Source organism: Oryza glaberrima, chromosome 4 (genome assembly GCF_000147395.1).
Source record: "Oryza glaberrima chromosome 4, OglaRS2, whole genome shotgun sequence".
In the NCBI taxonomy this organism is placed as follows: domain Eukaryota; kingdom Viridiplantae; phylum Streptophyta; class Magnoliopsida; order Poales; family Poaceae; genus Oryza; species Oryza glaberrima.
Genome location: NC_068329.1, coordinates 23,565,692 through 23,622,214, shown reverse-complemented (window position 1 = coordinate 23,622,214; position 56,523 = coordinate 23,565,692). Strand labels below are relative to the sequence as shown.

General features: G+C 47.0%; 6 protein-coding genes across 6 annotated transcripts; 4 read left to right on the top strand and 2 right to left on the bottom strand.

Annotated features, from left to right (window-relative positions):
• Positions 1–4,544: 4,544 nt before the first annotated feature.
• On the top strand, positions 4,545–9,301 carry LOC127770542 (vacuolar-processing enzyme beta-isozyme 1). The gene is made up of 9 exons (XM_052296301.1): positions 4,545–4,890; positions 5,623–5,787; positions 5,966–6,122; positions 6,197–6,282; positions 6,371–6,570; positions 7,159–7,207; positions 7,273–7,479; positions 8,534–8,740; positions 8,869–9,301. The coding sequence occupies exons 1-9, from the start codon at positions 4,654–4,656 to the stop codon at positions 9,052–9,054; spliced, it is 1,494 nt and encodes a 497-aa protein (XP_052152261.1). The 5' UTR covers positions 4,545–4,653; the 3' UTR covers positions 9,055–9,301.
• LOC127770543 (plasmodesmata-located protein 8-like) lies at positions 9,276–12,460 on the bottom strand. Its single transcript, XM_052296302.1, has 3 exons — positions 11,531–12,460; positions 9,750–9,851; positions 9,276–9,576 (listed from the first exon to the last, which is right to left on the bottom strand). Exons 1-3 carry the CDS (start codon positions 12,252–12,254, stop codon positions 9,572–9,574), a joined length of 831 nt encoding a protein of 276 aa, XP_052152262.1. The 5' UTR covers positions 12,255–12,460; the 3' UTR covers positions 9,276–9,571.
• A 3,141-nt stretch (positions 12,461–15,601) lies between these two features.
• On the top strand, positions 15,602–17,153 carry LOC127772003 (uncharacterized). The gene has a single exon (XM_052297970.1). It carries the CDS (start codon positions 15,873–15,875, stop codon positions 16,404–16,406), a length of 534 nt encoding a protein of 177 aa, XP_052153930.1. The 5' UTR covers positions 15,602–15,872; the 3' UTR covers positions 16,407–17,153.
• Positions 17,154–27,164: 10,011 nt separating this feature from the next.
• On the bottom strand, positions 27,165–28,124 carry LOC127770005 (auxin-responsive protein SAUR36-like). Its single transcript, XM_052295674.1, has one exon. The coding sequence runs from the start codon at positions 27,914–27,916 to the stop codon at positions 27,413–27,415; it is 504 nt and encodes a 167-aa protein (XP_052151634.1). The 5' UTR covers positions 27,917–28,124; the 3' UTR covers positions 27,165–27,412.
• Positions 28,125–46,206: 18,082 nt separating this feature from the next.
• Positions 46,207–48,926, top strand: LOC127771665 (NAC domain-containing protein 7-like). Its single transcript, XM_052297591.1, has 4 exons — positions 46,207–46,682; positions 47,494–47,706; positions 47,814–48,085; positions 48,159–48,926. Exons 2-4 carry the CDS (start codon positions 47,547–47,549, stop codon positions 48,720–48,722), a joined length of 996 nt encoding a protein of 331 aa, XP_052153551.1. The 5' UTR covers positions 46,207–46,682; positions 47,494–47,546; the 3' UTR covers positions 48,723–48,926.
• A 3,832-nt stretch (positions 48,927–52,758) lies between these two features.
• On the top strand, positions 52,759–55,507 carry LOC127771666 (protein YABBY 5). The gene is made up of 7 exons (XM_052297592.1): positions 52,759–53,218; positions 53,341–53,514; positions 53,596–53,785; positions 54,489–54,537; positions 54,652–54,727; positions 54,851–54,925; positions 55,042–55,507. The coding sequence occupies exons 1-7, from the start codon at positions 53,087–53,089 to the stop codon at positions 55,129–55,131; spliced, it is 786 nt and encodes a 261-aa protein (XP_052153552.1). The 5' UTR covers positions 52,759–53,086; the 3' UTR covers positions 55,132–55,507.
• The last annotated feature ends 1,016 nt before the right edge of the window (positions 55,508–56,523 follow it).

Genomic DNA, 56,523 nt, shown 5'->3' with positions numbered 1-56,523 from the left:
CGGTGAACCAAATGTAAATGTGCCTCATGTTTGGATCGGCGTATGCAACAACATGAATTTGCATGGTGAAACTGAAACAGTGAATTGGATGGGAATTCATCTTATTTGCACTAGTAATTGACCCATGCTAACGCTACGGTAATATTTAGTAATGCAAATTAAATTATTAAAGTTTATCATTCTTAAAAAAAAGAATGACAGAGCCAATTATTATATTGTTAATTACATAGCGATGTGAGTAAAATAACATCATGACTTTTCTATCTTTTGATTTTAAACAATGCAAGCCTATTGTACAACTTCACAATCAGGCATAGACATAGAAGTCCATAGCATCTAATATTTGATCTATATCTGGTTTACGATAGAACTTCAGTCTTAAAGCATTTCCCTTTTTCATTTGATCACCTGGCCCAAGAGAATTTGATCACCTAACCCTAAACCCTAAGAGACCTTGCATCTTCTTTCCCTCAGTAGAACATACAAAGCAAAGACATAAGTTGAGTCTGCAGGTGGCTTTGTCGCTCACCCAGTCACCAAGGTCTTCTCGCCGATCAGAAAGTACTATAAACTTAATGGATCTGGGTCTGGGAAACAAATTTACATGTGCATTTCAGCCAATTAAATGATCCAAGTACTTAAGCTGACCAAAAATGTCCAACATGCTTCAGCTTGGTGTCATCTACCTCAAAAGCTAATGGCGGCGAAAGTTTACAAAATAAATTTCCAGTTCACATATAGTACAAGATGATCTGGAACGATTCACTTTGGTAGCACGGGCCGCGCCTCAATTGATCAATCGATATTAGCCGCTGCATGTTCGGAATTTTAGATTTTCAGACTTTCAAACCAAAGTTAAGACTTTCAGAATTAACTTTTATCAATGAATATTCCAAAGTTTAGACTTTCAAAATCTTAACCATGGTAACTTATAAATTAAACTGTCTTATCATGTGTTTCCATGTATGCCTATTTACATTCTGAAATTTTAACATAGCTATATACATATTCTGAAATATACCATGTGCTGAATGCCTGAATTTGAAACAACAACATTAGTTTTCTGCAAGTATTCATTAAAAAAAATATGCAGCAATCTTGTATAATGTACCAAACTATCCAAGCAAGACAAGCAAGATGATGTTGATTTTAGGTGCTGAATTAAGGTAATGTAATAAGAAAAAGAATATATTTCTAAAATTTAATGATTTTCCTCATCAATTTGACTATATCACAAATATACTCCATACATTAATTTTCAAAGCATAGGCATAAAGCTTCAAAAAGCAAGCCATAGATAAACACTTATAGTGCCCAAAGCACAAATTTATTCCATCACATGTCAAAATAGAGATTATTATATTTTCTCTAAATAGCAAATATGGGGTAAATAAATGAATAAAGTTCAGAAGTGAAACAACCCTTGCCAAAGCCCGCCAAACAACTATGCATTCCAACATTGTGTACATTATTGAGCTCAGAACTAACATATGAATTTCAATCGATATAACACATGAATCTGTCATGTATTGCAAACTGAAATGCTAATTTTGTAACTTCAATCCAATATGAAGAATCGATGTTTGTTGGTGACAAGAGCGAAGTGGTATTTAGGAGCAAATATAAACAACTTAACCGGGAGATAAGCAACAACCCAAGCGTAGAACCTATCAGGAATATCCTTAACCTTTAGCTACATCTACCTTCCAGCACATCTGAAAAAGTTGCTCCCAGGTTGTACACTGGTGGATAGCAGAGGGCTTCGTGCAAGGGAGAGGTGGAAACAAAATGCAGGAATTGAGAAACACTGTATGAAGGCAGTGACCTGATGTTGGCAAGCCAGGGCACTTGATGACTGATAGCATACTTTATGGAGTAAAATGGAAAGTTTCCTTAAAAAGAAGAACTGATGAAGAACCACTACTTTAACTGCATCAGTTGTTAACCAATAGTATTAAATTTAAAAGTAGCAAATTATCATGAGTTGCTCATATAATGCTGAATGTTACCTGACCAACATCGGCACGGTAGAAGTAGGAAGGCCTCGCGGAATCAAAGCTGCATCTCCACGGGTTTCTAAGACCCAATGCCCAAACTTCTAGTTCTAAGTCACTGTCATCAGTGTATGGATTGTCTTTTGGAATGGAGTAGTTACCCCACAAGCTGGTTAGCAATTTCACTCTGTCCTGTAAAGGGAAAAAAGGGAACAAATTATCAAATACAGTACATGCTGATGCTCCATATATTGCTAATTGTTTGTCTTATGTGAGAGGAGATTTATCACAAATAAATATGTGAAGTCGTTTGCAAAAAATTCAGTTCGTATGTTTGAAGTTCATCATAAACATATTTATCTACCCACCCCATTACCTACTTACACGGCAACATATCCTATGCACACATGCCCTCACGTGTACACACGTGCACACCAACTAAAAAATGTCACTAAAAAATCTAGAAAAAATCATACACATACTTTCAATTGTATTACATCTAGGGTTAAAATCTTAATGTCAAATTCATTATATTTTAGCCGTAACAAAAAAAACAAAAAATCTGACAGTTTTAAGGTTGCAATTTTGTCAGAATTTTATCTTTTTTGTTATTCTCTATGTAGAATGAATTTGAAGATGCGACTTTGCACGTAGATGTAATACTATTGAAAGTACATGTATGAATTTTCCTAGAATTTTTTGTGATAATTTTTAGTTGGTGTATATGGTGTGTACACGCGAGGGCCTGTGTGCATAGGATACGCTCCCTACTTACACAAATATAAGTAGTGAATCCAGATAACTGGGTTGTTGCTATATAGGAAAAAATTGCAGAAGTAGCAGTACCTATCTCATGACGGTGGAAAAAAGACACTCAAATAAATTTGATTACCTGTATCACCATCCTGTTTTGCAACTCGTAGCAAAATGGAGTACAGTAATAAAATCCTATTACCAGTTGCAATAGTACAATGGAACTTAGGTGATTCCCATAATTTGTAGTATACACATGATGACACAAAGGGATGGATGGGGTCTAATTGTACAAGAAGGGCTCTGCAACACTATTTTATCTCCATTACCAAATTCTCTGTAACACTATTCTATGTGCATTACCAAAATCAGAACTCAAAAAAAGCAAGAATTCATTCAGATCGTAACCTGGTCAAATTCTTGTGAGCAAAAATTTACCTTGGGCACAGAGGAGATCGGCAAAGGTGGCCGCCGGTGACGATGCGGATGGGAGAGATCGACGCTAGCGGAGCAGATCGGTGAGCGACCGTTGGTGGCGATGCGGACGGGAGAGATCGGCTCGGGCGAGGCGCGGAGGAGATCGACGACGTTGGTGACGCTGGCCGATGGGAGAGGGATGGCCGTTGTTGGCGTGGCGGCATCTCGATGGCGGATGGCGCTGGATAGGGCGATGGAGCGATGCGAGAGAGAGGAGGCAGCGTCGCGATGGCTGATGGCGCTGGATAGAGCGATGGCGGCGGCGTGAGGGTGCAGCGTCGGTGGCGTGCGAGAGAGAGGAGGATGCGTGTGAGGAGCGTGATTGGGGGGATGCGCGTGAGGAAAGGGGAGAGGAGGACGCGCGTGAGGAGCGCGTGCGGAGGGGAGGGTCCGCAACGATTTTGAGGCGTTGGATCAGATGATTCTGGACCGTCGGATTTGATGAATGGGGTTTGTAGGAGTGTAGTTGGTGAATTATAGGATAGATGTGTGTCGTGCATGCTGCATACTACTCTGTGCTACAGTACATATAGAGAGCCCTTTTACAACACACAAGTTTGATTGAGTCAATGGTTTTATGGGCTCGTGGCCTGTGTGTGGGCCCAATTTCATTTTTGGTCCCCTTATCATCCACATCCAGTTGACCAGTCCCTCCTAGCCCATACGGCCTATATTCTGAAGGCCCCAGACCAAAGTACTGATGGGCCATGTTCCCAACTCTGTAGACTGTAGTCTGGACTTCCACGTCACGTCCACAATTCCCATTTCACACATTTCATTTGGGCCTCTAAAGTAGAAAGGTCTCAACTTTTGACGTTCCACCGGTAAACAGCAGCAGCAGCAGCAAGGCACCTACTCCTAATCGTCTCATGTAACACGCGAGTTGATCGTGATCATTCCTCCATCACGAAATATCATCTCACGCAAAAGCACGAAGTCCACCTGCCACGGTTCTGAAGCTCCGCTCCTTTTTCCCAAACACAGCAGAGTTTCAGACTTTTCAGCTTCGGTTTCCCTTGTTTCTGATCTTTCTTTCTCCTTCATCAAGGCACGGAACAATGCGATCTCCGCACGGTGTTTTGCATTTTGCAACCGAAATCTCGCGAAAACCCAAACCCCTCCCGTTCACCGTGCCGGGACTGTACACGTTCTGCGGCCACAGGCCATGGGATTTCCAAATCACGAAGTACAATAAATGGAAGAAACCACAAGTTTGTTCCACGCAATGCCCCCGCGTGATCCACGCGACCACACTTGCGAGGAGCGCGCGAGCGAAAGCTGCCGCGATGGCGAGACGACGTGCCGCGGGTCACGTGTCCTCGTGGCACGCTAACTCGGGAGTGTACTTAAGGCCGCGTCTCACCAACTACTCGGAGTAGTTTGGCTGCTTGACCTTTGTACTGTGCTTGTGCTGTGGTCGCGGACGACGATGGCTGCGCGGTGCTGGGTATGGGGCTTCGTCGTCGCGCTCCTGGCTGTGGCGGCGGCGGCGGATGGGGAGGAGGAGGAGGGGAAGTGGGAGCCGCTGATTCGGATGCCGACGGAGGAAGGGGACGACGCTGAGGCTGCTGCTCCCGCTCCTGCTCCTGCGGCGGCGGATTACGGGGGGACGAGGTGGGCGGTGCTCGTCGCCGGCTCCTCCGGCTACGGGAACTACCGGCACCAGGTGAGCTCGCGGTGATGGAGTTGGGTGTGTTAGGGTCTAGGGGCGGGGGCGGCGGTAGAGATTAGAGACTAGTAGAAAGGAAAGGAACTGCCTTTGGGGGAAAATTGAAGCTTTTGGCAAATTCCCCTTTCTTGTGGGCGTTTTTGCAGCTTGTTTGGATTCGCTTCCCGATTCGGAGGGTGTTTACTGTTAACATTCTTGCTGCAATGCTGCTTCCAATTTGTGGTAGATTTTACTAATTCCTAAGGCAACCCTTGCTCCAAGGCTGTATGTTCTTCTACCAAAGCTCCTGCTATCTGACTACTGAAATCGGCCTATGGACATGTTCTATTTGTTCAGAGGCATGGCTATCCAATCCGTATTGCTACTTGCTTCGCTTAAATTTTGAAAGCTCCATACAGTTATGTTTTCGATAAGAGAGGAACAATCTCTAAGTCAATAATTAGGTGGGAGGCATATTGGTTGGCAACATCAGTTTTGATCGGGCGAAGATTTTTTAAATTGCTATAAATATGACGACTACGACACTACAAATAATTTATTGTCCTTCCTGCATGATTTATGTTTGTTTATCTTCTAATATATTGACGTGCAATCCTTCCGCGTGTTCGAGAAAAAAAGATTTATGTTTGTTTAGTGTGTGATTGATCAAATACGAACAGTTCTTAAGATAACTGAACAATTATATGAGTGCTTGTTTAATGGACGTTGGTGTTTCCTGGTGCATTGCAGGCCGATGTGTGCCATGCGTACCAGATTCTGCGGAAGGGAGGAGTAAAGGAGGAGAACATTGTGGTGTTTATGTATGATGACATTGCCCATAACATTCTCAATCCAAGGCCTGGGACCATCATCAACCATCCTAAAGGTGGAGATGTTTATGCTGGTGTTCCAAAGGTAGCATTTTCCTTTAATTGTAGTTTCAAGAAAAAGAGGGTGCAAGTAGTTCTAGTTTCAGTCTTCAAATTCGATTTCTTTTTCTAGTCATGTTGTATGGATCTCTAATGCTAGTTTTGTATATAATTTGAATGTGTCTGTATTCATGCAAGGCTGATCAACTTAACATGCATTACAGGACTACACTGGTCACCAGGTCACCACTGAGAACTTCTTTGCTGTTCTCTTGGGCAATAAAACCGCAGTTACTGGAGGGAGTGGGAAGGTTATAGACAGCAAACCAGAGGATCACATCTTCATCTATTACTCAGATCATGGGGGTCCTGGAGTTCTTGGTGCATACTCCAGCATATGATATTTTTCTTAGTTAATTTTGTATGGAACTTAGCTTACAATTAACATATTTTAGGTATGCCTAACCTGCCGTATCTTTATGCTGGTGATTTTATTAAAGTGTTACAAAAGAAACATGCTTCCAACAGCTACTCGAAAATGGTATAAGATCATTTTTCCCCTTTTCCCTTCCATTTTTTATAATCCAAAATGATGTACTTAAACTGAAATTAAACCCTAATTTCTGCAGGTTATATATGTCGAAGCATGTGAAAGTGGCAGTATCTTCGAGGGCTTAATGCCAGAAAATCTTAATATTTATGTCACAACAGCATCCAATGCAGTTGAGAATAGTTGGGGAACATACTGCCCTGGGGAGGAACCATCACCTCCTCCTGAATATATTACATGTCTAGGTGACATGTACAGTGTTGCTTGGATGGAGGACAGGTAAGCTTCATTTAGTATCTCTTAGGTGCGACATCTTGTGGATTTCTGTTCTTCTATATAATCTTTTTCGGTGTGTCACAGGTATGCCTTAAGGGCTTATGTAATTTACTTTTCAGTTTGCAATACTTACAATAGTTTATACCAGCTACAGTCATGACTGAACATTGTTGGTCCACTCTATGATGTACATGCTCAGTTTATCTTTTTACGCCCTGGAAATTTGTTTCTGCATTCTGATTTGGGACCACTCTCAAAAGTTGTCTATTTGTCTTTCAACATCTGTACAAATACACAGTACATGTTTTAATATCTGTGTGGTAAGAAGTACTGCCACAAGGCATAATGTATCAACATGTCTTCCTGTAATATTAGTCACCTGACTAAACATAAGTAATCCACAAGTCACTGTTCTTCATAATGGCAACAAAGAAAAGCCTGTAAAATATAGGTGAAGAAAAGTATCAATTGATAGAACAACCAGGTGACAAATAACAAGTGCATGTATTGCTTTGCTGCTTTACACATACTTTTACACTGTAGCAATTATGCTGTGATGCTTGATTCTGAAAGTTTTTGTCCTTTTGACAGTGAGACTCATAATCTAAAGAAGGAAACTATCGAGGATCAGTATGAGCTGGTAAGTCTTGAGTGCACTTTCTCGATATTGATTCATTGTTTTCTACTCACTGCTTTCTTGGGCAGGTTAAAAAAAGAACATCAAATGCAAATAAGTTAAATGAGGGCTCTCATGTCATGGAATATGGTGACAAGACATTCAAGGATGAGAAGCTCTTCCTTTATCAAGGTTTTAATCCTGCAAATGGCAACATCACAAATGAATTGATTTGGCCAGTACCAAAGGCTACAGTCAATCAAAGAGATGCCGATCTTCTTTTCATGTGGAAGAGGGTAAATTCTAGCTGTCTTCAGTTTATTCATTTCCGTCCTTCCTTTCTTTAGAAGTCCAAATTGTATGTATATAATACTGAGTTGTCGTAAACTAGGGTTCTTCCACTACTATAAGTTGGTCGGCGAATATTAATATAAAACTAGCATGTTAACTGAAACATGATCACACACAAGTTACATACTTTGGATGAAACATATAGATTATGATTTTTATTTTCCTTTTTCTTGCTGCCGAATAGAATGGACAGAGGCATGGCCCCTTGATTCATTGACATATATTGCATTCTGACATTATGTTGTTAGGATAATGGTGTTGAATTTGCTAGAGTAGTTTCTTTCATGTTGATTTGGTTGACATCGCCTGTAAGAATTGGCATCATTATCTCTTTTATTGTTAACTGGGGCTCTCTTGTTTAGTTCTGATCTTTATTTTCTACTAGAACAAATGCCCGTGTGTTGCAACGGGTGAAGGCTATTTTAATCTTATTATTGTATACGGTTTAACTAAGGTGAAATTGACTGTGGGAATTTGATTGGATATTTTCTTTTTTAAGAAAATCATGAGCTGCAATTAGGAGTCTGCATGCAAGATTTTTTAAAGAGATTTCTTATACGACTCCTTATGTATTTCTAAAAGCAAACGAACTTAAAATCCAACTCAAACACGGATCTGTATTTCCAAAAGCGAACGGACTTTGAAAACCGACTCAAACACGGATGACGTACTAAAATACCGGCAAAAACATCTTCAATTTTTATAATAGTAGAGATTGCTCATGACCTTGGATATTTATTCTATGGACACTTCACCCTTTCTTGCCTCTACTTGTGTATGGAAATAATGGAATACATTTCATATTTGAAAGGGTATAGTGTGATATGCTTCGTATTTAAAAAGGCCATCACATGGTGTACGTGTGACAGCTGATAGCATGATACTATGTGAGCTCCATTTCCGAGAACAGGACTAAGTTAAGATGTCTGAATTTTTAAGCCAGAAATATTTTCAGAGCATATGACAGTTTCGTGCTAATGTCTGTATTTACTTTTTCAGTATGAGCAGTTGAATGGGGTGTCTGAAGACAAGCTGAGGGCTCTTAGGGAGATAGAAGACACCGTAGCACACAGGAAGCATCTTGACAGCAGTATCGATTTCATCGGGAAGCTTGTGTTTGGTTTTGAAAATGGGCCTTTAGCCCTTGAGGCTGCAAGAAGTTCTGGTCAACCATTAGTCGACAACTGGGATTGTTTGAAGAAGATGGTGAGTACAAGGCTCTTTTTTTTAACTCTGATATAAGCCATCTATAAATATTTCTTGAGTTATTGTCTTCTTGTTGCCTGTTGGCCTTAATTGCACAATGCTATCCTTGGTTCCTTGCCAATTGTCAGGTGCGAATTTTTGAATCTCAATGTGGATCACTCACTCAGTATGGCATGAAATACATGAGAGCATTTGCAAACATATGCAACAACGGTGTCTCTGAGGCCAAAATGATGGAAGCAAGTATCAACGCTTGCGGCCGTTACAATTCGGCGAGATGGAGCCCAATGACTGAAGGAGGACACAGTGCTTGATCCCCTGCTATATACAGGTAAAATTGAATACCAAAGGCCCCGGAGGTTTGCAGACCTCATTTGTGTGAACTTCTGTATATACCATGGAGACAACAATATAGCTAGCGACCCAACAATATGGCCCCTTGTGTGATGGCTAATCAGTAGGTGTCATATGCTTGTTGTACCCAACAATATGGCTTGTGTGTGATGTGGCCCTCTGTAAATTACTCGATTAGCAATCGATCCAAGAATGATTATGACCAAATATGTGCATGATGTTGTCTTCAGACTTGATAATAAACAAGTAGGCCAATTATTAGTGGACGAAAAAACGATGACCCAAAGTAAGGTAGTGCTGCTCCGATAGCCCTACCAAGATCTCGCTTACATATCTATTGCTGGAAAAATGATATTACAAGCGATATGAAGCTCTTGCCAACGTCATGCAAGCGAAGCTCTCTTTACAAGTCATTCTCAGTTTCTCACACAGAATGCGAGGACTGAAACTGAAACTCCTTCCAGACATCAAACGAAGCTAGCCTGCAGTTTAGAGTGATACATCATGTTTATATCAGGTTAGTGAAGCTTGCATATGGAATGAAAGATAACGTGCCAGAGGAGCAGACACAGAGATTCTCCTACTAATTTATGATCTAGTAGTGGTCTCTCCAAAGACAACAAAACAGAGAGGATTTCCAAGTCAAGGGGCTTACATGATTTTCTAAGGAAAGAGATGAACACCACGAGGATCGCCAGCCCTGCCAAGATGCCTACGATTATTGCCACAGTCCGCCCGACGTCATCTTGCGAATAATCTGCAGCACAAAGCCTACTATTATCACCAGAATCCAAAGGAAATCAGACAGAGATTAGAGTAGCACGGCACATATGTACAGGACTACAAAAAGCAGAGTCACTTGCAGAGTGCCCCTTTCCGTTTTGTTTATCGCGAATATATTCAGCATGGGAAGTGGTTGAGTGGCTAAGGCGCTAAGCTAAGCTTATCAGCCGCCGCTCGCCGTCCTAAATAAATTTGATATGCTTAGATTGATTGGAATTTTGTTTAGTGGCCATCACTGGGTCAGAGAACCCCTTTCTAATCGGTATATCCAGTACAAGAAAAGCAGTGGACAATTATCTAGCTTACGGTTTAAGCACTGTCCTGTAGGAAGCTCTTTGCATCCCTGCACAAGAGACGTTGAAGGAAATACGAATCTCAGGATATTTAACAAGTCAGCTCTGTTGGATCAGAGAGAATAATTTGCATTGTTAGTTTGTTACTGTCCCTTGACATCAACTTTTCAGTACTAGAATCATCTTTATTACTCTTCCTTTTTCTAGGATCGGAAAGAATAGTCCCTTTTGTTACTGCCACTTGATCATCTGGTATTCTGATTAATGCTGATGTCCCACCAAAGTGAGTCTAATGATACTGTCATTTGCATGCAGTCCACCAGAAAAGCCGAGGTGATTAGCCGTGCAAATTTTATTAGAGTAAATTTTACAAAACAATATGTGTTTTATGGTTTAAGTTGCAAAAAACCACACATATTTTGACACTTGGCATTTAAGTACATATATTTTAGTAGTTTAATTTCACAAAATCACACTATCAATGAATGAATTCACCTGTGAGATGATGTGGTTGTTCCATCTAGGATGAGGACATGGTTGTTCCACACTCGAAGATGACATGTCCTCGTCTTAGGTGAAACAATCATGTCATCTCGCGGGTGAATCTATTCATTGATAGTGTGACTACCAAAATATATGTATTTAAGTGTCAAGTGTCAAAATGTGTGTGGTTTTCTGCAACTTAGACTATAAAACGTGTAGTTTTGTGAAATTTACTCTTTTCTCTTTTGCAGGAAAATGACTGAACTGTGTCGTTGGAGCTTCCTGCATATATGACACTGACACTGTAACTTAGATATAAGTCTGTAAGTTATGGGGGGTTGTTGGCTTACAGGCAGTAGTCTCTAGCCAGCAAGCTAATTTTTGGTTTGTCAGTAGCGTGGCTGCCTTCAATCAAGTGATTGCTCTCGTCCTTAGCTGAGCAAGCTGAGCAATTTGATCGATAGCCATAGGTGGCTAAATAAATTTAACTATATGTAGATTTATGTTAGACACAGCTGAACATATACTGTTTTATTTTCGTCCAATGTTGCATGCATGCCCATAGGATGAAAATTGAAAAGGTTGTCAGTAAGTGGACGCCCATTCTACCTTATCTCTCTATCAACTTTGGTAAGTTTACCCATTGCCCATCGGAATCAATTCCCGTCACAACTTGCTCAGCTAAGGACTCTCCATACTGTACTTTACACGGTTAAACTTACACCATCTAACCGAGATAGCTTAGGACAATTGGCAACTTGCAAATGGTAAGCTTGATCACTTGATCAGGATAGGTTGCTGGAGAATTGGTTCGGGTTCTTGCTCTCTGAAACGCAAGGCTGAAAAATTCTTATTCGTGTTGCACTATTGGGCGTACCTTGTGACGGGCGGAAGTAGAAGCCGTTGGCCCAGTACCTGACGTAGCACTGCGCGAGGTACACGTCGGCGGCCAGCGACGTGCCGCAGGTGCCCTTGAGCTGGCCGACCGCCTGCGCAAGGCACGTCGTGCAGTCGCCGGCGGCGAGGTCGCCGAGGCACTGCGACACACCCTGCACGTTGCCGGAGCTGCTCACCTTGTACCCGTTGGCGAGGCCGCCCTGGAGCGCGGCGAGGACGGCGTCCCGGTTCTTGAGGAAGTCGCCGTCGCCGCTGGTGCTGGTGCTGCACTTGCGGTACACCATGGCGTTGTCGGGCTGGCCGACGAAGTTGCTGCTGTCGTAGCGCACGTAGCACCCCTCCAGCTGCAGCGACGCCGCGTACGCGGCGGCGCACACCTCGTTGAGCTGCCCCACGGCGTCCCGCACGCACGCCGCGCAGTCGGCGTTGCCCAGGTCGCCGCGGCACTGGTACAGCCCGTACGCCGCCGCGCCGTCCCCGGTGCCGTTGCTCCCGGCCGTGAAGCTGTTGTACCCGCCGTTGGGCGCCGCGTTGGCGATGGAGGCGAGGAGCGAGTTGAGGTTGCCCTCGAACGGCGTGCCCGGCTGGTACTTGGACGGCGAGCACCCGGCGTAGATGAACGTGCCGGTGGCCGCCTCGGCGACCGTCGCGCCGATCACGACGAGCACGACGACGGCGTAGCAAAGCCGGTCGAGCTGATGCATGACTGAACTGACGGCTCTCGCGCTAGCTAGCTGCTGGCTTGAAGCGCGCTACGCAACGCCCAGGCTTGGCTGGGTCGAAGCAAAGCGGCGAATGCTTTTTTCCGAGTCCCTGTCGCGAGAGCGAAGAGAAGGTGGTGGGGAGCACCCAGAATAAATGCGAGCTTTTTAGTTAAGCTAACGCTTCCTCGATGGTCTGTGGTGGTGCGCGCGCGCGGCGTCTCTGGAATTTATACGTCGACTCGACACGGCGATGCATCCTCCTTGCACCGGTTGGACCTCGTAGCGGTTGGTCGGGTGACTCTGGTCAGTGGTCTACTAGCTTTGGTCCCTCCCGATAACTATGCTCTGAATGATTGCTTCGGTACATTCAGTTATCCTTGTGCTGTACCAGATTGGGGTAAGACGGTATGGGCAGTGACAGGATGCAACCTATCATAATCTGTGGCATATGGTCTGAAGATAACCAATGCCGTTTCGACGAGTGCACTCGAGCAATAGGCTGTTTGACTGAATGCTCTGCCTCTTCAGTCTAGACTGGGAATCCGGGATACGGGGATGGGAACAGGATTTTGAGTATTTTTGCTTCGCCAATAAGCAACTGCCATTTCCACACAGGCATACAGCTGATTTCATCGCGGCTCCTGCAGGCTGCGGCCCTTTTCACTTGGGTGCGGTTGCGTCCGTGGCTGGTACGGATGATACCTTTGTAATTCTGTATTCCAGCCAACAAGCTCGCAACCCTAAAGTTGACATGAAGGGGTCCTTTGCTGCACACAAACTAACGTGGTAGCGAACGTGTAGCTTCCAGAAGTGTAATAAGCGAATTTGTTTTGGGAAGATTTACCCCCTGCCAAGTGCCAACCGAGAGAGCTAGATTCGTGGAGATAAAAAGAGGAACGCGTGAAGGTGAAACTGTGAAAGGGCCCGACTTGCGCGCCGATGATTCGGGCGCGCAACAGCTGTGGGCGAGAGCGACCGGACCGGTGTCTCGCGTCAATGCGTCATATGGCCACCACCCGCGTCTTTTCAGCTCCTCTACTAGTACCTCACGGCTCACGCTCCCGAACGTTCTCTTCAGGCACAGTAACGGCAAGGCCCACCTGCGTGCGGCGGAGGATGACCAGCATACGCCGCGGCCATGCATTCGCTCGGGCGGACGCGCGAGAATTCCGGCCTCGTTTCGGCCCTGCCGCGCGTCGCGTTGCGGACTAGCGGTTATGCTGCCGCGCGCGCCAGGCGCCACCAACACCGACACGGGCCTCATCGATCGGTACTGCAGGTGCAACCCGGGGATGCTGCGTATGCGCGTCGTTGCAAGGTCTCGTCGCCCGGTCGGGGGATTGTCTTTGGTCGGTCCAATGAAGTAATGAACGGCCAGTTTCACGAGAGCTCAGCAAGTCTCCATCACCACCTAGTCGTATTATTTGGCACTTCTTCTTGGGTACTTCAGATGCCACCACCTGTACGGTGCGTCGGAGCTCGGAGGTGGGCGCATCAAAGACCGCATTCGGTTAGAAACGGTGGACTTAGGACAACCTCCTCTACAAATACTCCCTCCGTTTCAAAATAAGTGTAGTTTTGCACTATTCACGTTCAACGTTTGACCGTCCGTCTTATTTGAAAATCTTTCATGATTAGTATTTTTATTGCTATTAGATGATAAAACATGAATAATACTTTATGTGTGACTAAATGTTTTTGATTTTTTCATAAATTTTTCAAATAAGACAGACGGTCAAACATTGAACGTGAATAGTGCAAAACTGCACTTATTTTGGGACGGAGGTAGTACAATGTTTCGACGATCTAGGGAAAGTTTTATTTCTACTAAGGCCCGGTTTAGTTCCCAACTTTTTCTTTAAACTTCCAACTTTTTCACCATATCAAAAGTTTTCTACATATATAAACTTCCAACTTTTTTCTTCAAACTTCTAACTTTAGTCAAACTTTTAATTTTGGCGTGGAACTAAACACGCCCTTAAGCGATCGCTTTAAGTCAGGGTCGGATCCAAAAATAGATTAAGACACAAGACGCTCCATAAAAATGTTGGCCAAACACAAATATACATGGTGAAAAAGTGAAAACATATAAGTCCTTGATGGGTCTTCCATCCTTGTCTTAAGCCAATCGCTTGCGGAAACAATGGTATAAGCGTTTTTGGCAAAAGATTCGATGCCGTAAATTCTAACAGCTGATGTTGCATCGGTGCATGAATGTGGACAGAAATAATCTTGGCCAGGCTAGGCTCTTGCCCTAAATCACACGGTTGCGGTATTTTTCTCTCTCGGAAGATGTTCAATCTGACTCTTTCAACTATATGTCGAGTCTAATCCATATTAAAAAAAAGATGGATATAATTACTCATCCAAGTATTAAAATTGTGTAAAATAATTTTCTCGTCAATATTGAATTGTGGTTTTCACTGATGTGGCACCTACATGGTATGTTGGTATGGTCTGCGTGCTACGTACCGCTTACATGAAATCATACTCAACAAAAAAAAAAAAGGACCCACATGCCCCTTCTCACGCGGCTCCCCTCCCCTCTCCCTCGGCTCCAGCATGACACCCCCACTAGCTTGCAGCATTGACAACGGCAATTGCCTCCTCCGCTCCAAGCGGCTGTCTTGCGCTGCCTCTTTCTTGTCCTCCTCTCATCGCATAACGACGGGTGCCGTACCTTAGGAAGAAGATGTGGCGCGGGAGAAGGGAGGGGTTGTTTGATGACATTTTGTCATTCTATACTAAGCAAGCAAGATTATTTAGCTAAGAAGCTAGCTTGTTGTTTTGCATGAAATGCATGAGCCATGCAGACTGTGCACGTATTGGTGTATATATGCCTATCTAGCCAACCATATATATGGCCCATATGCATTCTGCTATATATGCATGAACCAGCAAACAATGATTCGAACGATATATAAGCAGCTTATACGTGAGCACTCGTGGCCGTACGCCTATAGTATACGTATACGTGTATGTATACCAAATAATCCTCCCTAGGATTAAACCAACGGCAAGCAAAGGCTAGTACATGGGCTGTATATGGGCCGGTGGATCAATGCTGCATGCTCATCGTACATATGCGGCTGGATAACCACGCGTACACATGTACGTGGGCAGGATTTCTCGCCAACGGCAAGTTACTGATGCGGAGATAACGTCAGTCTTATCCGGTCATCTCGATCTGCAGCAACTGAACCCGGAAGAGCCGGATCGATCTAACGCTCGGCCACGGCGGCGCCGAGGGATTCGTAGTGTGGGTTAGGGCTCCCTGCGCCTATAAAAGGAGACCATCACTCACTACACAGGAGACGCACACAACCATTTCACTCTCTTCACACAGCCATCTCAGTCATCTCGACGCAGCCATTTCACTCCTCTCTTCTCACACACTCACTGACATAGCCTCGCCGGAGCAGCCGAGTGGGATCGGCTCGACGGGAGGAGACTCCGTCAGGAACAGGAGTGGTGCACGTCGACGGCTGCTCGGCGGCTGGAAGGAGAACTCACCGGCGATAGGAGTCGGCGTCAGATCGCAGGCGTCAACAACTTCTGTACCATGGGTGAGAATTCTGTGATTTTCTTGTTGATTCTTCTTTTGCAGTTCACGCATGCATGAGATGGCGACGAGACGAGAATGCCGGAGCACCGCTGCACGGCGCCCGCACGCCGTCGTTGAGTCTGCCGAGTCATGCAAGAGCTGTTCGTCGGACCGGGGAGCAAGCCACCGTCCGTTGTCTTGTCCGGACGAAGGGCCTCGTCATGCTACCTCGCCGGAATACGCTGCCTCAACATCGCGAACGCCGCCCGCAGAACCATGACGCCTCCCTCGCCGGAGTCGCCGTGCCAAACGTCTCGCCGACCGTCTTCGGCGGTGTTGTCATCTTCCTCACGCCGTTGCGCCGCCGGAACACGGGATATCCTCGTCTGGCCGGTGGCGACCTCTACCTCACAGCGCCTTCATCGGTGCGCGCCGTCATCCTCCTCACGCGCGCTGTCGTCGAGTCCGGACGTGCCATCCTCCACCTCGTCGAGGTTTGCTGGGTTAACCCGGAGAAGGCCATCTCCGTGCCGTCTTGCCGAGGCATGTTGAGAATCATCAAAACCGCCAGAAATGTCATCAAGCTGCCATCGTCGTCGTTGCTGTGATGCCGTCGTCGCCATCGCCGTGATGTCGAGGCGTCTTCAAGCCGCCGCTCTCGTCTACACCGCCAGGCGATGGAGATTGCTGTCCATGCGATCCCGCCGGAGGTTGCCGGCAAGCCATCGTCGTTACATCGGTCTCCGCCCATGCCGTCCAATGGAGTGGAGTCGCCGTCAACCGGGAGGCCATGACATCCACTTTGTCATCGACGCCCTAAATCTCGCCAACCTCGTCGAGCCGCCAGTGACACCGTCTGCCGAAGGCCATCTCGTCGGAAGACGCCTTCGTGCCGTCATCGCCGCACCACCGTTGGACTCCGAGCATGTCTCGTCATTGAGACTCCGCCGACCGGCGACACTTTCACGCTCGTCGCGGTATCTGAGGCGCTGCTGATGTTCACCTGATCGCGTTCGACGGTGCTGTCTCCTCCCTCACGTGTTCTCCGTTGCTGTCGTTGCCGGCGCCGTGTCATTCACATTGCCGGGGGCTGCCGTGGAGCCGATGGCCAAGCCTGGAGAAGAGCACGCCATCTGCAGCAACTATGGCAAAAATCATCACACGCTAATGTTTCACGTGTGCATGCATGCTACTGTGCGCACAGTGACAAGCAAACCAATAAAATGGCTTATTGCTAAGCTATACTCATTTGGCCATGAGGATGTGTATCGTTATACACTAATTTCTCAAGTGCAAGTATAGTTCGGTGGTCTGCATCGACCATCTCCTACTACACCTTTCTTTCCTAATATGATCCCGATGCAATTGCTATGACGTCGAGCCGTCCAAGCTACGCGATTCCATGCATATCTTCTTCAAGCAATCTACACCGACACGTCGTTCAAGACCGATGAGGCTAGACGACAAGGGCGGGCGAAGCCGACGCTAAGGCTACGTCACCAACACCGACGCACGGACCGACGAGGCTGTGGATCGCTGCCAGCACCCACATCTATATCACCATCACAACCATGCATGGAGAATGCGAAGCGAAGACGATGAGACGACCACTAGCAGCTTAATAGGAGGTTCTCTGCAGGCCTAGACCTGCGGAGGTAATTAACCGGGAGCTTTACGAGGCCCCAGGAACCAGGAGACCACATTGCTCAAGTCAGATATGTCCAATGACAGGCTATGAAGCGCGTATCATTATATGGGAATTTGTATTTATAATCCTTGAGATTAATAAAGTGCATGTTCCCTATGTTTTGTTTATTGTGTACTTAGTTACACTGGCACGCCTGCACATATACATATCTCTAAATAATATCATAGACGTTATTTTCCACCCTAAACAAATTGGCACGCCCGGTGGGACCTGGTTCTCCTCCCATCTTTGCCGCGCTTCAGTGGTCGTCAAATTCGTCTTCGCCAACATCTCCAACCATCACCAGCATGCTGCATGATGATATTTGGTGTGAATATCTCATGACCAAGGTCTCCTTGCAGGAGGACCTTCCATCATCGAGAACACTCCGACGCCCTTTGTGATCCAATTTGGGTCGCAACCACCAGCGGCGGTCTTTGAGTATGGCTCCAAGATCTATTTTCAGCAAGCCCAAGACACAGCTCAGTTCCAAGAGATCCAAGCTAAGAAGCAGCGCAAGCGTGCTTCTGCCAAGGCTAAGAAGGAGCGACGTGCCCTCATGCTTGAAGCCCGGACCCTTTTGAAGGAGTCCGTTGTAGCTGAGATCAAGGGAGACATCCAGGCTGCGCAAAAGCTGCGCACCAAAGCGGCCAACAGGCGTTCAAGTACTGCATCCCTGCGCGCCTCTACTCCGACTTCTGCTCCAAAGCCACCCTCCCCAAATGTGCAACATACGGAAGTGGAGTTGCTTAAAGCTTTGGAAGCTGTCTCTGACAACCTACGTCGACACATATCCCATGCTCGACACATGGATAGTCCACATCCTCTGCGCAACTACAGGAGGAAGTACCACAAGGTGCAGCGTCTACATCAACTGGTTAGTTCGCGCATCGCCCAGAGTTCTGTCCCGGAGGAAGATTGGTCTCTTGACACATCCATCCTCATCGGCAAGGTGTGCAAATATCCGAGCATCTTGGAACCACCCTATGACTTGTTCCCTGATGAATGGGCACATGAGCCAACCAAGATCAAGGAGAAAGTCAGGCGCGCCATCATGAAGGAGTATTGGAAGCGGCGTTATGGGGAGCACATTCTTCTTCCCGGACCAACGATCTCCTTCGACTACAACACATACGCCCCTTGCCAGCAGAGCACATGGGAGCCATGCCTCCACTTGTCCGCGGTACGAGGATCGTCCGACTACAACAACAACAGGTTCGTTGTCCTGAGACCTGAGGCACCTGCTCCAAGAAGTGAAGACTTACGACAAGAACTTCGCGAGTTGCAAGACCGGATGGCTCAACTTGGAAGGTGGCTACAAGACCATGAGGCACCATCAACACATGCTGGGGGCAGATCAAGATGATATCAACCAAGCTATCGTCCTCAACATGATCGCCGCACATTGGCTCCTCGGCATACACCCCTGCCAGCCCAAGTGACGAGGCAAAGGCAGACGGCGCCACCACCACGCTGGAACCGATGGTCAAGACGCCAAGATCATCATGCATCTTCACGCCCTGCTCAAGAATGGCGAGTTCGAGGGGCTCCCCCAATTCAGGCGCCGCCTCACGCTCCATCTTCTCCAAGACAAGGAGTCCAAATACAAAGGTGACAGGAAACAGATGCATCTACCGCAGCCGCACGACAAGTTGCGCCTCCTCTCCTACCAACACCACCAATTCCACCAAGACTTCAACATGCACCTACCGAGAACCAACGCAAGAGGGAGTGGCGTCGCAACAACCGTTACGCCCTCTACCGAGAGCTCGAAGACTTGGTGCTGAAACACACCCAAGTTCGTGTTCATCCAGATGGAGAAGTTCGTCAAGAAGATGAGAGGATTACGTTCCGCATCTCCCCCAACTTGGAGAGAGACGCAAGATATAGCTACCTTATAGCTCGCTTGACCCCAAGACCACGAAGGGTGAGACCTGTGGTTGATGAAAAGAGGGAGACGACGGCTATCCAACCTCGCCCCGTAACCATCTTGCAACGATCCAAGGGTCAAGCACAAGTTTCCCCAAGTACATCATCACCAAAGAACCAGTTTGAGCGGAATGAATCTACTCCAATGGAAGGAGTCGAGCGGGCACCAATAGAACATGTTGACATGGCGCCGCGTCAAGTTGATGCCATCCTTGAGAAAGATCCATCCCCCGTTCCTCCCTTCGGAGTTGAGCAAAAGATGGGAAGCGAGAACCGGGAAGAAACACAAGAGAATATTGTCATGTGCGGCGCATTAGTCGCACACTCCGAGATTGAGTCTAGTGCTGTGTGGGTTCCTCCACCTGTCATGCAAGAACTCACTAACCCTTCTGATGAGGAGATTGTACCAAACCCAAGGGTGAATTTCTCCAAGACATTTCTTCCACGATTGAACCAAGTTTGTTCATGGTTCAGCTCAGAAGACTCGAGACAAACCACTATTCCGTCTCAAGAGGAGGCTAGAGCTTCGGCCCCTTGTCTTCCCATTGGCATAGGAAAGGGATGCCTAGCCCAACTAACACAGCCCAATCCCTATTATCTTGTACAAAGTCTAGAATTGATCCTAGGAGACCACATCCCACTCAAAAACCGTGGTTTAGTTGGCCTTCTCCTCCCCCTTGCGCGCGCTACCCTGGCGTTCGACTTCGCCGCGCGCCGAGCTGCCGCGCATCGGCCTCGGGGCCGCTTGCGCGTGCCCAACCGCCTTGGCGCACCGTCGCCCGTCCGACGCCCTCAGACCGTCGCTGCCGCACCAATCTTGACGACGACAAAGCCAGGACGACCTCCGCCGCAAGGAATCGCCGCTCGACGCCGTGCGCGCCTGTCCAAAGCCACCGCCGAGTCCGATTTTGATTCTACTCGGGGTGAATCGCGCCAATTCTTGCCGCACGGTTGGATTGAAGATAGACGGTGGTATCCCCTCTCACAATTCAAACCATTCACCCCCGAGTCGGCCGTTTTCACCAACGCCGCCGCCGCGCGTCGCGCCCGGATTGGCGCCAACACGTCGCTAGTCGATTTCACACGCGGTCAAGCCAATCCTTCATCGGTAAATATTCAAATGTGGCCTCCCTCCACTCAAATTGATCTTGCCCGCCCTCTCACAGCCTCTGCCGCCCTAGCCATATCCAAAGCTCGAGCTCATCCATGGCGATGATGGTGCCCGAGCTCATCCATTCCTCCCAGCCCTATAAATAGGACCTCAATCCCTTCCTTGTCCATCATCGATCATCAACAACCATAGCCCCACAACCTCGAAGCTCTGCTTCCCCAATCCATTCCATCAACCACCATCGCCCGTCGATCGAACACCTTGTGCACGATCGACTCCACACCTCTCCATCCATCCTCCGCCCTAAATACCCCTTAGAACACTTTATATCAACTATGTTCTAGTATATTAGACCCTAACCGAAGCCCTGCGTCGAGTTTTACCTCGCTGCACCAAGCCGAGCACCGCCGCCCCCGCGCTGCTCTGTTCTTCACCGCCGAGAAGTTTTTCCGGCTGCAATCCTTCATCTCGGCATATCTCGGTGAGTTCTTATGTTTTAACCATCTACATACTCCCTAGATTCCATTTTAGTAATCCCTTTGCACTATCATGCCACCCCCTGAGCTGTCGACGTGAGCACGACCGCCGCCAATGGAGGCGCTCGTCGGCAACTATTCTCCGCGTCTTGCCAAAGGACGGCAAGCTGTCGGAATCCATCTAGGTGCCTCGTAGATGCTCTAGAACCCCTCCCCTAGCCATGTCTAACTCATATCACCTTGATCACCATCACGGCCTAACCGTGCTACCGCCGCCCTAGCCGCAACCCATCCACACATCAAATTAACCCCTCCGCCGCCGCTCGCCGTTGCCGGAGAACCCTAGCTCCCTCCCCTCCTCGGCCGCAACCACTTTCCCCCTCCATCGCTGCCGTAATCGCCAACCCTAGCGCCGCCGGCCGATTTTGGGGAACAGCTGAAGGAAGAAGAAGAGAAGAGAGAGAGAGAGACTGACAGGTGGGACCCGCACACAGTGCCATTTCACATTTATTTGATTTTCAAACTTTAGAAGCCCATATCTTTTAAAATATAGATCCAATTCCAGTAAAACTAGGACCAATATTCTTCTAAAATCATTCTCTATCTTTTGAGCCCCTTTTTCCTATTTTTGCATTTTATTTTATTTTCTCTATTTTTCATATTTTTGGATTTTATTTGAATTCCTATTGAATTTGAATTTTATATGTCTAACCCTAGGTCTTGAGGATTCTTCTGACTCAATAGATAATATCAATCAATCTCAGGACATCGAGCAAGGCAAGGCAAGTTACCATATACCTGTTGATCATTTAAGCCTATATTTTACAAATTATTTATTTATAGCCTTCTATTCAGTACTCTATTTTATATGCACAATTCAACCATAGAAACCCAGATAATTTAGTATTGCTTATTTCTCTTACAATCTGGTTAAAATATCTTATACTTAGATTGGGACAGTACGTAAGATTTGGTTGATTTCCGGGTGGCTAGTATTGTCTCGATCGATATAAGTTTTGCCAGGTACTTATGTCAAACGAACGGGTACGGCCGCAGTTTCTAGAATGGGGACATACCTAGTTATTATGTTAATTAGCAATATGGCACCTCTGTATAGTGGTTCTTATTTTTAAGTCCTCGCGCAGGAGGCAACTATAGCCGCGAAGGACGACTTTAACCATTACCATGTACAGGTAAATGGTTTGTGATACTCGAGTATAAACTATATGGTATATTTCTAAACCCTGATCGAGATGACGTGGTGTCATACGATCAGTTCCCCTTAAATATCTCGGGAACGCCAGAACTCCTCTTGCTGCTGTTAACAATACGTTCAGAGCATATGAGGATATAAGTTCATGGAACAGGTGCCACAATTGTTAATGACTTAATACTGGGCCATGACTAAAGCCGATGATTATCAGCAAGTCGTGGACTGCGGGTAAAGCGTACATCTGCTGCAGTAGAATATCTTTGAAACTATTCGAATAGCCGTACTCATGGAATTGAGTACCGAGACTCATATGGTACCCTGGTTAGAAATCTAAAGTTTATATGTTTTATAAATTCTTGCTATAACACTTTCAGATTGTTTATTACTGCTTTTTGCAAAGAACCCTACTATATATTAATGCATAACATATTTCCATGATAATTTGCTGAGTATTGCGAATACTCATCCTTGCTCTTATAACCCCTTTTTCAGATTTGGGTCAAGAGGACCCTTATGACTATTACTACGATGACCCCGATAACTTAGAGAATCCCTAAAGGTTATACCTCCCTAGTCAGAATGTATAGAAGCTTCTGCGGTGTATTAATTAGTTAGGTAAGTACCTATTATTGTAAAACCCTTAGTATTGTAAAACTTTAACGTATACAATGAAGAACCAGTTATATTGTATGTATCAATATTTACTGATTCAGGGATTGATACATTAATTCTAGTCGGATCCAAGTTATTAGTTTTGAGCTCCGACAAGGGGAGCCGCATCATCCCGTCCCCAGCGTCACCGTGGCCAATCGTGGAGGATCTATAGCGGCAGTGGCAGTGCTGTAGCGGCAAACTCTCTCGAGAGAGAAGGAGATAACAGTGGAGGAGAGATGATGTCACTGGGGTCCATTGATTTTTTATTTTTTTTTCATGAGACTTACATGTAGGTCCCCTGTTTGTAATTTTCACTTTTATTTTTTCTGGTGTTGTGGAAAACGATCGTACTGGTCGATTAATCGGCCGTATATACGTTAACGGTAGTAAAATTGTTCCGTTAGCATGATACGATGTACAATTATCATTTGTAAACGTCAAATCTCCGTTTTTAGTGATTAGTTGGCCGTTTTCCGTTTAGTCACCCGAATAATCGTCTGTATGTTGTATTAGATGATGATTTAAAGTAGTTTTTAATTTAATTTAGAATTGTTTATGTTTTACTTAATTTAGAATTGTTTGTGTTTTACTCATTTAATGCAACCAATTCTACATAAATGCGGTGTTAGGAGATTTAATATTCCACTTATCTTCTAAAACATGAACATTAAAATCAGTGAAAAACGTTCTCAAAACAACGAAGAGAGCCCAGTTGCACGGTTTTAATAGTCAAAGGGGACGGCATACCTGATTTTACGTTTGGGAGAGACGCATCAGACCATTACTCAAGGGACTCAAATTGGATTTTTTTTTTCTCAAGGGCCAAAAGTCACTGATTGGGTCCTTGAACGGAAAGGCCGTCAGATTTGGGTCGCTGTAGGCCTACTGTCTTGAAATTCGTCCTGTATTAAAAGCATAAGAAGGTCAAATTTCGGCCTTGTCGATGTCCAGTACGGGCCGCACCGACATCATCGGCCCAAACTAGCACTAATGGGTTGTTACGGATAATTTTGCGAAGCAAATCCCCCCTCCCCTAATATCGGAGCCTCCGTCGCAATCCATTGTTGCGATTTCTGCCGTTCGGGCCATGGCGATCACACGGCGAGCGGAGAATAGCAGACGAGCCGCGCTATACGAAGGCCGCCGCCCTGGCTAGTCCCTAGGAAGGCCGCGCGATAGGCGCCCACCTCCCAACGCGTCCTTTCCGCCAGCTCCAATCTGTTCCGCCGCCACCCGATCGACCCAACTCGGCAGTCCCCAACTAGGCGACGAGGTAAATACACGAAATCCCCTCTTGTTGTGGTTGTACAAATCGATATGCATGCTTGTTTGGGATTTCTTGCAAACTTGAATGATTACTGCTTAGTAGTTTTGACCTCAAGATCTAGGTAATTGGCTGAAGAACATTATGTTGTCCGTCAGAATATATCACTAATTCAACTGCCGGTTCCACACGCATTTTATCAAATGTGTCTCTGTGAAGCATTAGGACCATATTCCCCGCATATAATAGCCTTTCCAGGCATACAGAGAATATAAAAAAAATTGAAAGGAAGAGAATATAAATTGAACCTCTGATAATAGCATTAACAAAATCACGCACTCTTGATTCCTTAGGATAGATGCGTCCCAGATCAAATTCTCAGATCCAATTCAAGGACCAGAAGGAGATTATGCTGTGTTTTCCTTTGCAGCTAGGAGCAAATTGAGCCGTTTTTAGCAATTTTTCGAGTTAATGCGAGCAATAAAAAAAGTTTAGGAGTTAACTACTCCCTTAACTATTTGACATGAGTATCACAATATATAGGAAGCTACATTCCGAACGTTTTTCCTGTTAGACGTTGGTTGGCACTTGGCAGGAACTGGTATGAAGCAACACTATCTGTGGCTCATTTCTTCTGTTTCTCCACCCAAATTCAACGGACCTTGTTCCAAATTCCAATGAGATGAAGAAAATTAGTAGTATATTTCTTTGTTTCCCTCGTGTGTTTTGTCATTTTCCAGTAAGGTGATGTGTGATACTATCTGGATATTCCTACCCTCATGGTAAAACTGATTTTGCATTGCCATCTCAAGGTTTGATTCTTCTTGTTTCGGTCAATCCTACATCACATTTATCACACTGAACCTTGCTTAGACAGCCTGTAAGTAAGCAATCATCCACTGGATCTATGATTATGCATGCATCTAGCTATCTTTAGGCCAACTCCCTTAGGAGTTTGAGTTTGACCATTCACATTATCTCTTCGGTTCTATAATTCTCGACCTTTTGGACAAGGTTAAGATCAAATTTTTGTAACTTTAACTATTAACAACTTTAAAGCTATTTAGTTTAGAGGCATTAGAATAATATATGTAGATTTATCTTATAAAATACTACAATGAAAGTAAAATTTATCAATTCATTGTATATATTATAATAGAAAAATATAGTTAAAGATATATTTTAAACACCGTGTTATTATTCAAAACGTTAAGAATTATGAAAGAAGAGCGAGTAGCTGCAAGAGGCACTAGCTAAGCTATAAACCAAACAGTGCACGCTTCCATTGCCATCTGAAAACGGCATGCTTTTGACTAATCGTGGAGCGAAGACAACAACAATTGTTCAGAAGCGGTGGGTGTGTTCTTTTGGAGGGTTGCCTGCCATCCGCACGAAAAACGGTGTGATAGATTAACACATGATTAATTAAGTATTAGCTATAAAAAATTTAAAAATGAATTAATATGATTTTAAAATAACTTTTCTATATAAATTTTTTGTAAAACATGCACTGTTCATCAGTTTAAAAAGCGTGTACACGGAAAACGGGAGATGGGTTGGGAACCATTGGAAAGAAGACAGCCCGTGGCATCTTCCTCTTCTTGTTGTCATCTTTTCTCAATGCAGGAAGATACAATCTAGAACTAGATAACGGCATGCACAACAGTCCAGGCATCAATAACATCAAGTACAACTATGTAATGACGTACTTGTACCTAAGTAGAAACGATGATCCCAATCTCGTGTACTTCCCATGACAGTTCCCTAACATCGGTATCTAAGCAAGATCAGCTCATCTCTCCAGCTGTACTATTTTTTTTAAAGATCTACCCTCTAGGATGTAATGAGTGATGACTCAAAAGTGCTAGTCTGGTTGATGACTCAACCAGCGTCCTTTTATTTCGAGCTGTAGTCAGTGTCCTTCACGAAAGGAGAAACGAAGCAGAGGACACAAAGTTTAGTTCAGATTTCTTGGTCGTGGCTTATTTTCCCCCCATTTTTTCCTTCTTTTTCTTAAGAAGAAAAACTAACTCTGCAGTGAGAACGCAAATATGCTCGTGGGCCCCATTCAGAGAAGCAGTGACGATCGAGATGACGAAATTAACGAAAACGAAAGGATACGAGAGAACGTTTCGCGTGCGGGCTTGTGGCACTGGCACCTAGTACGCGCGCAACGATGGTCACAGCCTTACATTTACATCTCCGGGCATTTTCACGGGAGGGTCGCGCCATCGCGGCCCCTATCGATCGATCGCCCCCCCAGCGCTTGCGTGGCGTAGTGGTGCGAGCGTCCGCGAGAAACTATCTGCGCGGTGTCGCGGAGAAAAACGCCAGCGTCAACCACTGCCATCCGGCGACTGTTGGCGAACCGTGCATGTGTGTGCAGTTGTCCCGGCCGTTGATGGCGGACGGGGAGTCCTCAACAAGCGGTGAGGTAGGACGCGACGCAGGACGTGAGGAAACGCGCAGGAGATGTGCTGTTTCGTGATCACGCCTGCTGAGCTGACGACGCGGGGGGAAAGGGGCGGCACACGGTGGCGTGCAAAAGCGGCACGGCGAGGACAGCATGCTCCAACTACCACTGCCGGTACCAGATCGAGCGTGGAGGTGCAAGTACGGATGAGGGTTGTACGGGTTCGTACAAGGTACAGCGGCCGTTGATGTTCCTAGTTTTCCCACCTTCCAGGGGGAAGGTCTCACAATGGCACACGCCTCCAAGCATCCCCAGTCCACGGTGTAGGCAGTCTGGTGAGTGGTGAGTACCAGGCGTGGCAGAAAATTGAACTGCGTGACTGACTGCTGATGAGTCATGACAAATTTCCAAGCAAACGACGGGTGTCATAGCTCACAGGTCGACTGCAGGGGATTTGGGGGCCATTTTTTTTCTCTCTTTTGAGAACAGGAAATTTGGGTGTAGTCCAGTAGTGAAAGTTGAACGTCAGATTCATTGTTTCTGATGTTTTGTTCTAGCGCGAGAGTTCTTTGGTGATTAGTTGCTCTCCAGCTAGATTCATCTGGGAGAAAATGGGAAATTCATCAACACCATGATCGATCCGTCCAAGTTGGATTTGTAAACAACATCGGAACTAAAAAGCTAAAAAAAGACAACTGTTACTCCGTTAATGATTCCAAGATGATCCCGGCACGCACATGTCGAGAAAAAAATTAGCCTCTAAATGACTAGCTAAATCCATGGAGAAACAGAGAACCGAACAAGAGAACAAAATCAGCCCCTTCTGATGGAACGCATATTTACACCATCCCCATCCGCCGCCTGATGCTACCACCTGCCGAACGCCTTCTTCCCGGCGGCCGCCACGGCGGCGGCGCGCTCGAACCGCGACGCGGCGCAGGGGATGGTGATGCCGCCGGGGTGCTGGAAGCCGAACTCCTCCTCGGCCTCCCTCAGAAGCTCCCCGAACATGGGGTGGTTGAAGTACACCACCGGCACCACGTACCTCAGCGACTCGCCGGGGTTGCCGCCGCCGACGTACACCGCCACCTGCCCCTTGGGCGTCGACACGGGCTCGTCCAGAATCCGCCGCCGCCCGCCGTCCTTCCGCCCGAGGCTCAGCCGCCGCACCAGCGACCGCCCCCACCGCAGCACCGGGGCCAGCCTCTTGGCTTCTTCGCTCCCCTCCTTGCAAGCGCCGCCGCACCCACCCGACGTCGTCTGCAGGCGCAGGTAGCCCCGCCAGCGCCGGCGCCGGCAGCAGAGCACCCATCGCCAGGCACTGAGCAGCTTCCGCCCCAGCCGGAACCCTCCATGCGACCGCTTTAGCATATCCAAACCCCAAGAAACCGCTTCCACCTTCCTACGTGGGTGAGTTGAATGGACTTTGGGAGGAGTGGCGAGCAGAACGGGAGGAAGTGGGAGCGCGGTGAGGCTAGAGAAACGAGTGTTTTATAGGGCACGGGCGCGGACCGCGGAGCGCACAACTGAGCGTGTGATCTCGATTAAAAATTTTTAAAAAGCATTAAAAAATTTTAAAAAAAGCTGATGCCATTTGCGTTCCGCTTGTTTTTTGGCGTTTGGCCACAGGCTAAGATTCGTGCGAGGATTTTGGCTAGGATTTACCGGGGTTTCTGGTGGTTCAGGCGGCGTTTGTTCGGTAATGGCTGGTGTGGCTGCGCGCGGGCGGTGGTCCATGATTCCTTGGGCTAAGCTGGACAGGGAGAGCTCGCCCGCCCGACCCGTTCGGCTACGCTGCTTTCTTCGCTTTCCGCGACTACTGGCGTGATAGACTCACGTACTTAAAAATTGAGTTGGATAAATGCCTTCAACTTGTATATCTCCTTGCAATCTAGCAAGAGTTTGGCACCCAGCACAAAAGCGTCTTTGAGATTTCAGCATACGTAGCTCCTGGTCGACGTCAGTCCCCAACAGGAAGGGGTTTAGAAGCAGTCTTTGCTGTGAAGTTCCCACAATATCGGGTTTGTTTCGGAACAACAGAGAAATGCTTCCAGGTTAGGTCTAGGAATGTCGCGATACTGCCGTGCAGTTTAGATTGTAGTAGCTGCTACTGGCTGTACGTGGCACACTGTTATGCATTGATACGAAACTATTCTGGCATATGCTCTTCTAAATTTCTGACTCTAATCTCGAGCAGCACACGATAATTTAAAAGTCGATTTTTCCTTCCATGGAAGTTTTTATTTCTTCCGACTGGAGTAGTATTCCATACACAATCCGTTAGATCCTTGTAAACGGCCGTTTGTGATATCACCACGATAGAAAATAGACCGTTCACACATCACATAATTAAACCCTGGTGGTCAAAATTGATCCCTTCTCCGTACGACTGAACGATCCGTTCGCGCAAAAAGGAAATAACATTAGCCTGCGCTGTCAATTTTCTTCAAGTTGACTTAACACACGTTGCTTTGGTCGCATATGGAAAAAAAATCAACAGCAACGAGATAATAAATTACGATTCGGAAACTGAGACTGTGACGGTGGATCAGTTCGACTTGGGAAAAAATCACGGTGCTTTGTTTTGACAGGTGTGACCAGCCATGCAACTCGGGGTGAAGCGCCGGAAATCTGGGAGAGCCTACTCATCACGTACACTGCAAAGCTTCACAGAATATGCGCCTTATTTTATCGCGACATATAGAAAGTTTTGTCGATCTAGACGATGGGTGAAAATGTATCACGGGACAAAATCTGAAGTGCTGCCAGAAATTTATCCAACAACATCTTGTGTGTTGGGCAGACCCAGGGACAGAAAGCACGCGAGTTGTGGATCCTGTCCCAGTTGCACGGAGAGTTGGAAACGCTTTGTCCTGTACTTGCTCCACTCCAAATAAGCACGGCTTCGTCGAAGGCCTCCGAGTTCAGAGGGTACTAAACGACAGCGAGATTTTTGTTTATTTGATGGATTCAGGCGACCTCAGATGTACCACACCACTAATCCACTATCCCACTGAGACACGTACTCTTATCAAAAGAAAACAATACTACACGGCACCTGAGACTCCTGACTACTATAGATGTCCTGGCACGGGCTTGCACCAAGATACGCATGTGTGCATCAATCCACGCCTCCGTTCATCCTGGTAGCCTGCATCCAGCTAGCCCTTGCAGTGCTTGCCGAGCCAGCCTTCGCGTGACGCGTGCCAAAGCCGCCACCTCGGTTCATGCCTCCTGGGTGATCCGAGAACGATGAACCTGCTGCCGGCTGCGGATAGCAGGCTCAGGCTGCTGCTTTGTCGATTGATTGCCGGCCATCTGGGCATCTGACACCAAAAAGATCAATTAGCCGACTGAGACAACTCAAATTGAGGACAGACATGCCAGGACAGCAAGGGGGAGCATGCCATGTCCGAGATCATCGTGATATGAACCGCAGCATACCGGCGGTATGGTGCTCCTGTTCGACGGATGACCGATGGACAGTCGATAGGTCCATAGCTGCGTGCGACGTTTCGTTCTGTATTTACCGACGTGAGAGCTTGGTAGCCTCAAAACCTTTTCATGCGACCGATCGAGCCTCGCTCGAAAATCACTGTGCCGCCTCTCCAAATCAATCCCTGTTACCGTCACGACGCTTTCCGACTCAGCAGAAATCTTTCCCCCATGCCCGCGTGCGCGCTAGCGCTAGAGATTTCACCGTGCAAATCCATCTCCCCCGGTGACGCGACGACGCGCGCCAAAGCAGGGTTGGAGGTGGAGAGGTCGGTACAAAGGGACAAAGTGGCGACGCCCGCGAGGCAACAACCGAGGGAGGCGCAGCCGTGAGGGCCGCGTGGTATGGTGGGATGCACGGCTTTCTCCTACGAATGCTCCTACTGTCTACTCCCTAGCCCGCTCGCGAGGCGAGGCCGTTCGAAACGGGCGAGACACTCACACTCACTGGACCACGGCGCGCAGCGTCGGCACGAGGCAGGGCAAAGCGGTGGGGTGGGGCCGTGTCGACCGGTCAGCTGTTGATACAGGCCGTTCGGCATACGCAGCGGACAAATCGACAGGTGGTACTATCTGTCTGCTTATCGTGAGTACGGAGTACTGGGCTTCTAGGTACGAGTAATCCGTTAGTACGGAGGAGTAGACTAGTAGTACTAGGGAGTATTATAGTACTGTAGTAGTAAAAATTTCGTTGGATGTAACATGTTTGGGAATAGTCGTACAATGGTACTAGTAGTTTAGTTATGAACACCGCAGACAACGTAGATGAGCAGGAGATGCAAACCTTTTTAAAAACAAAAGGGATAGAACGCACCAAACATGGGGAAGGTTCGTCGTAGATGGCCGGGTAACCTGGGCACACGTGTGCAGTAGAATTGTCTTTTCTGTGGAGGACACCAAGTCGTTGTTTCAAGCTGATAAAAGATCGGTAAAGATACATTTCAAACTTCTGCCTGAGTAAACCAATATCAGATTTTTTTTTCACATACATACAAGGTAGCCTTTGACCGATCAGCCTGGTGACTTGGTGAGTGTTAACAATCTTCCAAAAAGATGGGCCACTCGATAATTCGGATGGAACGGCTTGTGTTTGCGTAAATAAGGGCCTGTTTAGTTGGAAAAAAAGTTTTTGTGTGTCACATCGGACGTTTGACCGGATGTTGGAAGGGGTTTTTGACACGAATGAGAAAACTAATTTCATAACTCGCCTGGAAACCGCAAGACGAATCTTTTGATCATAATTAATCCGCCATTAGCACATGTGAGTTACTGTAGTACTTATGGCTAATCATAGACTAATTAGGCTCAAAAGATTCGTCTTGTGATTTCCTTTCTAACTGTGTAATTAGTATTTGTTTTTATCTATATTTAATACTCCATGCATGTGTTCAAATATTCGATGTGATGTTTTTGGGAAAAAAATTTGTGAACTAAACAGACCCTAACTTGAGTATCAGATTACTCAGTCCTCTCTGCTTGTCCCGTATACTAGAAGCAGCCAATCCTGTCACTCCCGTCCAGTATCACCTACGGCACCAAAAGTCCACATGAGGGCAATTGTTTGGCGGCGTGCACACAATATGACTACTATGTCCTGTTTAGATTTAAATTTTTTTTCTTAAAACTTCTAACTTTTTCGTCACATCAAACTTTCCTACACATAAACTTCTAACTTTTCCATCACATCGTTTCAATTTCTTTAAAATTTTAAATTTAGCGTGGAACTAAATACAACCTAGAGTACTCCTTATAAAGATATTCTACGTGGTTTGTTTGCCTTGTTGCACGGAACCGTACGGTTTCCCATGCGTGGGTGCCTGAGGTCCAAAGATCATCCGGATCCTATTCCAAGTCAACAAATATTGGTGTAATTCCTATTCCAAGTCAGCTCGTTTGTACGGAGAACAATCGTTTTCTTTGCCTTCACAATAGTCAGTTCATGTAGATAACTCAAAACAAAATACCACTACCTCTATTTAAAAAATAAAGTTATTTCTGACATAGTAGCTTTGTCCGAAAATAAATATATTTCGCCTAACTTCAAATCTCAATCCATCACAATTATTCTCTATTTACTCTTCCTATCCCAAAATATAACAATTTAGTTCAAATTCGTAGTCCTATGATATATCTAATATGGTCATATGTTGTTATATTTTAAAACATATATGGTAAATGTTGTTCACTTAGTTTCTCTTTTGAACCAATTACAACATTTTTCAATCATTTCTATTTACTTTCTTAGTACACATGTTCAACTTAAAAATACTTATATTTTAGAACCGATGTGAGGACATATCCGGTGAAGACAAGCAAGTGTTGGAACTTGTGAAAATCATACTTAAAAATTTTATAAATTCATGAAAAAAATAGTAGAAATAGGTGTAGATATGAAATACATTCTCACTGAATCTCAAGTTCGAACTCAACTTCATTTAGGAGGTGAATAGTAACAAGATACTATTCACTCCAAATTTGTCTTTTTTTCTCCAAAACTAAGTTGATTTTGGATTTGAGATTTGGTCCAAATGTATTTCATATCTACACCTATCTCTAGTGTTTTTTTTATAAATTTATAAAACTTTTAAGTATGCTTTTCATGAGTTTTCAACACTTAACTCGTTTTCACCGGATATGTCCTCTGATGTAGCAGGTGGTACAAGTATTTGATCAAAACACTTCCAATAAAATTGGAGAGCACACCAAGTACCTTGTACTAGAATTCAATTAACGTGCTGTTAATGCCATGGTTGATTTGATCATAGAACGTTCAGACTAGAGCACTCAAGTCCTTATGGCATAACCCCACATGTTACTCAGACAATTAGTACTATTGTTGACAGCGGAGAAAAATGTGGGCTACCATTCCCATCGTTAGAAAAATGCGACTTCGCACTATAGTCAATATAAGATCACAATTAAAATATTCAAGTGCACTCCGAGTTCATCCCGCATCGACAGCAACTGCAAGCGCAAGAGGCTTTTACTCGTCAAGGAGAACAGAGAAACGATAACGCGGTGCCCCACCGATCGCAGCATCGGATTCCTGGGGAGCCGTACACTGACCGTACTCACGTACGTGCAAGGCGCAACCATCAAACGATCGAACGATCGACGGCACGACGCAAGCTGCCGCTGACTTTGAATGATCCGTCGCCCCGCCAATTTGTCTTTAGTTTTGGTGTGAATGGCGGGCGGAAACTAGGGGCTTAATGATAAACTAGAAAGAAAAAGACATTAACCTACGTGGAGAGCACAACCAACCAAACAAGAGGTTCTTATCGTTGCCCAGCCTGATTGATTGGCTACTATATCTAGTGCCCGTCCTACTCATTCATTACATGGAGCTTCAAAGAAAGTAAATTTAGGGGGAAACTCATGGATGCAGAAGCTCATGTGTGTTCAGCTGAGGATATCCTGACATAAGCTACAGATGCGCATATCCTTTGGGGAAGATGTACGTTATGTGTAGCCGCAAGAATGGCAATTTGGCACGGAAGGCCTGGTTCATGAGTCACGAATTTTTCATTCTTTTATCAGGCTATGCAGGCGTTTGCCACATATATTCAGTGATGTGAGCAGATTTCCTTATATGCAGGGAAAACTGTGTGAAATTCCTTGGTGGCCAGTTGCGTAGTGTAACCTTTCCTCCCCCACAGAGAGAATACGACGGACGTTGAATGCGACTCATCTCTCCACGACGAACATAATTTGGTTCTCCCTTTTTATTTCCTGTCACACCTTACAGATGCAGTGCAATCCAATAATTTAGGACGTTGACCAGTTATCCGACCGCTGTCATAAACATCTTTGGTCGTTTTGAGTGGTGTATGCATGCAGGTGCGTGTTAATGAGTCTTCCCTTTCAATCGGACATGATTAGTCCATCATATCGTCTATCCAGTACTACTCCTGTTCCACCAAAAAACCAACCCAGGCAACGATGAGATATAACCTATGACGATAAATCTGGACATGTTCATGTCCAGATTCATTATCATACGTTATATTTCTATTCAAGTTCATTGCTATAGATTATGTCCCACCATTGTCTAGGTTTTTTTTAAACCGACGGAGTACTACTTCACTGTACACCGCTTACAGTCGAGTAAAACTGATGTGTACTAGGCATGCACGAGTGGACGTGAAGGGCAGAAGTACAGTTTTACTCCTTCCGTTCCAAAATAAGCTCGGCCATGAAATTCCATGTCTAACTTTAAACATCCGTCTTATTTAAAATATTTTTATTAGTATTTCTATTTTTATTATATTATGAAACATGAATATTACTTTATATGTGAACTTATGTTTTTTAGTTTTTTTTAAAAAAAATAAATAAGACGGACGATTAAAATTGGATATGGAAACTTATAGCTGCCTTTATTTTAGGACGGATGGAATAGTACATACTCCTTTTTTTAGTTCTTTAATAGAGGCTTGCATGTACTCCCTCCTTTTCATATTATAAGTCATTTGATTTTTTTTCTTAGTTTGATCAAGTTTATAGCAAAATATTCCCTCCATTCCAAATTGATCTACATATTTTATAGGTACACTAAGACCAAGAAAAGCTAATAACTCTCTCATACTATATTTACTCTAGCAACAAACTCAATGCATGCAACATCCCCACTATTGCATGTGGGTAATAAATACTTCTGTGCATGGATGCATGCATCAATATCTATTTAGTACTTCAATGCACAAATAACGAATAGACTTAATGAATGAATACAAATATGTAAATCATTTAGGAATAACAAAAAAAACTATAAATTTGGAATGGAGGGAGTGTAAGAGTAACATTTCCAATACAAAACTAATATTGTATTCAATGTTAAATTTAATTAAACTAATTTAATGTCATGGATATTACTATTTTTTTATAATCTTGGTCAAACCTAAAGACTATAACTAAGAAAATATTAAAACATCTTATAATATAAAACGGAACGAGTATACATTATCCAGCACTTCTGCTGTTCTGCACATCCAAAGTATACAGCACAACACATGGTACCCTGAAAGTGCAGGTTTGTTTAAACGGGGCTTTGTCTTGGACTCTGGAGCAGAATGACTTGACTCTTTAGTTCCTTGGGCAGACTGGAATATGGTTCTTGCATTTTGCCGGCCGAGCTAGGCTTCGTGCTAACGGCGATACAAATCAGGAAGCGGACTAGTTCGGGGGCACAGGCCCAGCATAAAGGGGGAGCTCTAAACCTCTGGGCGGGCTGTGAGCCCGTCACTGGCTGGGACGGGGAGGCTGAGCAGGCTGCTTTTGCACGGTTTGGTTGCAGAATAAGTTCATTTAAGGTCCCTTAACTTGTAAACGAATCCGATTTTCGTCCTCCATCCAGAAAACCAGATACAATGGGTCGCTAAACTTACAAAACCGGTGCAAAATTAGTCCTAAGGCAGCATGACGAGTGGTTTTGTCTGACGTGGCATTTTGACTTGTCCTACGTGGCATTTTGACCACTGAGTTAGCACAATCGTTAGGGAATAAATGGGGAGCGGTGGATTCTCGCACGTTAGTCGCCATTCCTCTCCCCTTTCCGAAACCCTAGCTTAATCCGGGGCGATTCGGAGAGCGGAAGCGCGGCGATGGGAGCTAGAGGAGTGAGGGGTCGTCGTCTTCTTCGCGGCAATCGTACGGCTCACCTATTCCCTATCGGGTTGCTCCGTTGGATTACAAACCCGCAGTGTTGTGCAGATGCAGAGTGAAGGCCGCGAGGTGCAAAGTGAAGCACAGCGCGTGACCTCCTGCTCCTCTGCCGCCATGCGGCATTGAGAGCGGTGCTCGGCGTCGCCATCTTCGCATCGAACAGCTGCATCACGCTAGCAATTGTCCCCTCTTCGTCGCCCTCTCTGTCGCCTAGGAGGAGCGCACCTAGAGTTAGGGTTTGTGGGCGAGAGAAGAGAGAGGGGGCACACCCTTTTTTAACCCTCTGGCTGACTCAGCAAGAAGCGCCCAACGGCTTGTGCTGACTCAGCGGCGCTGACCGCGGTCCACGTGCCACGTAGGACAAAAACAACCCTCAATACTGCTTTGGGACCAATGTTTGCACCGGTTTTGATACTTGAAGGACCCGTCCTATCTGGTTTTTTGGTTTAGGAATGAAAATGGATTCGTTGATAAGTTAAGGGACCTTAGATGAACTTATTCCTTTGGTTGCAGTCCAGGTGCATCAAGAAGGCTGTCACGCCCCGAACTAGTCCCGAGCGGAACTAGCCTGTGACGCTCCAAATTAGCCTGTTAATCGATACCAGTCCCAGGAAACAGTGCTGGTATCATAGGAAGCCAGAATATCACAGCAACAGAGGTCTCTTTATTATAGAGTAGGAGTACAGTCATGTTGGGCTGCGGACAGATCCCGAGCTCACAACTGCATTACAAAAGGGAAGCGGAAGCCAAGACTGGGACCACACATCACAGGCGCGACTTGGGAACCAGGCCGAAACCCTAAAACTCGTCGTAGCCGGCTTGCTCCTGGAAGAACTCCTCATCGGCGGGATCCGCTTCATCTTCTTCAGCAACTGTGGGGGGGAGGATTATTTATATAGAGCAAGGGTGAGTACGGGGGTACTCAGCAAGTCATGGGAAATAGGTGTTTAATGCAGGCTTCAAGGAAAGGCTGTTGTTTTTGCAATTGATTTTATTTGAACTTATTTCTGAAACGACTAAGTGAGTGCTTCTCAAACGACACGGATGAGACAGTGCGCCTCGTCCGGTCGGAGTATATGCAATGTATCAGTCTTTTGAATTGATCAAGATTGGCACCCGGCCAACAGCTTTCAAGCGGCCACCCGGGCCTGGCTGATCCCATCAGCCGTAGATTTTCCAAACATCATTCCCAAACCACATCAGCAAATTTCACAAGACAGTAGTCAACAAAACTACGCTAGGAATCACCTCACATCTGCCCATGACCGTGGGCACGGCTGTTCGAACAGTTTAATAACCTCTGCAGAGGGGGTACACTTTACCCACACGACATTACTAACCCGGATCACCCAGCCTGTGCAGAACGGCCACGTTTGGAGACCTTGAGGCTTTCATGACAAGGCATTTCGAAAGCCGACACAGGTTCACCATATGCCAACGAGAGGGGTCCCAGACCAACACCAGGTTAGGTCCCAGACCATACTATGCCAGGAAGCCCAGGGGTTCTCCCCGACACCACCCCAGCGAATCCACATGTTTCTTGGCATCAAGGCTCCCCCGATTAGCTAATTACTCAGCCAGGGGTGTCCCATTCCACCCATGTGGTCGTACTTGTCTTATGTTCGGATGAAATTCCAAGGAAACGGTCCTTAAGTGCAAGAGCGGGAAACCGTACACCCGGTACGTTCCCCGGTCCGCGATTTGGAAAATCATTTAGTTCGCAAGCACCGACCCAGGTGTCGGGTTTTCCAAGTCTTTTGTAAAACCCCAAGTTTTACCTATCATTGGATATTTTAAATTTGAGGGGAGGTGTTCCGATGCCCGTGCCTGAAGGCCCATGCATCGAAGCACAACAGTCGACAAAGGAGGTTTAAGTGTTCAATAAATCAAGGAGGGTAATTGCAGCAATTAGGGTTGGGGGCCGGCAGGCTATCTCGCAAGCCGCGGCCGAATTACTTGTGTAAATCCTATTCATGCAATATTTGCGGAAAGAAATACTTAGATTGAAATTATAGGTGCAAGATGATCGAAGGTGACTTGCCTTGCTCGAAATCTGGAGCTTGATCCTCGAAATCCTTGCACTGTGGATCTTCGGGCTCCGAAACTACACGCGAAACGGAACAACTCAACAAACGGCGAAAATAAAGCCCTATTATTGACCTCTAAGCGTGCCATTAGATAGATCTCGAGATTTGAGGAATTTTGGAAGCTGAACGGAGTCAAACGGACTTACGGTTGGGAAGATATTGAATTTCTAAGATTATTGGATTTTTGGTCTAAAGGAAAAGGATTTATTTAAATCCTTTTTGAAAAAGAAAAGAAAAGAAAAGAAGGAGGGAGGGAAATTAGACTTCCCTCGGGCGGCTAGGTCGCGGCCCGAGAGAAAGGGGCGGCTCGGCCGAGTCTAATGGGCCTGCCGGCCCAAGAGGGCGGCCCAAGGCACGCGCGCGGGGGGGAGGGGAGAGAGAGCCGGTGGGCCGGGTCCATCCCACGTGGTCCCGGTGGGACCCGCTTGTCAGCTACTCGGCTCACCGTGAGCGAGGTGCACGCGGGGCGTGCTAGGGTTTTGGGAGGGAGGCGCGGCGCATGCGCGCGGTTCGCGGAGGGCGCGGTGCGGCGGGCCCACGCGCAGCCTCACGGCTCGCGGTGGACCGCGCGCACGGGGAGGGAAACGGAGGGGGGGCGGCTGGCCTGGTCGGTCAGCCCGGTTGCGGCCGAGGTGGCGCCGACGTGGCGCCTACGTGGCTGCCACGCGGACCGGCGGGAGGTAGACGACGACACTGGCCGAAACGGACGGCGGACGACAGCGGCGAGCGGCGGAGCGAACCTCGGCGATACAGGCGAAAGCGAGCACTCTGGGAGGTTGCACGGGACGAGGGGAGGTGAGCCAACGGCTCGGATTCGCCGGGGAATGCTCGACGGCGGCGGATTGCGGCGGCGGCAACCGGCGGTGGGAGAAGGGGGAAACGGCGACGAGGTCACGAGGGGTCGATTCCCGGCGGTGAGAGCATCTATGCGGCTACGGGAATCCGTTGCTAGTGTTGGATTGGGAGGAAACGCATCGAGGGAGGCCGGCGACGAGAGGCGCTTCCGAGCTCGGGCGGCGACGGCGGCGAGCACACGGCGAGCAACGGCAGCAGTCGGGGCGGCGCCGGCTAGCTACGGGGAGGCTACGCATGCTACTACCGAAAACTAAGGGGGGAAGATGGAACGAGGAGGGAGAACGGAAGGCGACACTACCGCGACGGGGTGGGGCGCTGTGACGGGAGGCCGACGGCACGGGAGTGATCTCTCCGGCCTCGGGCCGGGGAAGAGGAAGAAGAGGGCGCGCCCGGAGTCCCCTTCCGCGTCCTAGCGCGCACCGGCTCCTCCGGCACACGCGTCGGCGGCGGTCGGCGAGAGAGACAGCAATGGCGCGGGCGAGAAACAGGGAAGATTGGGAGGGGAAAGAGGAAGGGAGGCGCTTGGGTTTATAGGGCGGCGATGTCGGTTTGGAAACCGACCTTGGGCGGTCAAAGAAGCGAGCTGGCGCTCGGCGCTCGCGGCCAAAACGGCGACAGGAGGGGGGGAGAGGATGATGCCGGTGGGAGGGAAAAGGGAAAAAGGAGGAGAGGAAAGGGGGCTTGCCTCCTTGCCTTTTCGGGAAAAGGAGGAGGGAGAGAAGGCGACGCGGCAGAGGGAGCGAAGGGCTCTGCCTCCGTCCCTTGGGGGCACGCGCGGGGAGTGGCGGGGCCGAGTCGATGACGACGGCGATGACGGCGGAGGCGGCTTGGAGCGGAGCGGTGACACGGGCGGCAGGCGCGGGCAGGCGCGGCAGAGGCTGACGGCAGCGGCGACTGGCCGGTCGGCCACCACGGCGCGCGCGCGGGGGAAGCAACGGCGCGCGGCGACGATTTGGCAGCGTCGGCGGGAACGGCAGCGGGATGCGGGTGGGAGGGCTCGGCTCGGCGCGGCTCGCGCGCACGCGCGTGCAGCGCTCGGGCAGAGCGGGGGAGAGGGAGAGAGAGAGAGAGAGAGAGCCGGGGAGGGAGGGGGAGATGGACCGAGAGGGATTCGGCCCATCGAACCCTAGGGAGGCGAATTAGACTTTTGTGGAGGGATTTGATTTGGGAAGGATTTGGATTCGGGATTGAACTCGACGATAGATCGGGGCTTCGAGATCTGAGAAGGCACAGGCACTAGACAACAAGCAAAGAAACGGATTTCGCAACTAGGGTTTTTAAGAGATAGTTTTCTTGCTAGGCGCCACGATGGAACGGGCGCTACAAAGGCCCAACAGGGATGCACGGTAATATGGTATATCACACATCGTGGTTTGGGCTAGTTGCCAGGCTTGAAAAGGTGAACTTTCGAGTGATTACCTTAAGGCTGGGTTTAGTTTCTAAAATTGGGGAGAAGTTTGAGAAAAGTTGGTAGTTTGGAAAAAATGTTGAGAGTTTATGTGTGTAGGAAAGTTTTGGATGTGATGTGATGTGATGGAAAGTTGGGAGTTGGGGAGAAGTTTGGTGTGAACTAAACAGGGCCTAATACTGGGAACAATATTTTTTAGATAATGGGTAAAATCCAATCTTTAGTTTAACAGAAGCTACTGCCACTTATTACATAATTCTTGACTGAAAATCAAGTATAATAATTTCTAACAAAGGATAAATAGACAACACAATAATAAACGCCACCATCAAAGAAGAGAGACACTTATTCAAAGAACAATTTTATTGTTAAATCTCCATTCAAAGTTGACAAAAAATTTGCATAGCGGATGTCTCCAAATTCCAACATGCAACGTGAATAATCACCATGTCCTCTTCACACTTGTCCCAAAACCGAAGCCAGTATGTTGCTTTGAATAGTACCTGCATATAAAATTTAGTTGGTGTTTTGTTATAAACTGTGTCATTTATATTCAACCATAGAGTCTAACATAAAACATATGTTCCAACTAAAATATGTTTTCTTTGGTCTTTGTGTCAATCCCAATCAGCCAAGTATCAAACATATGAGTCAAATTATGTGGTGATTGTAAGTCAAAAGAGATAAAAAATGGTTCTCCAAATAAATTTAGGGATGGTTTGGTTTATGACCTAAATTGGCCTTACCAATTTTTGTCAATGCTAAATTTTGGTAAGTTTTGGCATGGCTAATTTTGGCAAGGTAAAATTGTGTTTGGATTGAAGCCAAAATAGCCTAAGTTAACCATTGAAATAGCCAATTTTCTTAGGCATGCCAAAATTTGGCTTCAAACCAAATAGGCACTAAACACTATTGAAATTATCAAATATTGGTAAGGCCAATTTAGGCCTCAAACCAAACCAGCCCTTAGCCATTTGACAATCAAGAATAGATGTTAGATAGTTTCATCATGCGTACAAGAACAACATCTAGTACTATAAAATCCAATTTCTTCTTACTAAATTATGCTTGGTTAGAACTATCCCTTTAGCTAGATACTACCGCCGTTTCAGGTTATAAGATTTTCTATCATTGGCTACATTTATATAGATGTTAATAAATCTAGATTCATTATGTGTCTAGATTCATTAATATTTATATGAATGTGGACAATGCTAGAAAGTTTTATAACCTGAAACGGAGGAAGTACCATATAAAAATCTTAATTTTGGTGGGAATCGTCAATTTCCATAACACTTTATCCCTATTAATATACCCATTAATACATGGATCGAACATAAAAGATACCATTTTGATGAATGTGGGAACAATGGATTTTCTGTTGTCTCCCTTCCATAGTTCCATGGTATACTCCCCTGTCACAGAATATAAACATTTCTAGCTATTCCTACTAGAAGTTATTATATTTTTGGACGGAGGTAGCAGTTTTTAGGCATGGATGAAAATCCGTTGTTAAGTACAGTTTTATCCCAAGAACGGTTCATAATTAGCTTGGATGTGACACGTGCGACACAAGGTAAGCATTTGGTAAAATAAAAACACGTACTCCCTCCGTCCCGAAAAGGAGGTCGTTTTAGCGCTGAAGCAATATCCCGCAAAGAGTGTCGCTGGGAGCCTGTCTTCGTAGTTCAGACCTACTCTGCCCCAGCTCAGCTAGTCTGACGTTCTGCCACATCACTCACCGCTCTCTCACCCCAAACCAACAGACATGAAGGTGTAGTACTAGTACTAGTAATGATAGAAGTATAGGGGCCATACAGGTTATTTTTACACTGTCTTGATACTCTCACCAGAAGCTAGAACGTCAAGTTTAAAGAGACTGAGGGAGTATATCCGTGTTCGACCGTGTCGATCTCACTCTTGGATTTTTGTGATCGGAGAGCAATGATTCTGAGAACGAGAGGCACAATATGCTTCCACAGGGTGTGTTTAGTTCACGTCAAAATTGGAAGTTTGGTTGAAATTAAAACGATGTGACGAAAAAGTTGGAAGTTCGACCCGAGTTAAGTTCCAAACTTTTTCTTCAAACTTTCAACTTTTTCATCGTATCAAAACTTTCCTACACACACAAACTTCTAACTTTTCTGTTACATCGTTCCAATTTTAACTAAACTTCCAATTTTAACGTGACTTAAACACACCCTCAGCCACAATCGAAAATTTGCGATATGCCCTAAAATATCAGTATCCATGTAACACAGATACTGTCGTAGTAGGAATAGCTTTTGCCCTCTCGTGGCTTCTGCACTGTACGTCGTCATGAACTGATGGGTCATGATCGAGCTGCTATATAGTCAAGTGATCAATAATGACCATCTGCTCGTTAGATGCAGGGTAGCGGTCTGCTGTCTGCATCACACTGCCTCTCTATTCTCCGGCAGTCTGGCTGCACAGGGTGGCCACCACCGTCAGAAAACACAAAATCGCAAAAGCAACCCAGTGTACTGATGTTCATTCCAATGGTATCGCGTCATTGGTGGAGATGAAGTGAGAAATCTGCAAAGTTACCACCGTCCACCGTATCCGTATGTGCATCTTTTACAGTTGCCCATCAGCCCATGTATGTAACCCCTGCTATGGAGTATTTCGTATCGCATACCATCCAATATTTCGGTAGTCGGTCGGTGGGCTGAGGCGCCGCACTCGCGTAGCCATGATGGTGTACGTACGTATGCGCGCGTGGACGAGTGCGCGGTGGGGCCCGACGAGTATTGGCCAGCCCGCAACGTCCCATTGGCTCGTCTCCCCCATACCGCAACCAGTTAGGTGACGCCACGTCGGACGCAGCTGAAAGGGTCGTGGTGCCGGGCCGACATGGGCCGACCAAACGCAGCTGATTTGCCGCTCGGTTTGGGCTTTCCGGCCGTCATTTAGCTTAACAACCTACTACGTCCCCCGTCATTCGGGGAGACGCAAATCTATCTCTTTCACGGTTTCACCGCCTATCACGACGCCATTTTATCCGGGGGGAAATAAACTGAGATGATTGGCGTGCAACTTACTGAACGACCGATCTGAATTCAGAGGAAGAAATGTGGAGAAAGTAGAGCGCGTTTGCAAGTGCCGCGCGCACTGGGGGCCGGCCGCACCGCCTACCTGAACCTGAACCTGTTTCCTGGCCCCGGCAAATTTTCAGAATGGAAAGGCCAACTGCCTGGCGAATGATGCCATCTGTCATGTCGAATTGTTGATGCTTGTATGCAGCAGAGACATGATGTGTGCGGTTAAAAGGTGCCGAGCCCACGTCCACACTGGAATACTGGGCAGGCCCCAGGGGGTTTCGATTTTGATAAGACCAGCAGGAATTCATCCATGATGGAACTCTGCAAACAGTGTCTCACATGCACATCTCTCGCTTCATCGGGATGGTCATGGTCTATATAGAAAAGTGACGGTGCAACTGGTTTCGAGTGTACAGTTCAAGCAAGAATTAGCAGGTGAATTGCAGAGGCTTTATTCCATTTGCCTCACGCTTGCCTGTCCCCTTTTCGTCGTAACTGTATGTTACCAGTCAGATGCCATTGTTTCACTGTAAAAAGTATAGCCAGTTGACAAGTGTTATGGCACCTATCAATTACATGCGACTCAAATAGTTATAGAAAAAATTGAAAAAAATTAGTAACATCAATACTAACTCTCAAGACGCTCTTCAGTCGTAAGAAGAGAGAGACCAATGGCTGGTTCACTTGACTGAGGTGTTAAGCCGGTCGGACTTGACTGAGGTTAACGCGCAACCAGTCCTATATATTACAGTTATCACCCATTTTACCCATGATAAATTCATCACATAACTGTTAAGCTAAAACTGATTAAAGACCAGTGACGTCGGCATCTAGCAAAGATGATGCACCAGATGGCGTATAGTCCTTTTGCTTCACTTCTCCCCCAAAGATACACCAGAACCAGTTGCAATACGGTCCACCCAAAATATAAACATCCGAGAATGCATCGCCATCCAAGCAAAAGCACCGGCCGGTATCTATTATATCCACTTGTTCTGTTCTTTGTGTATTCCCAAAGGCTACGGCCTACGAGCTCCCCGGTGCAACGGCGTCTGCTCCGGCCTGACGTCGCTGTCGGCCTCACTGGCCGGACGCGTGTCGATCACTAAAAGCTCCGGCAAATACAAGGCCGAGACGATGAGACGATAAGGTCTCTTTGATTTAAAGGAAAAACATAGAAATTTTAGATGATTTTAATCTTATAGGAAAATTTCTTATGAAGCCCTTTGAAACAAAGGATTGGATTATCCAATCCTTTGAAATTCCTATGGAATGGACAATCCTATAGAGATTTTGGACGAAATTTAGCAAGAGCTTCAACCTCTTGCTAATTTTCCTTTGAGTCTATCTCTCTCATCCAGTTCCTGTGTTTTTTCCGTGGTTCAATCAAACGGTCATTCCTATGTTTTTTATGCGTTTTGCATTCCTCTGTTTTACACTTACATTTCTATCAAAATCCTACGCTTTTCCTATTCCTATATTTTCTCAATCCTGCGATTCAAAGGAGCCCTTAAGTTTGAGGAGATGTACAGATCCAAGCAGGTTGCAGAATCTGTTGCATACACGCGCACGTGAAGTACGTGCGTTGCACAATGCGACTGATCGTTTGCAGAGAGATGAAAATGCGCATGTGTAAATTGATCTCAATTAGCAGCAAACAAGGCCGGGAAAGCTATACATCAGCTAGCTACCTTTCATTTTTGCGTGCGGAGAAAGGGCGTGCGTATCACACTGTGGACCACATGCAACTCGGATCCTGGACTGTGCATGCATGCTATTGATCACTGCTGCTTGCAAGGGGCTTACTACCAAAATTGTGTACTATGATCTGCGGCTGCCCGGTTGGTTTGCACGCTTGCTACAGTTCACTTGTTATTGTCAGCCATCGATCTGATAGCCATCCTATTTCCAGCTCAGATGGGATTTTTAAATCAGTCCAAGAGGACGAATGTTTCTTCACAAACTCGCAATTTCCAGATAAGGTATCAATGACCTTATGCATATGCACGGCGAGTGTGGAGCCCTTGGTCCAACCGGCGAGAGCACCGAAATAAATTAAGAAAGGATAATACTCCCATAGAGATAAAGTAGGGATGGCTAATGATCAGTTCGAGCCCACGCCGGACACCAGCCGCCGCTGCCTGCTTGCACAGCATCTCCGGTCGGTCCCCATTCCGCACAGTTAACTTCATTGGTTCTACTTGCCTAGTTGCATCAAATTTTCTCTGCACATGCTAATCTGCTTTTAATCAGGTTTAACATAGATCACTCCTTGGCACTTCAGTACCTCATATATCACTCCCATATACTATGTACGTAGGTACGGATGCAGTACTAAAGTCTAAACTTAGCTACTAATATCTGCAGTACTAAGGTTCAGCAAAAAAAGTTTTACTTAATTATGCAGCAGAGAAGCAAAGGTGCAAATTAATTATCAGAAAACCCATGCATCAGTCTGGAGTTCTTGGAGTTCTAACATATGTAGCCCACTAGGCCTGTAGCCCTGGTCCTGTCCAAATGTGACGTGTCTTGAAAGGCTTGAGATCCTTTTGTCCCCGTTTCAGTAAGGATGACATGAGTAGCATATTTTTGGCTTGTGTGGCACTGGATCTGTTTCCATTTGGAGGAGGGTCGCCATCGAAAATATACTTAGGTCGGTCGAGAAACGGGGTCCAGCCGTGGCCGTCTTGAGAGCGACCATCCAGGAGCAAACAAACGCAACTAGAAGCTATAGGCGGCTATCTAGCTAGCTACCTGCGAAGAGCACATATGGCCGAATCCTTAGAAAGCCAGATAGCGAACACGACCAACCGAAGAGAGTTACATATAGACAGACTTAACCGCATGCATGATCAAACCTACACACACTAAGCTAACACACATTTACAGTCATGCATGAGGGTAAAAACGCAACGACCGACCGCGCTTGATGCGTCACCATGATTACCTGGCTTTCTGGGCCAGACACGCCGGTGCTCGTTTTCAGTTGGGGTCGATCAAATGTTACCATTTCAGACGAGAGAAAGGTTTACACCCACTCTATCTGTGAATTTTTCAGATGAGGAAAGGTGGCAACTAGCGCTGGCCGGTGTCCACCACTGCTAGTCTCTGCTGCTACATAAGCTGCACGCGGCAGTGGAAGCTCCGTTTCGGGGGGTGAGGCTGAGCGTGATCGGAGGGAGCTAGCTAGGGGTCGCTGTCGTTGGCGGGTGCGGGGAGGTGGCGGTTACGGCGAAGAAGGCCAATAGAAAAACGCGGGGCTCCGCCGCGTCGCTCTCCGGCCGCGGTGCTCCTGGATTGTAGCCAGCCTTGGCCCGCAATCCGTCCGCGCTTTCCGGCCGCGTCCCCTTCCCCTGCCCTCCGCGCGCGCCACCCACCTCGGTCGCGCCCAGGCCATCACCACCACCGCGCGCGGGATATATAGACCCCGCCGCGGCCTCGTCCCTCCTCTTGCGATCGATATAGCTGCTCCATCCGTTTGAAGGCTGGCTGCTGCTGGCCGAGGGAGGCGCTGCATGCTGCTGCAAGCTACGAAGCAGTAGCAATTGCAGGCGCGCGCGCACAAGGTAAGAGACGGCTCGTCCATTTCCAACCCGTGGTTTTCTGCTTGATCGATGATGCTAGCTTGTTTTGCCTTTTGTTTGTTTACCGCGCACTGTGCGCGCGTGCTGAACTGGGGTACGTGCTGCGTGATTAGCGATGTCTTTCTTCCGTCTTCGTGGGTACAAGGTTCGCGAGTCCCTAGGGCCTAGGTGTGTGCAGTGTGCTTTGTCGGATAGGACGGCGAGCAACTTTAGCTCTCCCTAGTTTGCGCTCGGTTTGTTTAGCTGAGCAACTTGAACTCGATGCTCCTGTCCTCCTCTATCTCGTCTTCTTTTTCACACAAACCGGCAAAGGTTTCATCATGGATGCATAAATGGAAGTGGAAGCAAGGATACACCTCCTGTTGATCAAGCTAGTCTTCTATAGGAGTGCAGAAGAGCGAGAATCAGCCTCTGGTCAGAGAAACTTCACTGGATGAATTTCCGATTCATCTTCCTACAAAAAGAAAGAAACTCCTCAGAATCGTTAGATAGACCAGCCTCTGGTCAGAGAAACTTCACTGGATGAATTTCCGATTCATCTTCCTACAAAAAGAAAGAAACTCCTCAGAATCGTTAGAGAGACCAGGTGCAAACCGATCGAATGCTTTCTCAATTAAGAAAAGGAGTATTTCCTGTGAGATTTCCTGATTCTAGCTAGTACTAGTAGACATGAGCTAACGAGAAGTTGGATGCTATATGTTCAAATTCTTCCTTGGAATTCGTTACACATGCATATATGCATCGTTATCAAACTAGCCTGTAACTGAAATATAGCTTCTTATCGTGCATGCAGTTCATATTAACTTGCTACCAGTTCGGGAGCTATACTTTGATCCGCGGAAGAAGATGGACGCATTCTCCCATGTCCCGCCAGGTTTTCGTTTCCACCCTACTGACGAGGAACTCGTGGATTACTACCTTAGGAAGAAGGTAGCACTGAAGAAGATAGACTTGGACGTCATAAAAGATATTGATCTGTACAAAATTGAGCCTTGGGACCTACAAGGTAATCACAATTTACTCCACTTATTCTACAAGCTTGCTGCTTATCTCTAACCCTGTAATATCATAACTAGCTAATTAATCGACATCTCCAAAATGATGCTCAAACAGAACAATGCAAGATTGGAAACGAGGAGCAGAACGAGTGGTACTTCTTCAGCCACAAGGACAAGAAGTACCCGACGGGCACACGCACCAACAGGGCGACCACTGCCGGCTTTTGGAAGGCCACCGGGAGGGACAAGCCGATCTATGTCAAGAACTGCCTTGTTGGGATGAGGAAGACATTGGTTTTCTACAGGGGCCGGGCTCCCAACGGACAGAAGTCGGACTGGATCATGCACGAGTATCGCTTGGAGACCAACGAATACGGAGCTCCCCAAGTAAGTTTGTGTACTAGTGCATGCATGCTACCGAGGATTCAGACTTCAGACACCTAACATGCTCCATGTTCAGGAGGAAGGATGGGTGGTCTGCAGGGTGTTCAAGAAGCGAGTCGCGACGGTGCAAAGGGCGGCCGGCGACGGCGGCGACTCACCTTTCTGGTTCAACGAGCACGTCGCGTTCATGGCGCCGGCGCCAGGCCTCGACTCGCCGTACCATGGCCACCGCCAGAGCCACCCTTGCAAGCTGGAGGTAGAGTATCACCACCACCTCCTTCCTCAGGAGGCGGCGCCGTTCATGCACCTCCCAAGGCTGGAGAGCCCCAAGCTACCGGCCGCCGACATCATTGGCGCCACCGCAGCGTCGTCCGCTCTCCAGCCGTGCGGCCACACGACGGCGCAGCAGCTGCAGCTGCAGATCGAGCCGGTCTACGTGACGGCCGATGCGTCGGCAGCAGATTGGAGGGATCTTGACAAGCTGGTGGCGTCTCAGTTCGGCCACGGCGACTCGACTGCGAAGGAGCCCAGTTACTGCAATCCGGTGCAGGTGTTTCAGGTCGAGGGGAAGCAGGAGGATAGCTTGGATTACGTGTCCACGTCTGCCTCCTGCGGAGGGGAGGAGGATTTGTGGAAATAGCCGCGTGAATGATGCAAAACACATACTAACATATACGCCATTGTATACAGCCTAATAACATTGCGGTGTGATTTGATACAGTGTATAAATAGCTAGCATTGTCATGGTAATTACCAACTGCCCATCTATATATACTAATAAAGTATAACCGAAGTGGTTATACATGCATGCATGATTAATTAATTTGCCATCAAATCTTCCGTGTTTGAACTGTGAAGTCCGTAAGGAGTTACTTAAAGGTTCATGACGAAAAAAATTGTCAGCTGTAAGCCTGTAACAAGTGGCTGCCTGATAGACAGCAGTCTATTATCCGTATTACGGAGTTATAAGGACTACATGTCGAATTCGCTATTTCTCTTTGATATATACGGCTATACGCACGTGCACCTGAATTTTCTGTGATGGGAAGTTTACCGGCAGAGACGAGCTAGAGAATATTACCATACGGTCCATACCGAAGAAAGAAAATATTTAAACCTGATCACAAACCTGAAGAAAAAAAAAAGAATACTACTACGCCTGAACAAACCTAATTATTATTCCGTCTATGTAACTATGTACCTGAGATTTCTAAAACCCCTCGGAATCCACTAATGTAGGATAAAGCAAATCATATAACGACAGATAAAGAAAGAAAAACAAACTGCAGTACGTGTAGGAGCGTTTTGATCTAAACCTCTCACAGGAGACGCGTCGAGTGCTTCAGCCTTCAGTACGAGTTGGCCGTGGGGGAAGAGCGGGGGCGGAGAGATCAGAAAGCCCGGCGGCCGTCGCGGCTTCGTTATCTTTGGCGAAGCGGAGGGATGGGCACACGGCGGCGGAGTGCCGCGCTCACGAGTCGCATTCCCCTTGCGGTCGATCGAGCTCGTCGAAGGTCGAACCCGTGTACGGGGAGGAGTCCTAGGCGGAGAAGGAAAGGGGACGACCCAGGCAGGCGTTGGACTGGGGCGTGGCCTGCTTAGCGAGTGAAATGCGATTTTGGGCTGGCTCATAAGTTTGGGCCGTTGTAACAAATTTTAGGTTATAGGGCCTGAAATCAGGAAAAGGAGAGTGCAAAGTTTGGGTCCAAAGCATCGGCCTGGACAACAATCTACCTCTTGGTCGTGGATGGGCAATGTACAGTTTCGTCAGTTCAGTGTCCAGCACTCCTGTCCCAATTGTGAATTCAAGTGAACATACAAATTCTGACCGTTGACCTCGTGGGTGGTATTCTTTTGTGCACTCTTTTTTTACCCTTCCTTTCGAACGTTGCTGGAATACTGTTGCTAGCCTTTTCTCTGTGCCTTCGACTTTTTTTTTTACCGCTGTTAAAGTTGCTAGGCTAGGCACACGTTACAACTTGCAAAAGGAGGTCTAGATACTCCGGGGCCTTCTGTAGGTCTGTTAGCCGCTGTTCTAGCTAGCTTGGTCTGTTAGCCGCTGTTCTAGCTAGCTTGGTCTCTGCCATCGCCTTCTGTAAGACAGCACGTTTACAGTTACAGCAGGCTCTATATTGCATGTCTCTGTTTTCGTGTTTCGCGGATCGTGTTCTAGGCGTGTGTACTGATCGAGTTGGTAGCCATGCAACATCGATCGGATCAATCTGGCGGCTGGGTTTTGTCTCAATCTGAGACCGGTTCCTATGCACAAAGTAAGATTTTTCGGACGCACTAGTAGCACGTTAACCGCATTATAACACTCATGTACGTTTTTATCCGCTGAATCATGCGTAAAGCTAGCTATAAGTTGACCTAGATAATGAGGGCGGGCTACGCATACAAGTATGTGCATGGCACTTTGGTGCTTGCTTTTTAGCGGATCCTCACGCACATTTCCTATAGCTATACCTAGTTCCGCGGCTCTGCACACTGCATGCGTCGACAGCGTCGTTACCGGCCTGTAAACCAAGCAGCTACTCCCTATTCTTCGATCGGAGCATGCAGCATAGGCTACACAGGGAGAGAATTTCTATATTCACATACCGAAAGTCCACCCCCTCAGATCCGTCTTTCCATTCGCAGGATCTTAAGCTTGGCAGCGCAGCAGCCACTGTATTTTCGCGACGCCAAAGGCCGCGCTCACATGTCACATGGCAATTGGCAAGAGTGAAACGGAGACGAAAGCGAGCGAGCAGCACTGCACAAGCCTGCAGGCTGCAGCTCGATCGGCGTAACGGGGGAGGGCCATGTGCGTGAGATGCCGGCACACTCGCACCTGAGCTAAAGGGACGCGAGGCCGCTAGCTGCATGCAGATTTTACCACGATGATTGATTAGCTAGCTAAACCGGCAAGCACCCCCTGTGCAATCGTGCCCCCTGACACGCGAGCAACGACATGCAGCAATAGACACTTTGGTCATTTGGATGAGCTGGTCCCGGGCGGGTGCGTGCTTACCTTTGCCTATCCCATTTCTCCCCTTGCGCTTTGGCCTGTTCGGCTGCGCACTGTGCTTCATCTTTGGGTTACACCGGCTACGGAACAGTAGTACGTCCTACTTCCTGCGTAGTTACGGGACCATGCATGCGCAGTTTTTTTTTTCCCCTCCTTACTACTATATGTATTTTAGGTTTTGGGAGGAGGGGGGCAGACACTGAGCAACGAGGCACGCATTGACACCGACACAGGGATCGAATCTCCAAGGCGTGCAGCTTGCTCAGGCAAAGGACGACGGATTACACATATGTTTTACTCTACATTGGAGGCCGGAGGAGGGAAATCAATTCACCAGGTAGCTTTGCTATGTAGCCTGCACAAGTGCAGATTCAGTTATTATGGCATGCTGAATTTTGCCTGAGCGTCCAGTCCTGAGGCCTCGCAGAGGCGCTAAGTAGCAACAAAACTGAAGAGGCCGGGCTAAGCTAGAGACGACGTACGCCCCACCACCAAAGCAGAAGATCGACCAGAGACCTCGAATAACCCAAAACAGCACGCGAAATCTCGATTGGTTCATTCTCCTGCGGACAAGCTGTAATGATGCAGCCAGTATTTTGACAGGGAAGCCCTACCATGCGGCTGACAAATCACGTCCTCGTTTCAAAACAGAAGAGGGCCGGAACACTGGGGGTTACAAGTGATGGACCTGGTGCTAAAGAAGATGAGTGGAACACTGAGATAGGTAAAAATAAAAATGCCAAAGGAGAACGCTGTGATTAACAGTGCTAACTGTTCAGGAAGGGGATAAGGTGATCCATATATATACGTGTTCTCCAGCGAGCTAGCTTAGAGCCTTAGCTATCTGTCCAATCCGAGTGCCTGTGACTATGGACGGAATGTAACGACCACGCCGAGCTATACAAAGATTAGACACAGTGATGGTCTGTTTGATGGGCAACCGATGAGATGATCCCTGCAAAGGTTACGCCCCATCGCGAGCGACTGAAAATAGCACTGTGGCACTGCGCCGAACGCGTCGAATTGCGACCAGACCAGGGCCAGAGCAGACCACATCATGGAACAGGGCGCCAGGTGGGCCGGCCTACACAACACCGAGCCGCGAGGCCCACCCATATGCATCCCCCGTCCCCGCCCGCTGCTCGGCGAAGCTCTCTCAGCATCAGCCTCTGTCTGCACCCCGATCCCCACCACTCGTCCTGCACCCCTCTGCCCGCTTTTCAGACGGAACAGTCCCAAGATGCTAGCTACCGGCTACTGTCGCAGCCACTGTTCCCAGTCGAGAGCGAGAGAGAAAGAGAGAGAGAGAGAGTGTGTGTGTGTACTGGACGCTTGGCTTTGTTGCCCCCCTCGCGTTTCCCAATCTGCCCCCGGGGCGCAGTGGCCTGTGGCCTGGCCTGATCAACAGTGGAGCCTGCTGCGTCCATTCACCCAAGGGCCAAGGCTAGCAGCAGCTCAGGCTCAGCTGATGCGTTGCCTTGCTCTCTTTGTCGCTGTCACGGCTGGGGTCGCGAAGAGGGAAAGAAAAAAACACACTCGTCCTCTCTCCCCGGCCAGCCAGCCGGCCGGCCATTATTTGCGTCCCGGGCTTTCAAATCAGAAGCAACAACAGATCCGAGGCTTTCTCGAATCGGGCAAGGTCCATCAAAGCATCAAATCCATCAGGAGCTAGTAGCAGCGAGCCACTCTCACTCACGTACCCATCAAATCAAGAGAAACCGCCTCAAACCTCACCTCACCCTCACCTCATCACATCAACGGAAATACTATCACATCCAGACCAGAGGGGGACCAAATAAGCCGGTGCCACCCATATATATACCCCCTCCGATCCCTCCCTCTTCCTCCCCCCATCCGCTAGCTTCATCTCCACTAGTCTCATCCCTCCTTCTCCCTCTCCTCGTTGAACACCGCACTATCAAATCACCCAGCTGAAAGCCAAGACCGCGCGCGCCGGCCGGCCGGGCAGGGATCACCTAGCTAGGATACGCGCCATGATGTCGTCGGCGCCGGAGACGTTCTCGCTGGACCACCTCTCGCAGCATCAGCAGCAGCAGCCGCCGCCGCTCGCCGAGCAGGAGCAGCTCTGCTACGTGCACTGCAACTTCTGCGACACCATCCTCGCGGTACGTACATGCGCGCTTGTTCCCTCGCCGGGCGCCGTTGATCTGTCCGGCCGTAATAGCTAACTATAGCTCCGGACTCCGGTACGTCCCTTGAATAAAGCCTCGTTCCGTTGCATTTGCAGGTGGGCGTGCCGTGTAGCAGCCTGTTCAAGACGGTCACCGTGCGGTGCGGCCACTGCGCCAACCTGCTCTCCGTCAACCTCCGCGGCCTCCTGCTCCCGGCCGCCGCCTCCACCGCCAACCAGCTCCCCTTCGGCCAGGCTCTCCTCTCCCCCACCTCACCGCACGGCCTCCTTGTACGTAACAACGATCTATTTCTACTTAGCTTTTGCTCACTGCGCCGGCCGGCCGGATGCTTAATCATTTTCGGCTTGCAGGATGAGGTGCCGTCGTTCCAAGCGCCGGCGAGCCTAATGACCGAACAGGCGAGTCCCAACGTGAGCAGCATCACGAGCAGCAACAGCAGCTGTGCTAACAACGCGCCGGCGACGTCGATGGCGTCGGCGGCCAACAAGGCTACCCAGCGAGAGCCGCAGCAGCCGAAGAACGCGCCGTCAGCCAACAGGAGTAAGTGCCTCACTTCTCCCACATTCCTTCGCCTTCTCCTCCTCGATCCTCCGGCAACGCTGTGTATAGCTAGGAGAGAACTCCAGAAGCTGGCTATAGATAGCTGCGTGCGCGTGCGCTGCAGTAGCACACACTGTTCTTGGTGGCACGAATACAGCATGCTCCTCTTTGAGCTTCTCCTTTTGAGAGTTCTTTTCGATGGTCAATGAAGTTTTCGAACAAGTGGAAGGGGGTCGAATAGTTTTCACATCAGCTCAATAGTGCCTTTTGTCCGTGGAGGAATTCTTCCCAAATCCCGACGTTAATTATGCACAGTGCAAAGATAGGTAAGATCACTTGAGTCTTGACAAAACAAAAAATCAATAAAAAAATAGGAAGAGGGGTTAAGGAAAAGGGAACAGAACACGTACAGATCAAATGGAAAACTATTCTAAACTCCAGATCGAATACTGCTTCAAACAGACAGAACGTAACGTGGCAACCAGTCCCTAATTTGTTCTGTGAGCTCACAGGGAGCAACATTAATGGTCAGGTTGCACATGCGAACTAATAATGTACATATGGTCTTTCAACTGATCTAGCCTTGTTGCGTCCGTGCTGCTTCGGTCTTTGAACTGCAGCAGTGCTGCAGTAGTGTCATCAAAGTACGCTGTTATTCTGTTAACCAAGTAATTATGTTCTGCTCATTGTTGTGATTCTGCAGCTTCAGAGAAGCGGCAGAGGGTTCCCTCGGCATACAACCGATTCATCAAGTGAGTAATCATCGATAATGGTTCACATCGTTTAACTTTGGTTTCCTCTTTTAATTACATCATCTGACAAAAACTACTCGTGCTTCACTCCGTTTATGACACGTATAATATCAGAGATGAGATACAACGCATCAAGGCAAGCAATCCGGACATCACCCACAGGGAGGCTTTCAGCGCTGCTGCCAAGAACGTACAAAATCTCCCCGTTTAATTTCTTGATAAAAAAAACATGCATGTGATGTGTGCAGCATACTCCACTGTATATATAAACCAAATTCGTATTTACTCTGTCTCATCTTTGTGCATGCACCAGTGGGCCCATTTCCCACACATCCATTTTGGCCTGATGCCGGACCAGGGCCTGAAGAAGACCGGCATACAAAGCCAGGTAAAGAGTAAAGACGGACCCTAAAATCTAAACCCTAATTCTATTGGTGGAGAATCGATGTCAATGGATGAATATAAAACCGAGACTTAATTATAGTATTTTTTGTGCTTTTATAGGACGGAGCTGGGGAATGCATGCTCTTCAAGGACGGTCTCTACGCTGCAGCAGCCACAGCAGCATCTAGCATGGGTGTCACTCCATTCTAACGCCTCAGATCAATGCACGATCTGGCTTAAAAAAAACTTTGTGTCCCACCCTGTAGTTAGGGTCCTGCATGTCTCGATCTCCAGATATGATCTCCGGTTGCTTGTTAACTGAAATGTTCCTCTATATATGGACGATCATGGCACCATATGCATGGCATCTTGGCATGCATCGATCGTATCTAAGTCCTTATCTATGTGTAATTCTAGTTTTCTCAGTTTCTTCATGTATTTTCCCCTTAATTTTTCCTATTCCTATTCGCCTGTACAGAGGCTGCTAGCTGTGCGTGCTGCCTCTTATATATCTTATGGACATAACTAGATCGATTTGGTTTAATTACCAGGTGATCATTTGAAATCAAATCGTCTGATTCTTTTAGTGGTGGGGAGTTGAAACCCTTTTCACCATTCTTGGTTTAACTGAACCCATTGGCAGCATAATATATATTTGATTTTAATGACTGATCTCTTTATATAAGTGGGGACCAGCAGTAAAAAAAAGTTTTGAATTATGACACGACGAGTTCACGCATCACATTTGGTTGTGTGAGACTAGAGATGTAAAATATTTCTATTATGTAAAAAAAAATATACGTACTATATCAACACGAATAAGACAACGTAGCAGCATATTCTTTGTCAAAAATATGTCTGTAATATTAAAGAATTATTCCATCTATTTTGAAAATAGAACTATATTTTTGCACGGTTCTCAATTTTATTTCTCGAAACTACGGAATTGTAATTATAAGCAAAGCTCTAACCAGGGTTTGAAATTTTGGTTCAAAATTTCCGAAATTTCGCCCCCCACCAGCATGCTCAAATCTCGCCTGAAATTTTCGTTTTTTTTTTTTTTGCTTTTTTTGTGAATTTGGTCAAATTTTTAAATAATTTCGGCTCGAAATTTCCGAAATTTCAGTAACCCCTGGCATAAAACCCAATTTCAAAATTTAAAACCCTGGCTCTAACCCAATATTTTTTTAACTTTTGAGTTGACGTACCGCCAAACCGCCTCAAAACAACTGAGGGGGGGGGGGGTGAATTGGACCTAACCCAATTTTAAATGAACATTTATAATGTTTTAAGATAAAGTTTTGCACATTTAGACGGCATGTAAAAGGAAACAGTTTTTAGAATTGTAATAGTACAGTACATGTGATGAAACGTGGTCAGTTGAATGTTATTTCATTTCAAGATCTTTTTACGAATAAAAATCGCAAACATTGTAATGAGTAGTATTAAATGCATGTACAGGACTAAGCCTCATGTAGTATAGCCAACTAAAAGAAAATAAAATGAAGCCCAAGGAGATATCTCTGCTAATTGAATAATTTTGGGATATAGACGAACATTGTGAACAGTCCTGGCAAACTTAATTTTTTTAAAAAATCGAGA

What these genes read in the sequence shown, in the direction of transcription:
- LOC127770542 (XM_052296301.1), top strand. Translation starts at nt 4,654, where the DNA reads ATGGCTGCGCGGTGCTGGGTATGGGGCTTCGTCGTCGCGCTCCTGGCT. An exon ending in TTTATGCTGGTGTTCCAAAG is followed by an intron (nt 5,788 to 5,965) that starts GTAGCATTTTCC and finishes CATGCATTACAG; the next exon opens with GACTACACTGGTCACCAGGT. An exon ending in TGGGGGTCCTGGAGTTCTTG is followed by an intron (nt 6,123 to 6,196) that starts GTGCATACTCCA and finishes AACATATTTTAG; the next exon opens with GTATGCCTAACCTGCCGTAT.
- LOC127770543 (XM_052296302.1), bottom strand. Translation starts at nt 12,254, where the DNA reads ATGCATCAGCTCGACCGGCTTTGCTACGCCGTCGTCGTGCTCGTCGTG. An exon ending in CTACTTCCGCCCGTCACAAG is followed by an intron (nt 9,852 to 11,530) that starts GTACGCCCAATA and finishes TTTGTGCTGCAG; the next exon opens with ATTATTCGCAAGATGACGTC.
- LOC127772003 (XM_052297970.1), top strand. Translation starts at nt 15,873, where the DNA reads ATGAGATGGCGACGAGACGAGAATGCCGGAGCACCGCTGCACGGCGCC.
- LOC127770005 (XM_052295674.1), bottom strand. Translation starts at nt 27,916, where the DNA reads ATGCTAAAGCGGTCGCATGGAGGGTTCCGGCTGGGGCGGAAGCTGCTC.
- LOC127771665 (XM_052297591.1), top strand. Translation starts at nt 47,547, where the DNA reads ATGGACGCATTCTCCCATGTCCCGCCAGGTTTTCGTTTCCACCCTACT. An exon ending in TGAGCCTTGGGACCTACAAG is followed by an intron (nt 47,707 to 47,813) that starts GTAATCACAATT and finishes ATGCTCAAACAG; the next exon opens with AACAATGCAAGATTGGAAAC. An exon ending in ACGAATACGGAGCTCCCCAA is followed by an intron (nt 48,086 to 48,158) that starts GTAAGTTTGTGT and finishes CTCCATGTTCAG; the next exon opens with GAGGAAGGATGGGTGGTCTG.
- LOC127771666 (XM_052297592.1), top strand. Translation starts at nt 53,087, where the DNA reads ATGATGTCGTCGGCGCCGGAGACGTTCTCGCTGGACCACCTCTCGCAG. An exon ending in TCTGCGACACCATCCTCGCG is followed by an intron (nt 53,219 to 53,340) that starts GTACGTACATGC and finishes TTGCATTTGCAG; the next exon opens with GTGGGCGTGCCGTGTAGCAG. An exon ending in GCATACAACCGATTCATCAA is followed by an intron (nt 54,538 to 54,651) that starts GTGAGTAATCAT and finishes GTATAATATCAG; the next exon opens with AGATGAGATACAACGCATCA.